This window comes from Rhea americana, unplaced genomic scaffold (genome assembly GCF_003343005.1).
Source record: "Rhea americana isolate MKP2758 unplaced genomic scaffold, rheAme1 scaffold_73, whole genome shotgun sequence".
NCBI classification, from domain to species: Eukaryota; Metazoa; Chordata; class Aves; order Rheiformes; family Rheidae; genus Rhea; species Rhea americana.
Window position 1 is genome coordinate 3,833,486 of NW_028186901.1, and position 72,089 is coordinate 3,905,574.

General features: G+C 37.5%; 1 protein-coding gene across 1 annotated transcript; it reads left to right on the forward strand.

Moving 5' to 3' along the window:
* The first annotated feature begins 26,867 nt into the window (after positions 1-26,867).
* Positions 26,868-27,713, forward strand: LOC146586037 (uncharacterized). The gene is given in 1 exon segment (XM_085321935.1): positions 26,868-27,713. A coding segment is annotated over 1 exon segment (846 nt).
* The last annotated feature ends 44,376 nt before the right edge of the window (positions 27,714-72,089 follow it).

Sequence of the window (72,089 nt, forward strand, 5' to 3'; positions counted from 1 at the left end):
AGCTAAAAGTCTGCTGATTTTTAGTATTTGTCTCTGAAGTGATCTTCTTTTTACTCTTTTTAAGAAGTGGTGACAATAACTGAATGGAATCATTCAAGGGAGTGTATCAGTATTATTCCATCGATATAGGCATTGGCCTCAGTGGATTATAACAGCCATGAATCTGTGGATTCAAAAAGTCTGGACAAAGTTCAGCAAGTATATGCAATTTCCCTCATGTTCCCGTTTTATTCATTTTTAAAGAGAGATTAAGAAATGAATGTACCTGACCTTTCTTCTCACAACTGCTAAATCACGAGAAATTCATTCCATAGTGTARTCACTCAGTGCAGTAGYGGGGAGATTTTCCCARTGCAGAAGTGGTCCCTCTGGAGACWAGAGTAAGGAGCAGTGACAGATCCCTCTGGGAAGACAGTATTGCTTTTGCCTCTTGCTTCACTCTCACTCTTCTCTGGATTAAACTGAAGGTTTCTCATTTCCAGTACTGTCAATGTGACACCTTTCATGAGAGCTAAGTTCACTTCTCTGTAATAAAAATATCATAGTAGTTAGAAAACATAATAAAATAGAAGGATTTTCTGAAGTTGTGCTGTGCTTTAAAATCAGCTGGAGGGCTTCAAGTACTCTATGTCTACTGTAAAGACTATGTTTATTAGTTACCTAATAAACTTGGTCAGTTTATGATACATTTTTTGACTGAACTGAGTCATTTCTTTGGAAGTCGTATACCTTCTCCCAAATTTGGTGGCCTCCTGTGAAAAGGAGTTTCTTTGTATTCTGTTGGAATACATGTCAGGGTTTTTAGAGGTTATTAATATTCCCTGGTCCTGTGAAAAGCCCTGGGTGCTTTCCTCAGATGATTTTAGCAGAGCACAAATCTTATGAGATAGACATAAATCAGGTTGTTAAAAGACCTCATATCACTACAGCAGAAATATTGCAGCCTGTACATCACACTTTCCACAAATCCATAAACAGAGCTCCTTTACACAGGAAATTAGCCCCAGTGTAATCTAAGGTCCAATTATAAACCAATAGAGCTGTATTAATTCAAATCCTTTTGGCACAATCAGATTTTTATTTGTTTATCTTTCTCCAATTAGAAACAGATTAACAAAATAAATCACTTTTAAATCAAACAACAGGACTGAACATGGGCTGATGCCAATTTAACAGTATTAATATAAAAGTTAACTYAAGCAATGTGCTTTTTTCCCCACATATCTTCATATTCTCTAGCTCTATTGAGGTTATTTCACTTCCTCTTCTCCTTTATTTATTAAATCAAGCTTGTTAAGACTATCTTCAGCTTAATGTACATTGTATTGTGTACAACACTGGCAAACTGATTAAGATGAAATAAAAAATTAGTTAAAGGTTTTCTATAACATCAGTTTGAAACTAAGTTTAAAATTCAGCTTTTTTTGTACAGCTCTTGTTTTTGAGTGATGAAACAGATTACTTAGGTTCCCTTAACATTTTATGTATATTTTTTAAAAAATAAGAGAAATAAATTCAGATTGAAACACCTGGCTTAGCTGAGCTCTGTACTGTGAGGTCCAAAGTTTCTGTGGTTGGTATTTTTTTCATTCTCTTTCTCCGCAGTTATGGTCAATACAGAACCCAGTAAACAAATTATTCTTTCCCTTCCACATTATCTTGTCCAATTGTGTGTGTCTGCACCAGTGACTATACTAGCAATATTATCATTGTCTTTGAATTTTGTCCTTATTAACTTCACAAAAACATGATTTTGTAGAGAAGAAAAATACCTTTCCCTTAAATGCTTAGTCATTAGTATATTTCAGTGATTTAACCACCAGCAAAGAGTATCAGTTCACCCATAAAGTGACYCATTATTTCAAAGATGCTACCATAAAGTGATGTCTGGCTTTCTTAAAATTTGACTTTATGATTACAAAGACATAAGAGTCCCTGGTACATTGTGGCTTGATAATTACTGGCAGTTAAGTTCTACCTTTGGGTAGTCTTGCATCATAGCCAAAAATTATGACCACCAATGTGTATTGCTCAGTTACCGTTTTTATCACTTTTTATCACTTTGTTTCACTGGGTCATGCATATTGTTTTTAGTGTGTCTGTCTAAGCAGATGTGGGAWTTTTTTTAAATAGTTGCTTTCTGTACATCCCAAAAGAAGGAATAGGAAATGRCTCCAGAGTTTTGCAGGTAATATTGAAGTAATTTTAATACATGACTGACTTATTTTAAAAATCAGTAGATTGACAGAAGCATCACATACACAGCACATTTGGATTGTGAGAGTTTGGCCTGGAAACACTTCTTTCCATTCAGAGTAATTTAATGTATGCTAATCTCCAATTGCCTGCATATTCAACAGTTATATTTTAGCAACTACCTTTGGCTATATCTATACTGGTAAATAAAAACAAACCAGGACTTGGTTCTCTGGTTTGAAATCAAGTTGCACATCTGGCTTCTGTCCACATACCTAATCTCTTCCTTGCATCTGGCTTCTGTCCATATACCTAATACTCTTCCTGAGTATTTTATGATGACAATGTTCCACCTTGAAGCAGACAAGATTTGAGATCAAAACTGGGAATATTGCCCTTGGTACACTTGACAATCAAGTCTCAGGGAAAGAGCAAAAAGTTAAGCATTCCAAAATCACAATTAGTACATATAGGAAGACATCAAAAATGGTAGAAGTTGGTGACTGTATAAAGAACAACAATTGGTTAAATATATACAAGCAGAATTTGTGTGGTTGGGCCTGACTTCTTCTGAGAAATTCCAGGAGTTCAAACCTAGGAAACTATAGAAACATTGCTGAAGCAGGCTAAAATGCCATCTCCCCAGACCCCATCAATAAGAGGACTGAAAATAGAATGAAAGGCAGAGAACGTAGCAATCGGTGTGCAGGGACCACAAAAGGAACCCAGAGATGCTGCTCACTGAGGACCACAAATACTACTGTTTACCCCAAATCTGAGTCTACGATTTTGCAGAAAGATTGCCCAAGCTCATCTATTCTTCTACCTATGAGCTATTGTAGCTCATCCGTGTGGGCTTCCTCGGGCCAAGGAAGATCTTGAGCAGTTGGTTACAAATGAGTATACTAGGGATTGATACTGAGATCAGTATCATCCAATATCTTCGTCAGCAACCTGGATGATGAGACAGAATGAACCTGCAGTAAGACTGCTGAACAATTTTAAATAGAGAGGGAGATGGCTGATACACCAAATGATAAACCAGTAAGATCTTACTAAAATTGAACCCCTTGAAGTTCAACAAGGAAAAGCACAAAGGTCTGCCCCAGGACAGAATAAGCCTACACATCAACATAGGCAGGGAACTGACTGGCAGCCTGCTGAAGAGGACCTGAGGTGACAGTAAACACTAAGTCACATATGAAACAGCAGTACATTCTCTTTATAAATAAGACAAACTGCAAACTAGGCTGCACTGGGAGAACTGTGACCAGGGGATCAAGAGAAGTTGTTATGTCCTCCTATTCAGCACTGGGAATACAGCAACTAGAATTCTGTGTGYATTTTGGGCCTTGCAGCTCAAGAAGGATATTGAAAAACTGGAGAAAATACAGCAAAGAACTAYGAAGATGATCCTTTGGGGACTGGAGAATATGATTTGTGAGAAGAGGCTAAGGGATCTGATCTTGCATAGCCTGGCAAAGGGACAACTTATAGGCATCTAGTAACAGCCTACAGCTACTAGAAAGGCAATTATAAAGACAACGGAGCCAAACTCTTCTGCAACGTGGCAGAGAGTAAAACTACCCTGATCTCATCTAGTGTTGATGGTAGTCCTGCTTCAAATGAGAGACTGGACTGGATAACCCCCAGATATCCCACTCAATCAACCTTTCTGTGATTCAGTGACACTAGCTCAAACCTAGCTGAAAAGTCACAGTGAGTCTCTAGAAAAGTAATAGAGTCAGGAATGTAACTGATGGTCTCCTTAAAATCTTGGTTTGGATCAAGGTTTAGAGTTGAYCTTTGTTGACATATATTGTTGTATCTTCTATTTTGCTGGAAATGCTGTGAACCTTTCTAGCCTTGCCCTTTGTTGCTGCATTTGGTGGTTGGATAAGTCACTTTGGAAGGAGAGAAACTGTTCCTTTTCCAGGAAACAACTGAGTCAAGGCAAAAAAAAAACCTCTCCACAGTGGGATCATTTTCTTTAACATGCTGACTGAAGATGATCCAGTGCGAGAGACATACAACCAGTCATCACCRCAGCACCTGAAGAAAGAACACATTATATAAAGTCTGTAGTTAGATGTAAGCCTGAAAGTCATTACAAGTTGGTGAACTGAGAGCAAGGTAACAGGAAGAGTTCTGCCTTACAGCTACTCAGAAAATACAATGGGGAGTTGGGGATTTTGTTTTTATTTTGTCTCACACAACATATCTGAGTTTTGCTATTTCAAAACTGTTTCTTACCTATCACACTAAAACTTAGCTTTAGATATTCAGAGGCATTTTTGGCATGCTTATCTCAAGGATCAAGCAGACTCACTGACTTGGGTCCTGTTATTAAAAATATTGCTTTATGTTTCAGTAACAGATGTCTTTTTCCCAAAGTTCATCCTGTAGATGGAGATAGATCTGTTGAATGTTTATTGCTAGTGATTGAAAGGGAGAGAACACAGATGTTCTCATGCTGAGCACCATTTGATTAGTAAATGAGGACAGTGCAGAATTTTTTGGCAGGCAAGTGGTACGTACATCCAAAAACTTAACAGTAACAGGAGATTTAAATCCTTCAGACCTGCTGGCAAAGATTTCAGTTGGACATGAGGTAGGATAAGAAAGACAAATAACTGGAAAATTAAAAAAACTAAAAGACAGACATCAATAAACTTTGTAGAGAGACTCCACAGAGAGGCTGAGAGAAGCAGGGGAAAGGCATTAAAGCAAGGCACTAGTTCTGCAAAGAAGCAATTATAAGGATTTACATGCAAATTACTGTGGAATTGAGGACTAATTTGGAAAAATGAAGCTATGTTTGGTTCATCAGTGATCTTAAACACAAGAATAAACAAAATATGTAGGAAATAGAAACTAGGTCAAGACAAATACAAAATTATTTCATGAGTATATAGAGATAAACCCAAACAAAGCACACACAAGCAAAGACCATCGAGGCAACAAGAAATTCATTTTATTATTAGTGAGCTAAGAAGTGTATATTAAGGAGAAATATTCTATGAGAGAGCAGAAAACAATTATTTGCAGATACAGACAATTAGAATGTATAATGCTATTTTTGAGTAAAGCTTCATTGAAAAAAAAACCTTTCCATCTTTTGATTAAATGATAGGAAGCTATTACAGTTCATAAAAACATTAATGGAGTGATATTGCAGAGTTGAGAAGAGTTGCAAAATACTGAAAGAGTACTCAGTCTGATCAAATGCATTCAGATTGGCCAGTATCTAAGAAATCTATAGGTAACTAGGTTTGAGAATGTGTGGAGACATGAATATATGACTTTTTATATGCATATTGCTAAGAAGAAAAGAGTAAGCTGTGAGAGCATTATGGGTCTAATACTCTAATTTCAATTCTGAGAAAAAATATGGTGTACATAACCAATAATATATAAGCACCTAAAGGAATATGGAGATCAGCATATACCATGAATTTGTCAAAAATAAACAAGTCAAAACAGTGTATATTACTTCAGAGAATCCCTGCAAGAGTCTTTCTTGGTCCAGAATGACTAAATACTTGAAGTATCTAACAGTCTGCATGTGAAAATTAAAGACCACATTGAGATAAAAAGCTTGTATGTTGGAGGACGATGTGAGAATTCAGCTATGAAACTGAGGCAAAAAGTCATAGAATCATAGAATCAGTAAGGTTGGAAGGGACCTCTGGAGATCATCTAGTCCAACCCCCCCTGCTCAGCAGGGTCACCTACAGCATGKTAGACAGGGTTGCATCCAGGTGGACCTTGAAGATCTCCAGAGAAGGAGACTCCACAACCTCTCTGGGCAACCTGTGCCAGGGCTCCGTCACTCTCMCAGGGAAGAAATTCCCCCTCACRGTCAGGCGGAACTGCCTGTGCTTCAATTTCTGCCCATTGCCTCTTGTCCTGTCACACGGGACAACTGAAAAGAGTTTGTCCCCGTCCCCCTGACACCCTCCCTTCAGGTACTTGTACACAGTGATCAGATCCCYCCTCAGTCTTCTCTTCCCCAGGCTGAAGAGGCCCAGCTCTCGCAGCCGTTCCTCRYAGGGCAGGTGCTCCAGCCCTCTGATCATCTTTGTAGCCCTACGTTGGACTCTCTCCAGTAGCTCCATGTGTCTCTTGTCCTGCGGAGCCCAGAACTGGACACAGTACTCGAGATGAGTATATTGTAGTATATTGTTCAATAATGAGTGGTGCAGAGAACAGCCAATATTGTGGGAAACATCTCTGTAYGCACTAGAGAGAGGGCTCATGACTAAAATAGCATTTTTAGAGAAAAAGCTCTAGAGTTTAGAGTATCCTTAGTGGAAAGAAGCAGTAGCAGGCTTAAATTACAGCAAGGATGATCTGGTTAGATTAAGTATAGCTTTTTTAATCAGAAAGATCATGAAGTATTGAAATAGATTGCACAAGAGGGTTATGGTGCCTCCAGCATCAGAGGTCTTGAAGAACAAATTAGACAAGCTACCATCAGAAATGACACAGAAATAGCTGATGTTGCCTSAAGAAAGGGGAAAACACTGTAGAGACCTATGATACCAATCAATTTCATGCTTCAAGCACTGATATTCACATATGCATCTAACTGTATTGATTTCAACTCTTGATGGACACAAACATAGATGTACTGAAATATTACTTTTGCAGTTAGTCTAATCTAGCCAAACACAGGATAGCTTAAGGGAGTTCATTCTTTCAAGATCAAGGACAGAAAAATTCAGAAAATTAGAGCCAGGTTCTGGAGAACACTCAATTTTTTTTTTCCTATTCTCATCATATGAGAATTCAAACTCACAGTTAAATGAGATATTACAGACTGTTTCCAGAACTCGGCATGGCAAATAATGTGGGGCTGGTAAAATGGTAATAGTTGCRTTGTGTATTTGAAATGGGTGTAGATTAGAGCTCTTTCTCATWAACCGGGTGCCAAATCCATTTTTCAGCCAATAGAGTAGTTGAATGGATTGTAACTCCTGTTCCACTCCATATGAAATAGCATTTCATAACTCAATATACAACATAATGCTTCACCAACCATTTAATTGTCCATTTTTGTTCTCATCATAAACTGCAAGAGCAAAAGTTGAATTGATTTGCTCATGTGCCAGGAACGTTGGTATCGGATTACAATTTGAGTTATACGCCTTTAATGTGCATGTTGATGTGATGATAATATTATTATTAATAATAATACATAGCAATTCTGTAACTGCTCTCTGATTATACCAATATGATTTACAAACTCTAATTAGGTGAGTCTTTCAAAGCTCTCATAACAAGCAAAATAGGCCCAAAAATAGCAGTTACAATTATACTTCTCTTTCAGCAAGAATTTCCTTAAGACTTGTAATCTATAACAAAGAAAATACAGGAATATGCATATTTGGGCAAAAATTTGTATGCTAAAGATATAGATATTAGTTTTACTCATATTAAGCTTGTTCTTTTTCTTACATGACATTGTGCCTCCACACAATGAGCAATGAGGAAATTTTTATTTCCTCTCCTGGAAAACAAAAGTTAGCTTACAAATTGCAAACTTTGCAACTCATTCATATTCAATATAAGTAGCTTATTAAATATTAATTTGTAGGAAAAAATCTCAGTATCTTTACTTTCCCCTTCACTCTATGTTCTTTGTTTTATGTAACCTGCATGCCATTGTTTCTGTCACTTGACAGGTTGATTTCTATACTATACTAACATGTTTAAACTAACCGTTATGCAAATAGTARAGCTGAAATTTACTTCAAGTAGGTATTTTATTTCCAGGCATGGTATGCTTTTCACATAATTGCTCATACATAAAAAATGAATAAAAAATAATTCTAAAAAATATAGTTGCACATGCATAGGTATTAAGAACTAAATCTCTATTTTAAATATGAAACATCCAGTTAAAAACTCCTTCAGGCCAACACTGCCTCATGATTTTCCACCACCTATTTAATTTCCTGCAGTTCAGCATTATTCTTTTACAGAAACATTTTCTCTCTCCCTGCTGCCCCTTATCTCTGTTTTGCCTTTTTGGAGCTAGACCTTCAAATTTGGCAGCTTGAAAGAGGACATTTTACAACTTGATGCTGCTTTTGTATCTTTTTAATAATATTTTTTATCCTCAAGGAAACTGTATGCAATCTTTGTAAGGGTATCTGAATTAACATCAGAGCAAAGTTCTACCTGATACCTGGAACCAGTGAGTAAAATCTATGGTAAGTGAACCTATGGCATGACCTTTCAGCTTCTGCTATTCACAGGAAAGCAGAATCTGCTTGGACACAGTCATAGACTGGATTAATTCTGCATTTCACGAGTATAGCATCAATCATAATATAAGCAAATGGAGGTGTTTTGGGAGATTTTACATGACATTGAATTCAGTTAACATATTCCACCATACTTTACCTCTTCTATGCTGCTTCCTCTTTTCCACTGCAGTGTAAATTTCTGCAGAGTTTGACTGAATGGAATAAAATGAAGCATCATCTAAAATACATTTCCTTATCAAAAAGAAAGTATTAAAAAGYTTTTCCTCTCTTGATTTTATTTTTAATAAGGAAAAGTCAGTACATTTTTTATTATACTTTTACTAAATTTATCTTTTTCATATAATTATGAAGTCTTACTATAAAATTCCTTAATATTAATACAATATAAATCTAATTGAAATCCACATACACACAAACACATACATGCACACAAAGAACCTCTTTGCTGATTTAAAAACTAGCTATGTTTTATTTCTGATCTGATTAAATCAGTCCCATGGGTAACCAGTAACACAACATGTATTTATGAGAATTTCCCATCTAAACAACCATATTAGCTAATTTCTCACTTGCTTTATGTCCTCATATATAAGTACGTAAAGACAGGTAGGGCTTTATATAGTCTGAATTGGAAAAGAAATACTACTAATAAAATTTGATTTGACAAAGAATTAAGAGATGTTCTAGATGTACATTTTGTAAAACAAAATGGGTTCAACTTAAGCAACCCATTCCAGTTAAACAAAAAAAGTAGTGKGYGACTCCCTGCTGCAGGGGTGGAGGCACTCATCTGTGGACCTACGTTGTTAYCTGGAGAGGTTTGCTGCTTGCTGCAGGCTCAGGTCCAGGATGTGGAGAAACTACCACGGCTTATCTGGCCCTCAGGTTACCCCCTGTTGCTCTTCCATGTGGGCACCGGTGATACCACCAGGGCAGCTTGGAAAATATCAAACATAACTCCAGGGGCAACGTTCAGAGGCATGGGCGCCGAGGTGGTTTTCTCTTTGATCCTGCCAGATCCATCTCACTAAGTGGGGTAAAAGCAGATCTGCCAACAGGAAAAGGAGCAAAGGAGCTCCTACAAGACAGCACAAGAGGAAATACCCTTTAAGGGAAATTGGTATGTTCGGGTGCCTCTCAGAAGTGCCTGTATGCTAACRCGCATAGTAGAGAGGATAAACAGGATGAATTAGAGATCCTCACAGGCAAGTTGATGAAGTACAGGCTAGAAGAACAGTGAAGKGAATTAAAATCTGGCTGAATGACCAAGCTTAGGAGGCTGTGATCAATGGTGTGAAGTCAAGCTGGAGATCAGTAACTAGCGGTGTATCCCAGGGTCAGTACTGGGTCCAGTACTGTTCAACTTACTCATCAGYGACCTGGATGATGGAGAACAGTGCACTCTCAGCAACTTTGCTGATGATACAAAACTTAGAGGAGAGACTGATACACCAGAAGGCTGTGCTGCTATTCAGAGGGACATTGACTAGGTGAAGAGATGGGCAGGCAGGAACGTCATGAAGTTCAACAGAGGGAGGGCAAGGTCCTGCACCTGGGGAAAAATAACTCCATGCGCCAGCACTGGCTTGGGTCTGATCTGCTGGAAAGCATCCCTGAGGAGAAGTCCTGGGGGTCCCAGTGGACCACAAGTTGACCATGAGCCAGCAATGTGCCCTTTGCTGCAAAGGTGGTCAATGGTATCCTGGGCTGCATTGGGCAGATCATCGCCAGCAGGTCAAGGGAGGTTATCCTCCCCCCCTCTACTCAGCACTGATGAGGCCACACTTGGGGTGTTTTGTCCAGTTCTGGGCTGCCCAGTAGAAGAGAGAGATGGATTAGCTGGCGAGAGTCCAGCAGAGGGCTACAAAGATGATTAAGGGACTGGAACATCTTTCATATGAGGAAAGTCTGAAAGAGCTGGGATTGTTTAGCATGGAGACGAGAAGGCTTGGGRGGGAGGATCTTATCAGTGCATTTAAAAACCTGAAGAGAAGGTGTAAAGGTAAAGAATGAGACTTTTCTCAGTAGTAGGACAGGAGGCAACATGCACAAACCTAGCACAGGAAGTTCCATCTGAACGTAAGAAAGAAACTTTTTTTTACTCTGACAGTGACTAAGCACTAGAATAGGTTGCCCAGAAGGTCTGTGGAGATCTCACCTTCAGAGATATTCAAAAGCTGTCTGGACACAGTTCTGAGCAACACGCTCTAGGTGACCCTGTTTGAGCTGGGGATTGGATTGGAAGATCTCCAAARGTCTCTTCCAACCTCAGTCAYTCTGTGATTCTGTGAAAAAAGGAATAAACTCTTTCTCTATTTTGATAAGACCTAAATACCTTGCTACTAGGMAATTTTCTGAATTTATTAATAGGGCTTTGAAAAGAGGAGCTTCACTGTATTTTGTCAGTTCTTGCATCCTGGTTCACCAGATKCGCCAGAACTCTTCCAGTATTAATACGGACAATGCATAGATATTTAAAATTAGGTATGCAATAGTAATTATAAGTATAATTGAAGTGACTGGAGGACTTGGACTGTCTGTATATCTGTAATGAATAGACATAAAAGTATGTGGAATTTCAAGTAATTCATATTTTTACAATAATGCAAACTCTCATTAGGAATTGTCAACTGATTTCATTTAAAAGTAGGCATATTTTAGTAAAATGAAGAATGTTTGAACTGATTGGAGATGAACTTTGAGCTGAGGTTTATTGAAGTTTTGTTGCCAAWTATGGAAAAGCTACAGAAACTAATGTTAAAGCAAAGGAAACAAAGGCTTAGCCTGATGCTTGTATAACAAGGTGTGAGGAAAAGAACAAATGACAGGAATTGAATGTTTATTTGAAAATGAGCAAAATACAGCCAGGGAGTCAAGAATTTGACAATGTGTGTGAGAGTACCAGCAAGCATCATATAACAAGCAGCTATTCCACACAAGTTATATGACTGAATGACTCTCTGAAAAAAAGTTGCAAGAAACAAATGGGTGGGTGCATGGAATGAACCCAGGAATGACAGGCTGCTGCAGGTAGCTTTCATGGGGTGGCTCCTTGCCCACACACCTGCCTCCTTGAGTTTTGCATGTTACCACCTGGGGCCAAATAAACAGAATTATAGAAAAAGGATCAGCTCTTACTATAGTGGTTATAGTATCCATACGACAAGWAGTCATTTGTTTTAGCTTTACAAAATTGCTCAGTACTTTACATTCTTGAAATATATATCTTGTAGTGTGGTTATTACAACCACTACTATGAGAGCTGGCATTACTGACTGGTAAGAATATACAAGTCTKTTTCTATTCTTAACATGTTGATTCATAACTCTCTACAATTCACATTGGCTGTAACGAGACACATTTGCAAACAACCATGGTGCATTTTGACCCTGTAAGCTCTTTAGATTGAACAGTGTTCCCTTTTTATATTTGTACTATCCTTAGCCCATAATAGGATGCCTTTTGAGTGCTTTTGCTATGCCGAATTAATAATAAAGAATAACAATTAGTACCTGTCTTTTGATCCTGAATCCAGTACACTCTAAAGATTATCTGAGGAAAAGATTATCTTTATATAGAGATATAAATATAAAGATTTATAAAAGATATATGGGCATGTTGATGTAAGAAGCATAACTGAATAAATGTGAATAGAAGTGCTTTAAAGGATAATGTGCATTTGGTCATAATCCACCGCACTCCCTTGCAAACCTCTCACACAACTTCTCCTGTCATCTCTGGTGTTTTCYCAATGTCCTAGTATATTTTAACCTTTTCTAAAGTGCTACTCCTACTCCTGTGATTGAGTACAAGTTCCCATTCACTCACTGAGCTTCTGGGAAGGTCTTAGAAAGTGCGAAACAAAAATTGAAATAAATCCATGAGGATAAAGAACAGAACAAAATAATGAATCTTCTCACAAATTCCTTATATTCTTTCATTTATGTTGGGCAAAAGAAATGAGTAGTTTCTTRTATTAGAAATACATTATCTGGATGTCTACCTCAATAATCATTTCTAGACTATTTTATTCCAACTTCTATTTACTGCCATAGTCTGCTGATTTAAGTGTASATATATTTAAGTGAAAGTAAATGCCTTCTGCTCTCCAAGACACAGTCAATTAAAGTTTTTGCTCAGTCCTTTTAAGAGTTGTGCTGCCCCTTCCTTATTTGCCAGAGGAAGAGAGAGAAGAAGAAATTGGTTTACTGTAATGTTTCTTGTATCATAATCCGTAACGCTGCTAGTACATCAAGCTAAATCCTGCACCCTGTGAGTGTGCAATTATCATGCACTCAGAAAAAGTACTTCATTCTACAAGTTAGGATGATGTATAATATTCTCCTCACAGGCTGGTTTAAATTTTCTGTTACACTGCAGAGCAAAAATGCTTCATTAAAAAAGAATTAAAGGTAATCCTCCTAAACAGCACCACTGTCTTATACATAAGCCTATCACAATCTTTATTTTAAGTACTTCAAATTGGTATTATCAACATGGTGGTTTATTTTGTGATCACCTCTCCCTCTTGTGGCTGAATTCAGCAAAGAGAAATCCTGTCATTTACAACTAAATGAAACCGGGTAACCCTGATTATTATTAATTTCTAATATCAGGATGTTGCAAGGTATGTTTAAGTTATAAAGTGTTATGAATTGTTAAGGATGTAGTTTAATGACTCCCTTCGGCATGCACATTTACACTCAGGTACTGCAGAAGTATTGTTATCTCACTAGATTTTAACCACCTTAACTTTGACCTGTTAAATTATTGCATAGGTTATACTGCTAAATGGATGTGTATAAATGAAACATTTTAAGAAGTCTTTGAAGAGTGAGGAATACTTTTATTTACAGGGATGTCATCAAATTAATACTTGTTTGTCTGTAGTGAAAATTATATGCTGCATATCGTAACAAATTAAATCTTATTATAACTGAAAGCTGTGTATAACCTCATACTGCCTTACTACTTAGAGGAACTGCAAAGGCTATATATTTTTCCCAAAGAGCATAACATATGCCCAAAACCTGTGTTTTCAGGTTGTTCCTCTCACGTGTTTGACATCCCTTTATGCAGACTGAGTTATATTATTTTGATGTCAGTTTAATTTGGTTTTGGACCTTTCACATAGCATTTTGAAAAAAGAACCTGCAGGGAAATAAACACCCACTCCTGCAAAAACAGCAAAATTTGACAGTATAACAACAAAACTGAGCAAAAAGGGGTGTCGGCAACTAAAGTTGTATGGTATGTGTGTACATGTGAAAAGTGTCAGATCTGCATTATCTCCCTTTCATATATGTATAAACTAATCATCAACTGTTTAAAGGAGTTGGGAGAGGAGTGGTGGCAAAACAGTTAAGTTTCTGACAGCCTTTACCGGATGCTCTTTTTGGATTCTCACCCACAATTCATTCCAGTCAGTTCAAGTGTGCGGACGCCCACTCAGCCAAGAATGGCCAACAGTGATTACCTCCACATCCCTTCCYTGCATACCGTAGGCTGTAGACAGTGGGACGTCCATCTACCTGCCCGAGAATAGACTTMTAGAGGTTTTAAAAATTCTTCAGGGGATCTAAGATGCTCTCATGGAACTGAGACATCTAACACAGAACCTAGGGGAAGTCTTCCTCCTTCTGGAGTAGTGCTTTTTATTCTCAAAGCACACTGGATGCTTATGCAGGGACAGCTGAATCAAGCTTTGGTGAATGAGATTCATCTCAGAATTACGACACCTACATTTATTTGTGTATTGACTATATCTCCACAGACTGAGTGGGAGCTAAGGCTGACTCTCAAGAAGGCGGYTACATTTAGCTCCTAGTCTAGCTCAAAACCCTACCCTGATGTGTCTTAAATGTGGCAGTCTAATAAGCAGTTTAAGCATATAAAAGCCGTGGAATGCAATGCATTTTAAATGCTTCAAAAAGAGTAGTCTACCAGTTCTCTTGGAAAGAAAGTTCAAATTATAGGCAAGTCCCCTCTGCTGAATTTAATAATAATAATAAAAAAAAATTCAGGAAAGTCTAAATAATTTTCAGGAAAGTCTTTAAATAAATTAGGTCTTCCCATGAAATCGTTCTGGTTTCAGTGATAAATAATGAAACACAAACATTCCTGTTAGTACCATTAGAATCCTTTTAGCAATTTTCAACTTTTTCATCTGAGAGTTGTTGCCYAAAACCTCTTGTTCACCTGCTTAGGTCATCTATTCTTCACCATGGCAACCAGGAAATTACTGTAACTCAGTGGCCTGAAGTACCAATGTATTTATTTTCCTTGCCTGTGTTCTCCTGAGTGAGGAAATGGGGATTGTCTTACATCATGAAACCRGTGAGGTCTGTAGCCAACTTTGATTCTGGATGAGTGGATCACAATCATATTTCATACTCACTCAAAATAGCATTCRTCTCCCTTTCATAATAGTCCCCTTCTTGCTGTTAGTCCAATCATTTCTAGAAGACATTAGCCTGAATCAAAGGGGAAACTTTTCTTTGAGATATACCTAACCTACTTTGCTGACAGATTAAAAGATTAAAACCTTGACCTTCTTGCTTTTGATTGATATTAACCTAGAGAAGGGAATTCTGGTCTCAGTGCCTGTGATTTTATTCATAGGTACAGATTACACTGTAAGTTCTTCTATGATCAAATCAACCTATACTGGAGTATAGTAACTGTTTGCAGCTGTTTAGCTAAGAAGGACTAAGCTAACGGAAATAAATTGCTCACTTCGAATTGTTCAAGTGGCTGGACACCCACATTTATCTGCCGTGACACTGTAGCTCAGAGGCTGGAGGAGATTTAAAGGCTAAGGAGAATTGGGTTAATTTTATGAACATTGTTTTGATTTAGAGAGCCAATACAAATATTATTGTACTTTCTTTATGTTCACTGTAAGCTCCTTTAAAAATGTATGAAAGCAAAACTCCATTCTGCCACAACGAGACATTACACACTCTGGCTACATAAAAATGATACATTGAAATACTTTCTTCAGAAAATAGCTACTGAAAATGTAGACATTTGGACCACTGCTATCATGTATTTCTYATAAAAGTTCCAATTAAACATTAAATTACATATATACATATATTTATTTGAAGCAAAGAGGTCTTTCAAACTTTGTTTTTACCTTGAGATTTTCTCGCTGCAGGGATAAGCCTATTTTATTAGAGCTTATTTTACAATGAGCTCTTTATCAGGTCTACAGCTAGCTTGTAACCCCTAGGGGTTCAAATATAAGTGGACAGATCTCTTCAAGGTTTTCTTGAAAAACTCTTAAAAGCTTGCTATTATTTTCCTGTTAGACTCAGGTCAGAACTAATTTTGAAGAGATTTTTTTAAACCTCTGATCCTGTTACACCCCCAGGTAAAGAAGTGAAGTGGCAATGGAGGAAATATGGTAATTTTAGCAGAGGCATACAAGGAAAAAAAAAAAAAAATCTAAGAGCAAGGAGAAAAAACCAACCTAGATATACAGAACATTCTTTCAGTAACGTTTTTGGCATCTTTAATAATATTTTTTAGCACTTTTAGCAATTTTTTCATCTTTAACAATTGTTTACTGTCACGTGTAGAACAGAAGCTGGCAAGAACTTTTTGATTGCTTCTGGCCTAACCCATTCGGCCTGTTGACACCCCAGATAATCACTACACTATTCTCTCCTGCTTTGGGAACAAGAYTGATAACTGGCTGTGTAAGACCGTGATTCCTGTCTTACTAGCTCTCRTGTAACATGGTCCACGCATCCCTCCCATCCTTCCCAAATAACTCCGTAAAGGTCAACAGAATCAGCTCTGAACTTACCGCTCTGGCCTGGAGATCARCATCAGGGCCGGTGGCATTAGGGCTAGGCACACTGGTGCAAACTAGGGCATTTCGGGATGAATCATGTCCTTAGAATGCTGCTGCCATCCCAAGACGCAAGCTGGTATTGCTGTGYGCAGCGTCCGCAGAAAACACTGCTGATGGGAGCTTGGGGAAAGAAATAGGAAGGCAAATATGTCATCTTTCTTAAAGTTCCACTTTTTTCTACTAAAGCTGTAAACTGAGCCCTATTTTTTTTATTTCTTCTTCTTTTTTCACAAAGCCACTTTCATGAGAAATAACTGGTTTAAAAAATTATGAAATATAGCATTCCCCATGTCTCATGAAAACATCTGTTTTCTATATGGACATCAGACTGTGCTACAGAGCAGAGTGTTTGTTCCTTGCCCTTCCTCTGCCCTCCTGTAAAGGACCTAGCTAATTTTTCATGYCAAACACTTCAGAAAATTCTTTATTGTTTGGAGCCCTTAAATGGCAATCAGATATTTTTCTAAAACAATCTGCTCTAGATCAGCAGATTAGATAGAGTCTAATTAACACTTCTTACTTTTGCGGGTGTGATCATTCACACTGAAGTGATAAATTCCTAGACTTCCCTAAGGAGAAATCAAGAGCCAAAGTTATATTGCTGTGATCATAGCAAATTTTACTTTAGCATAGGCTTGTAGGAGCAGGATGGTTCATCGTCCAAACTCTTTTTTTCAGAAAACTCTGAAAAAAAACAGATGCCTTATTCTATCTACTTTACATACTAATTTTCTAAGCACTTCTGGTTAATGCATTAGAATGTGATTCTTATTAGCAATTAGCACTTATTCCAGCACTTATTAGCATATAACCATAGCTATGTTATTATTACAACTTAATTGTTCATATCACTGTTAACCAAAATTAATTCTAAGAAACATTCCAGTGTTATAATTAAAAAAAAATCCTAATTTTTTTTTTCTTTTTAACCTCAACAGGTACTCCCCATGCAGTGTGGTTCATATCAGCATATCTAGAGTAAGGCTTAATTACCACAAACAAAGTTCCTAGACCTAAATTTGACCTGCACTTCTGCAAAGCTAAACCGTTTCAGTGAGGTCTACAACGCTACTCAGGAGTCATTTGTCTTGCTATAAGATGGGTCACATTAATTTCTTTGCGTTTGTTTAGTTCTTTACAACAGTCTTTCTCATATTAACATCTAGCCAGTTGTTTCTATCCATTAGGAGAGAAATTCYTTCATTATCCCACCTTGTGGCTACTGAGCAGTTCAACCCACTTGTGATTTTTAACTGCGTGCTTGTTCTTCCATGAAATTACAAAGGCTATTACTATTGGGATGTAATTAATCCTACTTCTACTGTGTGGTAGGGAGTTCCACAGGTTAATTGTAGCGTGAGATAATTATGCTTCAGCACTTGTAAAATACTGCTTGTTTCAGGTGTAACTTGGCTTACTGCATCACACCTTATTCTATATTAACCTTCTTGTCACCACCTGCCCTTTTCTGTGGCCTGAAATTCTCTCTTGGATGTGGTCTGACAATATCTAAATGTGGGAGCTTTTCCAGGATTGAATTGTTGCTTCCAGTGCTCTATTGCTTTTCAAAGCTCACTTATCACCACCAAACCATGTAGTAAAAGAGAAACACAGAAACTATGGTTTTTTACCTTCCATCTCATAAACAGGTGATTTGTTTTTATCATGGTAGCCTTAACAGTGCCACCAGCTTACATTATTTTTTACTGTTCTTGCAGGGATTGTAATGCAATAAAACCTAGCCATGCTTTTTTTTGGTTATGGGAAAGAGGAATAAAACTTTATCCACACAGGGTTTTTCTTAGGTTCCAGTGTCTGGAAGTAAATGGGGCTATATGTTCCCCTAGCCTAAGATATAGTTTGAGACTGGTTTCATTTATGAGCAGAAAGCAAGAGAATTGCTTGATTCAGAGAATGGCTGGACAGGTGAATGCTCCACTTGCTGGCCAGCATAGCTGAGCCTGAAGGCAGGAAAACAGTTTTGAAGTGTGAGCACAGGCTGGGGGAAATGTGGTTCAATCTGAGATGCTATCTTGCAAGGAGGRATGCCTTCTCCTGCATACTCTTTCTGTCCAATAYTTTTCAAGTGAAGGTTATAGCTCTGAAGATTTGCTGTTTCTTTGTTTTTGTTTCTGTACCAAAACACTATAAAAGCTGTGCAGAACAGTACGGGTTTCTTGGAGCAGTTTGTTGTTTGGGGCCTTGCAATACGGCAGCAGAGGACTACAACTATCTCATCACTTCTTTCAACACAACAAGAGATGAGACAAGGAGAAGAGTTGAAGAGCTTTCTCAGGGTTTCCTTTATATTACCCTGACRAGCAGGTAGATGCTTTAAGCCTTCTACAGACAATGTTTTTCTTTGAGAAGTCTGGGTGGAGATAGATATCGTGAAGTTTCAAAGTGTCTTCGTATCTTTCAGTGGCAATTTTAAATCTTTTCCCAATCAATTTACCTGCAAATCTAATATTATCACAAAGCTAAAATCTGTGAAGGAAAGTGGACAATGTTGGTGGCACACCTGGGAAGTCTGTATGGAAATAGCTGGGGAAAGCAATGCCGGATGCGGGTGTGTTCTGAGTAATCTTGAATCACCTGAGCATTTGAACACTGTCCTGGCCAAAATCCTCATACAAATGATACTATGCTTTTTTGTTCTAGATACTTCACTCTGAATTTACTCCTCTCACTTTGAAGGAGGGTAAATTACTTGAGTTTTCACACTCTGTCTGGGACCTGAGGAAGAAAAAGTTCARTTTTCAAATGACTAAATAAATGTGCAACACATTAAAGGCTGCAGTTCCCATGTCACTTGGGGTCTTAGTCACAAAACTCCCATTAACTTCTGAAGTGAAATGTTTTTACYCTGCACAGCTCTTTGAAAATATGCCCCAAAGATTTTACCAGAAAGATAATCCGTGAAGGAAACAATAAAATTCAGGGAAAAAGTGGAAATTCTTTTTTTTATGCATATTGCTGGAGCCTTAACTGGCTGATCTTGTACATCATAAAATGTGATAACTAGATATAACAGCGATTTTAAGGAGAAAGGAGACAACAGATGAACTTTCCATTTGCAAGGTGCTGCACAGAGATTTATACCTTGACATTAAAACAAAAAACCCTCARCTATAGTGTCACAGCCCCACTGATATCAGCAGAGTCCAACTGATTAAGCTGGCGGGTAATGTGCTCCGTGACTTGGGCAGTGCAGGGAGCGTGCGTTATAGGAACGATACTGGATACACAGCTGAGGGAGGAGACCGTACTTGAATGAGATTGACTCATCTCATCTACTATGAGATGACATTGTAGCTTAAAGCTGGGAGCTGAACTTACCTCCCTTCAGGTCCTTTTTCTTCATCCTGTCAAAATTTGTATTCTAAGTGACTCTGTGTCAAATCTAACTTGGTGGTCAGCTCCTTAGTAAGTAATACCAGACAAAAGGTGTGACTGGTATTGATGYGAGCTGGAAGGATGAGACGAAGGGAGCTGGAGAGACCCAGTCCTTTCTCYGTCACAGATTTCCTGTGCATGACCTTTGGCAAATCTTATGGGGTGACAGCCATCTCACCTCATTTTAGCTATACAAAATACATTTTTCCTTCTAAAATAGTCACCGTGGTGCTTCCACAGAGAGCAAAAAATGATGATTCCCCTTGCCTATCTTTGGCACTTATCTTCAGGTAAGACAATACCTCACCCTCATCAATATTTTAGATATATTCTATACGCAAGCAGTTCAGTGCATATACATAGTCACTAAGATAAACTATAACATATGTTTAACTAATCTGGTTAAAAAATACTTTTATAMATGTAAAACTTTTAAAATTAAAAGTTAGAAAAATAATCTCAGTTGTAGGGGAGGAGGGTAAGGCTCTGTCATTTTATTGCATTTCCTTTTCTGTGGATTCAAGCTGTTTTCARTCTAGCTGCTTAACACCAGCCTTGATGAGATACCTTGCAAAATGGTCTCATGTTGGTAGATCTATTCTATCTTACAACATTTAGTGTTTTTCCCTTGATTCAGCACATTAATTTTTAAATGGCATTTCCAAATACAGATATTTCAACTCTCTTGAGTGCATAGCAAAGCTCGAAGACAGTCTGGACGTAGAGATGTGGAAACTGAGGTGCACCTAGCTACAGCTTAGCTTATTACACCTATTGTCCAAGTTTCACGTTTTGCCAAATTAATCTTAAGATTTTGTAAGATTTTTTTAATTCAAAACCTCAGATTTCTTCTGAAAAGAGATTCTGTAGCTCAGTTACATATTGCTGACSTTGGGGTAACTGTGCGGGAAGGAGGCCGGATGGTCTCAGTAAGAGATCCTGYGCCGCTTTGTAAGCTGACTGTCTGGGCACTGACTCCAGCACATTTCACCGTGTAAACGTGGTCATATATTCTAAATGTATACACATTTCAGTCTATGCGTATAGCTGTAAATAACATTCTGTGTACAGGAATGCATCAGGGTGTGGTTTTACGTACAGATTTTATGACTTTGGCCTTAATTAGCCACTGCTTGCATGCCTGCACTCTTGGTAATTCGTGTAAATTTTATATGGGGAATGTTAAGGGAGCTGAGCTTTTCTTTTTTTARTAGTGCATTAGACTACAATGTATGTTGCACATGACAGATCAAAGAATATATGCATATAGCATATTTCTTTAATATATGTGACCAATGAAAAAAACATAATATGTATTGAATCTGGCAGTGCTAATATATTATTCATAAAGAACATTTAAAAGTAGAGTTTAGAAATATGATCTCACTTAGTACTTTTTTTTTTTTCGCATGAGTTTGAGAGGCTTTTTATTCAGTAGACTGCAGCTCAGGTTTCCCTTTTATGTTTCCTTGTTTTTAACTATTCCAAGACCAAATGAAAATCAATGATCTTTAGCAATATATGGATCCTTCACCTTTGTTGGTATAAGGGTGATTGCCATAACAATATTTACAAATGGAAAACACCAGAGGGTAGTATTTATTTGTTTTCCAAGATGCTTGAAAACAGTAGAGCACAGTGGCAGCTGAATCCAAAAGGTTTTAAATGAACACTTCGATTCCTCTCTATCAGTTGTAGACTGCTYCAGCATACCTCTATTAATGAGTATGCAAGAAAGCTGAGGTTYAGATCATATGAGCTATTAGGGCAAGAAGGAAAAGTGTAATGTTGTTAAGGAAACGAAAGACGAGCACTAAACTGGCAAGCTTTGCTTTTCTAGCAGCTCTGAATTATTMACACCACAAAACAGAAGCAAAGAAATCTTGGGAGTCACTTTGTAGGGCTGAAATGAATAATTTAGGAAAGCTACTGTCTACTCTCTCCTTGTTATTAACTAGGCAAGGGGAAATGAGTGAAAACAACTGAGAGCAACCACAAAGCAAAGGCTGTTGAAACAGCACCTTTGCACAGCTTTGTGCYGCTTTGCTTGAGCTAGGCTGTGCTATTAATTTTAACTGCGGGAGAAAACAATTTCTGTAGCACCTAATCTGGGTACTTGGTTGGATGCTTCTGTACCCGTATTGTTAGAATTGTCATCTGTCAAACAACACACCTAAAACTTTGCTATACACGCTGGCAAGCTGCTGATGTTTACTGTTGTAATAGCATGATGCACAAGCCAAGRTTTTTCAGTTATAGAAGCCCCAAGTTTCACCTGTAAATTTAAGTTCACGTGGTCTTTAGTTTTCAGATTCTCCTATTAGAAAATATATGAATCTCACTATTTGCATTTCTCCCTATTGATACTCAATCTCAGGATGAAGGTTACACAAACCTGCTGTGAAAAATTGCTGTAAGCCAGGTTTCTTCTAAACTTCTAGGGTATTCCTAAACACAGTATAGGATATARTAGTTTTTCACTGCACAAAAGTTGTGTCAGCACTAGTTCAGTGAGATTAGTTCAGCTGATAACCTTTGATTATAATCATATAATTAAGGCTCATCAAAATTTTCCTATGGAATATTTCTTAATTTCCTATGTAATATTTATATTCCTATGTAACATTTATAATAACAAATAACCCCAGCTTGGAGGAAGTCCGATTTTGTAGAAAGTTGTGAGATGTATGCAAATACAATATATGTCCTGGAGATTTCAGTTAAAGGCCTTGATTCATCCCAATTGGTTTAGATGCTTAACTGCGTCTCTCAAGGGGGGAGGCTTGTCACACACAAGCTCTCTAGAGTCAGTAGAAAAAGAGAACTACTTTCAAAGGTGATAGTAAGCCCAAAGAGTCTAAAAAATGACAATATCTTGAAAGATGGGAGTGCCCTCCAACAGAGCTCATGCATTAATATTAAAGGAAGAGAAGCAGCATCCCAGCTGCTCACAGCTCTAGTATCCTGTACACACCAGAAAATCCTTGCCAAGGTTTGCTGCATGTTCTGCCTCCCTGCTGCATCTAGGGAAAAACATAAGCCTAAAATTGTAGGACTTTTCTTCAGGGTGTGCATGAGAACAAAAAGCATTTATTAACCAAAGAGAAATGGAAGGCCAGCTGAAGTCAGAAGTTCCCTGAAATGAGCTAATTTGGCACACCAGAAAAGTGCTATTCCTTCATCTCTACAATTCTTCTTCTTCTTTTTTTTTTTTTCTTTTTCCAGCACGAACACTAGCAATTTCCACTCTTCGCTCTTTATTGTGTGCACAGCAAACATCACAGGGATAATACTCACTTACCCCTCAGGGGTGTTGTGCAGATTAATTAGTTAATGTTCTCAACGTGCGTCAAAGATGAAAAGCTCAGTGTAAGTGCTAAGCATTTGTATATTCATACGCACCAGAAATATGCATTCTCTACAGGAAAGATGAAAGGTAGAACCATTTTCTGACTGTGTCCAATTTGCAGAGGTGACACTCTTATTCTGTAGAAAGCCGACAAAATTAGATTTTAATAGTTGAGCTATTTAGAGAAAGAATCGTACAAGTCATCCAAACTTCTATTTTTGCTTTTGAGCCTGGGTAAAGGAATCACTGAAAAGCTGCTGACTCCAGCAGGAGAGAAGAAGAAAAGATGAGCTGTGTTGTTTGGAGACATTATAATGGAAAGGAGTGGCAGGGAATATTTTATTTGGAGAATGGATCATGTAAAGTTTATAATACAAACAAAATCTGAAATCTTTATACCTTAACTTTTTCCTCAGAACACCATCATGTTTCTTGTTTCATTCTGTACATTTTATAATTTTAAATATTATGGTCTTGATCCAAAGCTCAGTAAATTCAGAGTCTTTCTACTGACTGCAGTTGTTTTTAAATCTCTATATTGCCTGAAGGAAAGAGAGGACATCTGGACATTTTTCAGAGATCAAAGAGAAGTAATAGAGAATTAAAACTAAATGTTAAACTACATTGCTGTGTAAAACGGTGAAGATGAAACCAAATTTATTCTGGACTGTTAGGCCATAAACTCTAGTTTCAGTTTCCTTCAGAGAAATATTTGATATAGAAATGTCTGCTTCAATATTTACTGTTTCAGAACTTATCTTGGAGTGAGTATTTGCATTATTTTTGACCAGGAAAGAATCACTAGGTTGCATACATATGTATATAAATAAATATATATGCCATTGTGTTTGTATCTATAGATATACTTACATGWATATTTACACATATATTTAGTATCAAAACTTAGACTGTTGTGCTTAAAAATGATAAAGAAAATAGAAATCATATCTGGTTGTCTTTGGGAAGCAAGTTTCCTAATTGGGGAAAAAAACGAGAGAAAAGCTTTGAATCTTGCTACTTAAATCAAGGTGTACAAACCAAACTGCAAATCTTGGTGCTAGGTGTGCAGGACCTAGGTATACACCTTGTTCTAACTCATAGTATAAAGCCAGTTTTGATACTTTTTTTTTCCAAATGCTTTTGGCTTTTTTGGCTTATAATGGCTTGGAGAAAGAGCTGTGCCAACCTTGTGGGAGAGGGGAGTCCAAACAGGTCACTGTTCTCAAAGCTTGTAACAATAACGCATGTTCCCAGTGAATATAAAAGCAATTATTCAAAGGTGCTATTTTTCTGACTGCAGACTGCATGGCTGTGGTCTAAGATGACTAGAAGAAACAGGATTTTAATTTGTTCCTTAAACAAATTCAGCCGCGCACTCTTCCTTTTTGGCTTAAAATAACTTCTCTACTGTACCTCTTGTTATTAGCCTGCTAAGTCAAATTAAGACGTTGGGTTTGTCCTGGATCAAATACTGCCAAAAGAATAGTGAACTAAATTCTATATTCCGCTATGGGGGAAATTAAACTATACTGACTTCTATTTCCCTTGAAGATCTGAAGTTTTATCAAAATATAGTTTAGAGATAAGATAGTAAAGGAGGGAATTACAATTTATTTACTTGCAAATGGACTTAGACTGTGTTAAGGTGAAAAGGACAACATGGGATCCTCATGATAGTAATGTCATGTTCTTTATTTCTAATTCATGTCTTCTAAAACTTGTAAAAGAGTAATATCAGAGTTCAGCAAACTTCACACTGCAGAGTTCTTAAAGGACTTGGAGATTTATGAATTTTCCCTGTCTTTAATGTAATGCAGTTATGGAGACTGTATTTTTCAGAAGATTTTTTTTTCCAGCTAGAGAAGCAATCATGCTATGTAAATCATTAAGGGTATGTGAAATGGCAGTGCCCTGTGGGAATTTCATCCGAACAGTTAATGTTATTTTTTCTCCATTTTTCTTTCCTCTAAAGAATCAGAACAAAATTGAAAGTGCCCCATTTAATGGGTGATTTCAAGACACCTTGCTTTTGTAATTACTGCTCTATTAGTTGTATATYGCTGACTTCTCCAAGGCAAAAACAAGCAAGGCTAAAACAATTACATATTTTTTTCTTTTTTTTCTACTGGAACTGTAGTTAATTTTTGCCTTGCAGACAGCTTATGTTTGTGGAGATTAGTCTTTTTTAGATAAGAACTACATCATTGGAAAGATCACAATACTGTGATCGACAGGGTTTATATCTGCCCCCAAATGGTAACAAAATATTTCCACTGTCAGTTTCTATGTTTAAGGCATCAAGAATGAAAGACTCTGTGCTGAGGTGTGATATATAACATATACCCAACTGCACCTGAAATCTGTAGCTAATGTCAGAGCAAAATGAATAGAGAATTGACCAGAGAAAATCAAAATCTTCCTGACTAGCCTACGTATGTGTTTGGATTGTAAGGGCTGAACTTTTAGCCTCAGAACACACCCAGGGGACATATAAGCAGTGGGAATATTGACAGAGTAAAGAGTGTGAAAAATAAAATAAAATGAAATGCAAAACCCGCTTTGTGGGCTTTGCACTGCAACACAAGGAAGCTTGCTTTGTGCTTTCAAAAGGTTCAGTAGCACTGGGTCCCTTAGTATCACCAAAACTGCTCTCCCTTCAAAGGGTCATAAGCAAGAAACAAACCCAGATCTTTCCATCCTGCAGAGATGAAAGCCAAGCGACTGCGTTCGTCCATCTCTTTAGACTCTCCAGATCTTTCCTAGAAATCATGCTTAAAAGTTTAGACAGAACTGAGGAGAATAGTGAGCCGCACAGAAGCARGGAAGGGGAAGGAGATGAATGGTAGGCAAGAAGGGATATTGGGAAGAAGGGACTTGGGTTTGCARTGTAGTTGGAAAAAAGGGCTATATGGTCTGATACTAATGGGAACCCAATCCCACACCAGTCAGCCTTGCTGTTACTAGGCCTGGCCTGTAATTGTGTCAATGACATTGGAATGGCGAGAAGTTATCACCAGAAGTCTACAAAGTTGTCCAAGTACTAGCACAAACTGATACAGCTACTGCAAGTTGCTGTAAGTAGCAGATGCTCCACCACTTTAAGCACAGATACCTACTCACATCTGGGTAGTTTCTAAAGAGCTGCCCATTTTTTCCTCTTTGCATGCTGTGTCCRTACAGCATCAGTGAAAAATAAAGTAATTTGAGATCCCTTGGGATGCAGTTCTGTATGTTCTTGTCCTATAATTGTTTGATCACTCATTTCCTACTCTTTCTTCTTGCAATCTTTTACATGAAATACGCAAAATACACAAAAGAGTATGATCTGCTGAAACCTAAACTAAAATATCGTAAGTGAAATATGTTTATTACCTCTGCTTAGACGTCTCTCATATAGTAGCACAGCCATTCCTGAAGCAGAAAAGCTTAGTGCAATATCATTAAATAACACAATCCACACAGTCTGAAAGTCACAGTTATTTCTGTAGCCATTATTTTTCTCAAAATGCCTAGGGCACTAGCACAAAGCCTGGCATTTAAAAATAATTAAATCAAATGTTTAAGCTTATTTAAGGTAATGGTGCAGCATGAATCAGACTGTAAGTATATAAGTAGGAGTGTAAAAGCCTTCTTATCTTTGGTTACCATGCCAATGACATCTAGCTATCAGATGACGTCATTTGCTTTGTTTTATAAGCAGGAATGAGTCCCCCATCTGCAATCAGTGCTGCGAGAATTCAATCAGCAGAGAACATAGTGTTTTTTAAAAAAAGCACTGCCGGCTGAAATAATGGTGCCTGGAGCATCCCAGCTCTCCATGAAAAGTGCTATAGAGAGCTTACTAACTTGGACAAGTTTCAAAATCAGCAAGCCACCTCCTGAAGATAAAGTAGTTCAGAAAAACAAGGACATTTTCAACATTGTCATGACTCCTGATCGCATTCCTAAATTTTTCATCCCTTCTCTGGACATAGAGCATATTTCCTTTCAACCGGAGCCAGAGGAAGACACCATAGAGAATTCTCCAGAGAGAAGAGACTCCGATGAAGTCGTTCAAAAGCGCAGAACAACGAGAAGCAAGTCTGAATCCTATATCAGGAAAGACACAGTGTGCAAAGGAGAGAAACTGCGCAGAAGAGAAACTCTGTGCTTTGCAGACAGAGTGATTTTCTCTGGAGACCTGGAGAGAGCTGCAGATCACTCTGACCCAGCAACCAGAGCTGCCCTGTCTTTGCCCCACCTCTCTAAAATCACCACCCCTTACGGGTTTCTCACGTTAGGTGAGAGTCCCAACACCAGGAGGAAAGAGTCTCTCTTTTTTCAGCATGACTCTGAAGAGCTTAAAATCCTCTTGTTCCAAAAGAAGAAGGCTACGTCTCTCTCACGGAGCTCGTCTAGCCCTTTTAGTGATCTTCAACAGTCCGCGGAATACGTAAAACCTTCCGCCGTCCCTTTTAAGAACAGGCGGGCCATCTCCTGGGAGGCAGTCTGTGACAGCCAGCTTTCTCCTCTGCATTGCAAAGCGGGCTCTGAAACGTATCCTCCGAAATGTGAGAAGAAGAAGTTTCAGGTGACAATGAAGAGGCACCTGGCCAGCATCAAGTGGATGTGATCTAGCAGTGGGATGGACTGCTAACAGCACGCAGAGCKGTCCCAGTCCTTAAGTGCTGTGACAAAGTAAAAGAGGCAGTCTTCCACAGAGGTGTGCAAACGTGAATGTGTAATACACCTTCAGCTTTGCGAGATCTTCGTAAAGGCCAAAAAGAAAAAAAAAAAAAAAAAAAAAAAAAAAAAAGAAAAAAAAACCAAAAAAAMAAAAAAAAAAAAACAACCAGAAAAAACTTGCTTACACTCCAGCAGGTTGAAGTCCTCTCCTTTTTCTAAAGTCAGCAGCTCTGAATCTTCTAAAATGCAAACAGCGAGTAATTGAAATAGGTCATTTTCCAAAGTGACTGCTGTCTTTTCTGTTCATCTCTACGTAATTTCTACTCCTGGTTGGAAGGAAATAACTACATCAAAAGCAAACCGCAAAGCCAGAAAATGTGTGCCTTTAGAGTAGTAATGTTTTTAGACTAATAGCAAATTTGAAAAGAAACATTCTAGCTAGTCAGGTAAAAGTTGTTTTCTCTTTTTTTCTGATATTAGAGTATAAGTGAAAACCAGGTAAGAGTTAATTTATCCTGGATCGTTTACAGTAGGTAGCTGCAAACACTCATTCATAGCTGCTAGCTAGGATGTGCTTACTGAGGCAGGAGAAGCCAGGTGCCTGCCTCATTGAAAACAGTGAATAGCTAGCTGCTCTGTTTCTATTTTTAACAGATATGCTTATTTTATGTACCTCTTGTAGCTAGCCATTTAATACGTCTGGAATTAAGGGGAAAATGATGTGATTTGTTTGCCTTTTTACCAGTGTCAAAGTATAACACCGTGCTATTTATAACCCCTCGTTGTTCCGGTTATATCTGAACCCAATAAAATCTCTTTTCTTTAATAACCTTTCTTGTCAATGCTGTTACCTTTATCTTTCTCAGATTTGTCTTCACCTTAAAATTAGAAGCAAGATAAAGCAGAAAACCGTGAATATTCTCTATCCATAGAACATGTGTTTCTGATCTTGTTTGTTGACTTAATCGTTTTACTAGGCACTGATATTCCAGTGCATTAAATACATCAGTGAAAAAAACCATCAGTGACAGCCTGAAATGGCCAATGACATCTGAACACTGAGCTGCAAAGTCTTTTTGTGTTCAGTTTCAAGCCACTAGAATCAAACTAAGCAAAATTTTCTTGCTACTGAATTTTAAGGAAAGATAACTTAAAGTACCTGGAAAATTTTCCTAGGGTAATGTCTATCTTAAGCTCTTTAAAAAATAGGGTTAGCAGAAGATGAATTCTCATAAAATCCATTAGTTTAGTTTATCAGGGATGAAGTTATCTAAAATATGGATAAGGTCAGTAGTGCGTACAATAAAAATCATCTACTTTAGCTGACAGGAGAGTATTGTCACTGGGAATTTAAACTATCTATTAAATTCTTTGATATTTTATTTAGTTATGTTGCATAATCTGTAGTTAATAGTATTTTTTAAAGTTCCAACWGCCTCAGCACATAGGAAAAGAACTGCTATCTAAGGAGATGGGATTGCCCCTATTTTACAGATGAGGAACAAATTCCACGCAGCAAATACAGTTCAAGTAGCCCGTGAAACTCATGTTCCAAATAATCCGAAAAAAGAGCTAGCTGTGCTTCTCTGGCCGAGATCACAGTGTGTGAAATGACATATGTATGTGAAATTGAGTAAGTCCACAGGTGGCTAACTCCCGTGACTGCAGCACAGGYATCGCACCAGGGAGTCATCCAGACTCCCTTTATAATCTAAAGTATGATTCATCTCATCTCCTCCTACRGAAGACATCTAAAACACATCAAATGTTTACACCATTGACTACAGCCCCGTCCAAAAGAATCCTAGGCACACAGGTTAAGCAGCATTGCCACATCCTTACGTCAAGGGGTTGAACCCTGATCTCTCAGCTTGAAGTTTTACACAAAAGATTAACACTTCGCTCTCAAAATAGAAATGAAGTTTTTTTTTTTTTTTTTTTTTTTGTGTGTGTAACTACTTTAAAAATTAAATGTAATTTTCAGAATTATGCTAGGCTGAGGAGGCACCTATTGAAGGCGTTTGCCATGTTATCTTATTGTGCAACAGATTTGTATTAGAGGTGATCATATCTGGAAATCTTATCAGTAAAATGGTTTTAGAAAAGAATCAGAGTACAAATGAAGTTACACCTGCACACCACAGCCCATACCACATATCACACACTGGGCTACACAGATTTCTGCATTCATTTGCAAACACTCAGTCACACGTATGATATTTGCCCTGGAAAAAATGTTTACCATGAAATGCAGATATTAGAAGCCATTCCTTTTTCCATTTATAACTGTTATACTCCTGCTTTGTACACATCCTACAGAAATGCAGTGACTGAGACCTCAGYGGCTGTTTTGAATGATACAGAGTGGATCTGCTGGTTTTCAAAATGCGGTGCTCTTCCTCTAGGACTTTGGAAAAAAATCACTTGAGTAATTTGGGAGACAATTTCTTTTTGCAATTTTTTGCTTAATATTCATTGAAGTGTCATCATTAATTTGAGAGGCTATCATTAACTCAGTTTTTATAGCTATCACAGTTTGGACAAAAGGAGGCGATGGATAAGGATGATGTGAAACTGAATGAACAGACAACAAATAATGTGGTTATTACTCATCATGGTAAGAGAATGGAAACAAGTGAACAGCTGAAGGGAAGGAGCTTCCAGAGATACTGTCTTCTCTTGGCGAGTTCAGCTCGTCTTGTGAAAAGAGATCCCATATATTTTTCCTTCTCCCCATGGCAATGGCCAGTGGAATATTACTCTTGACCTCTACCCTTTCTCCTTCTTCCTAGGAAGCCAGCTGATGTGTCTTCAGACACAAAAGTTATCTGTATGCAAATCGAAAATAATCTCTTCAATGGATAACAAGTAGGATTTCATATCTGGCTGTCATCCCCAATTTTTTTCTGATTTTCACAGTCATAAACTGAAACCACAGAGTTTTAGAATTTACTATTTGTTCATGTTCTTCCACAACTTTAACTTCTTCCCAATATGAATGGATGAAATGTGAAGGCAAAAAATAAAACTAATTACTCAGAAAATATCTACTTTTAAAATACTTTATGAAAAAGGTATGTACTGAAATATTGCACAATAATAAGAAATTAGATTTCTTAGATTTCTTAGTCTTATAAGATCCTCCCCAGCCTGAATGCTTGCAGGGCATTGGCAAGTGCATTCTCTAGTGCTCTCAAGCAAGGTATCTTCAGAAATCATGGTACATATTCACATATCGTATACTAATTCGTGAGATTAAAACATTGATTAATATCAGTAAGACTTGTATAAATCACTTGTGTGAAGAACATACTCTGTTATAGCAATGCTAGTGACCATTACTACTTAAGTAAGTGCTCCATAAGAACATTCAAGGTCTGGATTTGGCACTAGGGAAAAAGGGGAGATGGGTAGTCTCTGGTGTTTGGTGCAGGAATGAGTTTTGGTTCGCTTTGTTCTTCAAGGGGAGATAATTAGAACAGCTAATGAGAAGGTTTTTTATTTAAGTTTGGATTTAAGCTTGGATTAATTAAAAGAACTGATTTTGAAAATCTAATTCTTGACAATTCAGTAACATGTCCCAAATATCTTATGTAAATTTCTTTATTTGAAAGTGGAAATTTCACGAAAAGCAGAGGAAATTTTGACAAGCTTCAATATTTGTTCCTGTGATTGGACATGTTAGCTACACAATACTTTCCTTACTGTTTTTTTTTTTTTTTTAATCTTAATTTAAATTTGATCTGAATTCTTTAAATTCTGTCTCTCTTTTCTTGTGGTGTTCATTTGCAGGCCAATGTGTTTTCCTAAACTGCTGGATAATATTAGTCTGTTCTGTTCAACTGCAATCACATTTCATCACACAGTTATCTGTACTTTAACTTAGTGATTGTAATGGTTTCTTTATTCTGTATATAGGTTGCAAATGCATTTGTAAATCGCTTTAGGATATTTCCAGATGCAAGTTGTTACTAATGTAGCTCATAATAATTACGGCACAATTCTTGCTTTATTTTAGCACTTGATTTTTATTAGACAACTGAGATGTAACACACTGATGCCTCAAAGAGATTACACCATCCAGRCCTCTTTTTTCCATGACAGTTTTTCTCCTGCTTTCTGTCCATGTAAACGCTGCTGATACAATCTTACACAATGGGTAATGTAATGACCTCTATTCATTTACAGTAAGTTATACAATGTTGTGAAGYCCATGAAATATTTAACACTAATAAACAGGATGATCATTACTTTGATGCATAATGAGAAAGTAAATTAAGTAACTGACATTTAAATAAAATATAAGTGCCGTATGCAGTTTCTATTTGCCACATCGTGGCAGTAATCCATTTAAAGTCAATGAACAACATAATTGAATGGCTTGTGTAATGTAAAGATCTTCCTTGAGTTTTTTTTCCCGACTATTCACATGGAAACACACTTGCATTTTGCTGATATTTTCAGACTGCTTGTGCATATGTAAGTATTGTAAGACCTCTTATGCAATATTTTTATCTCACAAGATATCAGAAGTACTGAAACTGAGAACATGCTACTAAAAGGTAGTATTTTGTAGAAACTGGTTCTCAGAAGATAAGAAAATGTAGCAATGAAGTAGACTACCATTTCATCGACCTCTTCTCTGGGAAGGAGTTCCAGACTTGGGCACTAAGTAGTATTAGAACAGATTAAGAAAGATTTAAGCAGAAAGAGCTCATTATCTTACAGAAAGATTATTTTCTCTACAGACAACCAATGCCCACTCTCTTCAGTGTCTAATAGGAGTGACACCAAATGCACTGAGACAGCATAAAGGAAAATAAATTAAAYGCAAGTTTTCATAGTAACAAGCCCTTAATTTTCCAAAATTCAAAAAATAAAAAAAAATTAACTAACATGAATATTCATCAGGTCTGTGAAAAGGTTTTACAGATGACTCACTGCAGCCAAAAATGTTCTCATTCCTTGTAGGTTTGTTACTATCTATTGATCATAGGAAGATGTGTTGCATTTAATTCTAAATACCCATTTAATTCTCTTTTGAAAAAGAAGTTTTCTGAAGTTGTTCAAATGTCCCATTTTAGTGCTTTAAAATACATTCAAGATTGAAAGTTTGGAAATATAAGAAAGCAAAAGATAAAGGGAAAAGGAAATGAATTAATTTGAACAAATGCTCAAAGTTTATCTTAATCAAATGCAGTTTTCTCTAGGTTTTCAGTTCCTATAAAATTGAAAATTTGAAATCYATAGTTTTTATGGCATGGCTCCCCTTAAAAAAAAATCAAAACCGTAACTCTAAAGATTTTATGGGAAGAGAATATAGCACAGTATTTATATAGTATATAAAGCCAAATCCAGGACCAAGAATTTTCTGCCTGTGCTCTTAAGTCCCTGGCCAAAAGAYTGCATAATCTGAGAAAAGGGAGTATTATAATTTCCTTTTTATGAATGTAGAGAGACCAAAGGGAAAAGCTATCATCWACAAAGGGATTAATATGCTAGTATATTAAAAAGTTCGGAAAGGCGTTRACTGGGATAGCACTCATATCTGCTGCTGGGTATGAGCAGAACTGACCAGATAGGCCTGCACTAATATATTAGACAKTGTCTGGGCACATTCACCTATACTGTTAAAAAGATCTTAGCACAGTCCTGGCAAAGTTTTCACCTATGTTGACTGGCACTCTCCTCCCAACTGGGAGGAGAAACATTACAGGAGGGCTTCTGTGAGAGATGCAGGGTGTTCCCATTGATTCAGCATTTTCTCAACAGTTTTAACTCTGCTGCTTTCCTGTTATTTCAATACTTAAAGTTGTATCAAAACTGACCAATAGCCAGCAATGTGCCCCTGTGGCCAAGAAGGCCAGTGGTCTCCTGGGGTGCATTGRCAAGAGTGTTGCCAGCAGGTGGAGGGAGGTGATCCTGCCCCTCTCCTCAGCCCTGGGGAGGCCTCATCTCGAGTCCTGTGTCCAGTTCTGGGCTCCCCAGGACAAGAGAGACATGGAGCTACTGGAGAGAGTCCAGCGCAGGGCTACGAAGATGCTCAGAGGGCTGGAGCACCTGCCCTGTGAGGAATGGCTGCGAGAGCTGGGCCTGTTTAGCCTGGGGAAGAGAAGACTGAGGGGGGAATCTGATCAATGTGTACAAGTACCTGAAGGGAGGGTGTCAGGGGGATGGGGACAAGCTCTTTTCATTTGTCCCATGGGAGAGGACAAGAGGCAATGGGCAGAAATTGAAGCACAGGCAGTTCCGCCTGACTGTGAGGGGGAATTTCTTCCCTGTGAGAGTGACGGAGCACTGGCACAGGTTGCCCAGAGAGGTTGTGGAGTCTCCTTCTCTGGAGATCTTCAAGGCCCACCTGGATGCAACCCTGTCTACCATGCTGTAGGTGACCCTGCTGAGCAGGGGGGTTGGACTAGAAGATCTCCAGAGGTCCCTTCCAGCCCTACTGATTCTATGATTCTGTGAAAATTTCTCTGCTCTTTTTTCTAGGCATATACTTTCTAAACTGACAGCACAATGACAGCAATCTGACCAGGGCTGTCTAAACAATATGGATTTCTATGATGAATAGTGTGGCTTTGATTAAAGATAACTGGCATGTACAGACATTGCAGAAAACAGCATATAACTGCAGAAGAAGTTACTGATTCCCTTTGGCATCACAAAACTAATGCTTAAATCAGGGGTAACCGACTGATTCTGCATTATCTTGTTCGAGCGTACATTTTGTCTGCATCCCAGCTCTGTCCTGGGTAAGCACTAGGTGCAAATTATTCGCTTTCCCCATGTTCATACAAAAGAAATACAAACATTTGTCCAAAATGAAGCACAGGACACTCCAGCATGTGGTAGCCAGTACAGACAGTAAAGCGATCAGGGACTTACTGTTTGCTGCAGGGCAACGCAGTGGGTAAACATCCATGCAGCCACTGGGTCGGCAGGGAACCTTAGGAATAGCTTGCATCTTCAGCACACAATATCCAGTGAAGCCAGTGAAAGGGTGATGAAAAAATCAGGAGACATTCCTGCTTCTGTCAGATTAAAACAAAATCTTTCATGCATGAGTCTAGACTTCCCTATTAATTATAGCCATCAGCTAAAAGAATAAGTAATTTTGAGTACCAAGTGCTTGACAACTAGTTCTAGTAAATTTTTACTTTTTTTCTTTCTTTTTTTTTTTTTTTGATATTAGTATGCTCATTCCTAGGAGTCTGAAATGCAATCAGAGTTCCAGCTTCCTCCTTCATGATGCCATGAAAGCATCTGTGAATGTTTAGTAGACAGTACTCGAAATTTCTACTGCAAAGAATCGATAAAGATGTCTTTTGTTAAGACATTGTTTTACCTTCTTATAGCTGCCATCCAACATTTTGATTCCATGGTCAAAATGCTGGGCTCAGGCCTACTAAACTCCAGGATGGATAATATTCAAAATATTTCTTCTTTATTGTGAGGAGATTACCCAGACTCTCATTCCAAACTGACAGCAAGAAGGCATATTGTAAATGGTTGCTATGATTTACCATGTTTATGGTGAAATACATGATCCCAACAGTAACTATTTTATCTCTACTCTGTTGTTTGTCAAAGGTTCTGAGTGAAGGAGAGAATTTAAACTATCAGCCTCAGCGTATCCCACAAACCTCGCTACTTAGCTGATAAACTTCAATAAGGAACRCAGTTCCTGCTAACTCCTTCTATAATCAATACAGAGCATGCAAGTGCGAAGGAGGCACTTCTCACTCTAAGATGTGAGTTTCCATCTCTATTTTCTCTCTCTTTCTGCTTGACACCAAGAAAGGATAAGGAAACTGCATACCTACCTCAGCRGGGTGCCTCAAGTTATGTGAGATGGTTGGACCACCAGTTTAAAGTTTGGAAATGTTCTGAATCATACATTAAACATTTATAGTCTGACAAAAAGAATATTTTAAGTTGTAAGGGACTATGGACAGCATGACTAAGAGTTGCCAGTTGGTAAACTCAAAGAAGTTATTACTTTCTGGCTTATTCTTGACAGTATGTTTAATTTTTATTCACTTCTCATGTAGCAGAAAGTAGATCCATTTGGACAGAACAGTGCCACATTACTAGCCTTATGCAGTGAGCTACCTGCAGAATCCAGCTGCTGGGTCCGGTTGGGTGTACGTGAGTATGGCAGTTATACCCAGGGGTCTGCAGGGTGCACAGCCTGCCCCTGCGTCAGGCAGAGATCTGCTGGCTGAACAGGACATTCAAATAGTTTACTACCAGCTTACTGCTTCGGTGCCTCCAGATATTAAACCACGTTGCTATAACACACACTACTATAATTTCAGCTATTACAAACAGAGTACCGGGGGATCACTGAGATATGTGGAAATCTTGTGTTAACAACTTAAATTTTTTGCTAATGTAAACCATCAGCCATTTTCAGTGAGAGATCCTGAGTAACCTGAACTTGAAAACCTAATGACAGTGCAGAATAACATGGCTCTCACTGTTGGTTGCCACAAAGACAGCTCGAAWGATAAGATTCAATTTCTCTTATTTCAAATATTTGCGATGTAGATATGTCTACATCCGAACTAATCACCCTGGATTTCCTTTATAAACAACTGATAGGGAAGCTTGTAGGCATCTCACCTGATCTATCTTAGATATCTGCTTTAGAATGAGATGAATCCTGCACTAGAAATATTTATATTAATGTAGATTAATAATAAGAGGAATCTACAGGAGTTGCTTCCTGTCAGCAGTAGAAATTCACGCTACAGACGGGTGTCACTTGCATATCYAACTTTATGCTAATTTAAAGGAATCAAAGACAGATAGAATAATTGACAGATATAGTAATTATTATACCCTCCACATGTTGAAGAACTTAATAGTGAAAACTGCATGTTTTCTACTATTGATCTGCAGATATTTGTCAATATATAACAACATATGATGCCATCAAAGATCTCTATGCATTTTTTCAACACTGTGGACTTTTCTGTTTCAAATATATGTTGCACAGAGTTGAGTTAGTACTTGATTCTTTTCAAAAAAATAATATTTTTTTCTCCAAACTAGACTATGCTACCTAATGATATTTCTGTATTTTAAATGCTCTGGAAACACATTCAAGACATGGACATCACATACTGCAACCCATCAAAAAAGTAGTGAAATTAGCCTTGTAAAAATAGCATTTCAACACCAAGCTGTCTTTTCTGGGGCCCAAGCTTTCTGTCTGGACCGAAGTCTGATCCAGTGGGTGGCATTTCAGTGAAAAATTACAGGTGTTGCTCTCTGTCTCAGGTCTGTGCCACCACATAGAAAGTTTACTCCTAACTTTGCTTCCATACCTAACTATTCAAAATTTTGCTTCATGGAATCCACAGCTGTGTAAAACTCTTTTATGATGTGGGGAAAAACAGAGGACTTACATGAATAAAATGATGATCTGTGGTGATTTAATGTGATTTGACAGGTGATTAGATAGTTTACTTTTATTTTTGTATATGAGGTAGAAAGCAGGAGCTGAAAATATGAAAGCTCTTACTTTCAGCAAACATCTAAACAGCTACTGACGTTGAAGCAATTGCAAGGAATACAAGCCCCTRTAGTAACAGGAGAACAAGTTTAAACTGCTTGTTTAGCATATCTCATTTTACAAAACAATCCAAACCCACGCACAGCTCCCTGAAAACAACTTGACCTACCAWTTTCAAAAATCTTATTCTAGTATTGCAGACAACTTTTAGACTACAAAATAAACTCTTTTACATCATACAAGATACGTACCTTTTGACTTATTATTCTAGAGGAACTGCAGGCCAGTGTATAGGCCTGTCTCATGCTACATGTCAAGAAACTGTCGGATTGAAGAAGGAAGTGATCCATGAAGACAGCCAGGACCAGAGACTTTAGTTGAAACTACTCAGCGGGCCCTTACTGCCCACCAGACTAATGACAAAACAGAAGTGCTTCATGCTTTGCCTCAGAAACCTTTACCAGATACAACACAGGAAAGGTTTGATTGACATCATACGGGCTGTTTGCTCACGCATCACTTGCCTGTCATTACGCTCGCACTCTGATGGATTATTCCATTAAGTGGGCTAGAAATAACATTGACGTCACAAGTCACATCTGCTACTGTAATCATTTGCCTATCTACAATTTGCAGTGGAGAAGGGGATCCACGAAGAGTTAGCATTAAACAAAGCATCACCACTCATATCCCTCAACTTCAAGCTTCTCTTCAAAGGGAGAGAGAAACAGCATGCACAGAAAAACATCAATATGCTTCCGCCAAGTCAACGGAGAAATCAAATTCTTCAGCTGAGCTGTGAGAGGAAGTTCACAGACTGCTAAGCTGAAAGGAAAAGCTTGAAAAGCTCCTAGCGCGAACCTCCTGCAAAGCCGCAGAGCCGCACGTCGCACAACAGCGTGGTCACCGCCGGCGCTGTCGCAGAGCGGGAGGGAGCGGGCACACAGCCCCAGCGTGAGGAACGGTTCTCCAGATGGTAATAACCAAGCAGCAGAACCAACATTGCGGATTATACCCGGTTCAAAAGCCAGTATTTTGAGTGGGGTTCACTTGAAAGAGCTTGAAAACCTGTAATTCTATGAAAAGAGAAATTGTTCACTGCTTTTTGAGGCTCTTAAGGGGGAAAAGTTCTYACATGTAGAAAGTGTACGACAACTACAATACAGTTAGGTTGAAAAGCTTCTTGCTTTGTACATATTCACCTGGGAAACTTAGACCTCCTCAGATCCAAGATGTTTTTCAAAAATTCAGATCTGATCACAGACCTATCAGATACAATTATCACCTACATGAACTCTCTTCTATCTATATTTTGTCCAAAGTTACAGTTTGCCTGTTACTGGGTACCATGTTATCTTCTAAGGGATAAAACATTGAAAATAATGAAGCTACCATCCCATTCATGCTTTTATATCCCAGAAGGGACCTTAATCACCTCCATGTGTTGCTGCAGGACTGATGCTGAGCAGTTGAGGGCACAGCTAAAAGATGCCGTGATGGAGGGAAATGGAGGGTCTCCTACATTACCTGTCTTCACTTGGTTATTTCTACTGTTCTTTTTTATCTTCATTTGTTTATTTTCTACTGTTGTCTTTTGTTCTCTTCTCTTCACTGTGACCACCATCATTCTGCTTCCTTAAAAATAACCTTAAAGCTGTATTCGGTACTCCTCCTTGCTGCAATGCTGCATGCACCCTACAGGCACTCTCCATCCTACACTACCTATGATATGCCCTAGCTAATACCCTAGCTATAGGTGTAACCATATCCAGAAAAGGAAATATCTGAAATTCTTGAAATTTAAGCATTCTGAAAATATTTGTTCCCAGATACATTCCCCCCACCCTTACGCTTTGTAACTTTTTTTATACTTTGCCTTGAGAATTTTTTATTCCCTTGTGCAAAAATAGTTCATTTCACACACCCATCCACCCGCACCCACACAAAAGTACTGGTAAGTCAGGATAGTAATAGGGAGTTTAAATCCCCCTATTTTTCCGAAAAAAAAAAAAAAAAAAAAAAGGGAAGCTTGCCAAACTTACAGGAAAGTATATATTCATGCCCTACTCTATTTTCCAACAATTCTTCCAACCTTCTTTGCCACTGGATTTCATTCTCTTCAGTGATATCCACTCCAACAACATCCCTAAGCAGCATTTGCCTCACGAGAGACAACTACTGCAAAGCCAAGCAGACCTCGCTGTAGCCCTGTGTGTAATAACTAGGCCATAATCACAAGCTGTCAATTTAGTGCTTTTAAAACTTCTCTTTTGTGTCCTTTCATGTTGTGGAAAGCCCAGAATTAGGTTTCTTTTTCCTTCTTATCAGAAATACAATATATTCAAGCCAGTTAGGCAGCATTTCMTCCTTAAGCAGGGATCTCTGTTGTCTTTACCTGCTTGTCACAATGCTGGAGATGATTGTGCATCGTCGTTGCACCTCGAATCAGGTAGGTGTCCTGAGGTCTGAGAAGTTACTTACCAGAATGCTGATGAAAACTGATGTTTTCATTTGTCTCCAAAGTCACATTGATCTAATTGCAGGGCTGGAAGGAGTCTGTAGGAGGTCTAAGTGGTGCCTCCTTCCCTTGGTGGCATTTACGGCAAGATTCCTCAGAGGTGGAATTTTCTGAGGAAGCGTAGCTTATGCAGAAGATGCTAGTTGGATGTGTCTTGGAAATAGTGTACTTGGAACTGATTTCTACGGGTCACTCCCAAGCCTTGTGTTTTATGGTCTGAATCTGTAAAAAACAATCATTTAAGACCAAGAAACTGTCACTGTCACCATCAATATTCTTAGTAAAGGCTCGGGTAGCAGAAAGAAACAGTTTTTCTTTATGTTTTGATCTTACTTTTGGTGTCACGACAAATTTCTGTATTTTATTGCTTGAATGTCACTGGCCTCTGACTGTTTAACAAATAAGCTCTGTGTGTAGCCTAATTTTATGTTTAATTAGTTCCTAGCATGCAGAAAGGGCTAAGAAAGACAGATGGTATAAAATATAACAACCTACAGAGAGAGAGAGAACTTACAACTATGATGTTTAATGCTCAAATATCAGGCTAGCTACAAACATCATCATAATCCAAAGCTCACTGCTTGTTGTCGATCTTGACCTACTTTTGTGACTATTCTTATTTCTAACAAATATTTAGTCTGACATATGATTAAATGGCAAACAAGTGGATGGTAAAACCCTTGTCTGGAGTAAAAGACTGGCAGAGTATGCCCTGTACTCCTGTTTRAATTCTATACATCATGCAAGTTGAAATATAAAAATGAATATAAAGACTGAATGGCTGACGATGTTTTTGATACAGAGGACTACATTAGTGTGCTATCTGCTAAGCACATCATGTTTTCTAATGCCAAATAAATCAGAACATTCTAGTTTAAGAGCCTTGTTTTGTTTATTGAAGGAAGATTCATTACGCAGTTGTGCTCACAAGAGGATAATAATGTTGCAGTCCGCCTAGGATGTTGCTGAATAAGTTTCTGACTCCACTTAAAGCATTTTTATGGACAACAGGAAAGAGAGCATACCTGGTAGTAAAGTAGTTTTTCATCTATTAATATTTTAATATCTATTTTCCATTGCAGTCATTAACACAAACTAGGAATGATGGCAAAATTAAAAAAAAACAAAAAAAAAACAAAAAAAAACACCCAAACCAAAGTCTAATCCAGTTAGGATACAATACCTTACAGTGGCTGCCTTCACAGAAACGCTGTTTGTTTGAATCACTTGAGGGTTAAACAGGTTTCTTACACATTTCTTAGGTATATCCTAGTGTCACCCACAATGGTATCCAATATTGAGTACCCCTTGTCCACAGGAGGTGGCAGGGGGAAAGGTTTTCCAGATTTACTTGTTTTTATCAATAGTTAATAAAAAAACAAAGGAAAAGGAGAATATGTGGAACTTTTGCATTTCTCATTTTTTGCTAATATTGTAAACCTAGAAAAACTAAAAATGTGCTTTTGAATGGAAGAAAAAAAACTTTTCATTTTTAAAATATTATTCTATATCTCAGATGTCAGTTAAACAAAACCACAAGCAGTTGTGTGAAACTGAAGGAAAAGGTAGGAGAAGTGTTATTTTGAGAATTTCAACACGTACGTTTATGCATCATTTAAGATCATTTTGCATCAAATTTCCTCTCTACAGTTTTATTAAGATTCATCTGGACACTGTTTGAGAATAGCATGTATGTGCAAGTGATCTATTGTGCAGTTTTGGGAATAGCAGTCTCTAATTGAGTTTATAAGCAGAATCTTTAGCTATAGTCAACTAAATTGCTGTGTAGCCAAGTCCTAAGTAGGAACTGCACTTAATACTTGTGAAGCCTTTTCTCAATTACATACTGTAAAATTTAACACATTAACCGTGTAATTGTACACTAATTAAGTATACTACAAGAAAAAAACCCATCTCTTGGGCATCTCATAACTTTCAGAATAATATCTATTTTGTCCATTTTTCACTCACAGGTACTCTTAAAGATGCTAACAATATAATTTTCTTGTTCTTAATTCTATTTAAATTAACAAGGAACTCATTACACTCCCTGAAATGCTTTACATGACGCTGACAGGACAATCAATATTTTCCATTTGACAATTTCAGGCATGTAATGATAATGTGTTTCCAGCAACTTAAAGGTATGTTCCATAAATATAGCATATATTTAATAAGAATAAAGTAGGCAGAGAAACAGCAGCTCTCTTGATGTCTAGTATTATTTATCTTAATCTGAGAAATAACTTTAATGCAGAAAAATTTGACCTTCACCTATACAGGAAATTCTGTTCCTAGAGAGGTTTGTGTGTGTTTTCTGGTCCAACTTGTGCCTCAAGAAAATAACTAGTCAGTCATGTACCAGAAAAGAGATTTTATTCACAGTGACTTACTGTGCTCCTGGACAGGAATGACTCATCTGCAGCATAACCCATGCACTTCCCAAGAAATTAGATGTATTATAATAGAACATATAAAGCCGAGGGCTGCAAGGTAAGGATGGTATCCTGAACTCTTGTGCCCGTGGCCGAGCCAAACTGCCAATGTGAATGATAAGAAGCAAGGCTGGAAGGAGAAAACCCAAATTTAATAACAAGTAGCACTYGAGGGTTGCGACAAACGCCCATTGCAAATAGGGAACGCTGAAGCAATTGGCACAGGAAAGTGCCTACAGTTAGGTAAAATGCAATTCTTTGTGGAGTTTTTTTTACCTTCTCATTGCAAGAATTTAAAGACTTTAAGTTTCTACAAAAAAACATTTAAAAGAGAAAAAGAAATCTATAGGTAGTCTTTAAAATAGWTTTCAAACCAGCAGCTTCCATCAATAACTTTGAAATGTTATATTCAACAACAAAACTGTCTTCTCTTCTCTCCATGTAGAAAATCTGACAACTTGACATTTCCCCCCAAGTTCTTTCATGTTGAGAAACTCATGGGAAAACAAACAAAAAAGGGAGCATTTTTCCCATAAAATCCTCACTTTCAATGATTAAAAAGTCCCTAAAACACATGAGGAATCTTCAGTCCGGTTCCGTTCAATACTTCACTTATTGGCCATTCAGAGTTTACTCATCACTTGCTCATAGCTCCACGTACAAAAGCATGCTCTTTAATCACCTTCACATACCATTTAGTTTCARTTGCAAAAACACATCTTTATTGATGCTAACTAATATTTTGTTAGGAAATTAATTTAAATGGTAACAAGTAAACTTTATCGGTTTATGGCTCCAYGAAATATTGAGGTTACAGCTATTCTGAAATTACTAATTAAGTCCAAAACTAAGACGTCTCCTAATTAACATGCTAAATGTATCGAGCCACATTCATTCCTCAGACACCTCCATTGATTAGGGTAGCCAGTGGAGATGAATTTTCTMCATTGATCCAGCTGCAAATGTGGAGCAAAGAATACTGCTGGCATGGATGATTCAGTTGATTTCATTGGTAACAGCCAAGTAACATCTGCTTTGTGCCTCTCTGTGTGAATTTATTTGCAGCTGGTCCTACTGAGGTCAGGGAAAAGAAGTTTATATACCAGAAGTCCTATAAAGGCATTATGTTAAGGTGAGATATTTCTTATCAATTGATCAAGCAGTGAAGCATAGAGAGAAAATAGACATAACCTTCAGATTACTTATTCACCTGACAAGAGGCGAATASCTATGACAGGAAGCACAATTCACCTCAAAGCACACTGATGGGGTACACTCATGTATCTCAAGGGACAGGGGACGTCCTCCAGCGGACAGTTCTTCTACCCTTCAGTATTCACCATCGTAGAGTGCCCTAGGTAAAAGAAATACTTCATTCAACACATCACAATGTAAAAATAATTTAAAAAAAAAACTTTAATTATAATTTTTAGAACCCTCTTCTCCCAATTAAAAAAATAATAAATATTCATTTTTCTAACTTGTGAGGAAAGAAATTTAAGTGTGTATGTGCATGTGCATATACATATTTTAACCAATTCCTTTCACTGAAGAGCTTGCTTTTACTGCTGTTCTTGAGAAGAGGATGGGGAAGATGGAAGAAAATATATAAGCAAAATATCATCTAACAGATTTTATTTTTCCCTGCTTTCTTTAAAAAAATGCAAATCACCAATCTGATGATATATTTTTGGTGATATATTTTTTTCCCACAATCTTTAACCTTCTTCAGGCTGTGAGGAGTGTGTGTATGAGTGTGTTTGTGTGTGTGTGCACATGAGAGAGAGAGAGGGGAGGAGGAGGAGAGACCTGTCTTATCATACACTCTCTTGACCTTTTTGCAATTCATTTATTCTTAAATCATGTCAAGAAATGCATTATTTATGATTTTTTGTCTGTTTCCACACACATTTTTATAATACTGCTGCTGTTACATTGAGTTTTGTTTATTTTTCCTTTATTTTTAAAACACAGATAATCCCATTAATGAGTTAATCATCAGCAAAGATTAATTTATGATGCTTTCTGCTCTCGTTTTCACTCTTTCATAATGCAAGAATAGAAGAAAATACCACATGCTTTTAAGTTTATTACCCTATAAGCTGTTCGTAGGTGGAACTTATCAAGTTGGCAGGAGATAATAATTAAAAAAAACCCCACAGTTGTTCTCAGCAAGAAAATAGCTATATTAAAATATTTTTTAAAAAGAAACATCTTGCAAATTTTTCTCTTTGACAGTATTCCAGAAGTGTTAGGGAAAGCAAAAGAAAATAGGAGATGAGAGAAGGACATAACAAAGCCAAATCAAGAACTGAAAAGTTTCTTTTTATCCAAAGAGATGGTTTTACTGTCTGTATGAGCCTCTAAAGTTGCTGTTGAGCCTACATTTTATTTTCCACAGATGCACATCCTTTCCGATTAACAAGGGCCTCGCAAGTATGGGGTTACATTATTGCAGAGTGTTGCCACTGGGATTTCTTTGCTCGCTGCAATTCCTTCTTGGTGAGCAAATTTTGGTACCATTAATGTAACCAATACCTCAGTCTCCTCTGCTGACGCTTCATACAAAGACAGTGAAATATTATTTAATGGTTTTCTGCTGAACATCAGGTTGAGATAGAGAGAAAAARCACTGTCATCGCCAAGTGCAGGATCACTGTGTTCCGTGTCTCTCTATATTTCTGAGAGTTTGCAATCAGATATCTCATAATACATGGGTGTTAATATTTTTCTTCTAATTCACAAAGCAGCTATAAATATTCTGTTTCCTGACCAGACAGAGAAAGGTTGAAATAATTTCAGTGACAACCCAGATCACGCAGAGAAATATGGAAAAATCCTATCGCTTCTAGGAACCTTCTGAGACCAATGTGAGTGAATCAGTAGTCACAGGAATGAACCAATTTGTATGGCCAGCTGTGAATGTTTGCCTATATTTCTCTGAGGTTTCCTGGGTACTGTTGCCTGCTCATTTAAATTAAATCTGTCCTACATTCACTTCCCTTTTTAATGAATTATAGAGTGACACACTCAAGTTTCAGTTGGCAGCTTTCATAGGTGAGTCACTTGGAGAATCTGTTTAATTCATCTGTGCCTCGTTTCTCTACCTATAAGGCAAGGACCTTATTTCCCACTCTCTTTCTTCTTTATCTTTTCCAGTTGTATTATAAGGAGGGCTAACTTAAGGCTTGAAAAAACTTTCATGCAATAGGGAGCCTGTGCCAGTCTAAGTAGTACTACAGTAAAGAAACATGGCAGCTTTCTTTGTTTTTGTGTTTCACCAGATTTTAGCGGCTTTTTTTCTGCCCTTGTTCCATTTCTGAGCTACCTCATAAAATTCAGCCTTACATTTGGCCATAATTTTCTATTTCACGCAGCTGGACAGATTCTGCTCTGTTCCGAAGACCGTGAACATAATAGAACACCCTAGAGATGTCTGTGTGTATTTTTTAATATTTTAGTCTCTGTAGATGTGAAACAACTTGCTTTTGTGATCACACTGTCTTTTGATTGAGGCAGAGACTAATTAAGTTAGTTATATAATTATTATTCTAAAGGCTCTCCTCGTATGCCTCATCTGTCTTTATGTTGCTGAAAAAGACATTTCCTTGTCTACATTTTTGCTGCCTGAGCAAATACAAATGTGCTCCTTGGGTCAGCTAGCACTGAATACAATTTTTCTAAGTTAATGAGTGTAGACAAAAAAAAAAAAAAGTAAAAAAAAAGAGTCCTGCCAGAAGATACCTACAAATAAACATATCCTCTATCTCTCTTAATAGTCCATATGGATTTCTAAGGCTCTCTTTCCTTAACCCTAGTAGCCTGAATAAAAGCATTATGATCTGTTGAGATGGTATATTTGTATTCTCTCTTGCTGTAGACTATCTAGGGAGCTTGTTCAGAAGCAAGGGTTAGACTGTGCTGCGTTTACTGAGATTCAGTACAAGATGGACTTATGTCCACCAACTTTAGTTATTGCTAAGCCATCTAGTCCAAGCTTGTAATTTAAAAAAACCTCTTTGGTCTTAGAGCTGAGAGAGAGAAGATTAACAGTTGTGGTCTGCAGCTTGTTTAATGAAACTAATAAAATAAACTAGCATATATGAGCAGAGTTAAGGGAAAGGAATCTACTGAACTCCATGAATCTCTGCTTCTCTGATCAAAGAAGCCTGTGCAATCATGGTGGTGATAGGTGGTGTCTTCAGCACCAGCTGGAGCAAATACCCRTGGCACATCAGAGGCCTCCATCCAGAGAGAGCTCCTGAGGAAGGATGCTGCCATCCAGGTCTCTGGCTGTAGGGAGAACCTGATGCTCCTTCTTGAGGCTGGAGATGGTGATGATCTTACCTGTGGGAGGTGTGCTCTGGTTGAAGTGCTGAGTTGCCAGCTGAAAGAGCTGTCAGAGTTGGCGAGCAGACTATGTGCCATCAGGAAGGATGAAGTGGCCTATTCCAGAACGAAGAAGAATGTCAGGTAAGCATGAAWGAAGCTAGCATGGAGGWACAAGGAGTATCTGCCTGAGCTCARACGCAAAAAGGAAGCACGCAGAAGGCAGAAGCAGGGGTGAGCWATGCAGAGGAGGTATRCTGACATTGACCAAGAGTACAGGGATGGAGTYTGGAAAGCTGAAGCTCATCTGGAGATGAAAGTAGTAAGGGATGTGAGAGGCAACAAGAAGGCCTTCTAGAAATACATGGACGGTCAAAAGAATCAGAGAATCAGAGAATGGCTGTGTTAGAAGGCATCTCTGGAGATGATCTAGCCCAGTCCCCCAGCTCTATGCAAGTCACATAGACCAGGTTGCTGAAGGCTTTGTCCATTCAGGTTCTGAATATCTCCAAGAATGGAGACTCCACAGTCTCTCTGGGCAACCTGTTCCAGYGTCTGACTAACCTCACAGTAAAAACTGTTTGTTACTTTTAAATGGAATTTCCTGCATTTCAGTCTGTGCCCTTTGCCTCTCATTGTTTCACTAAGCACTAGGGAAAATGTCTAGGCTAGGGAAAATGTCAGCCCACTACTCAACGGGGGCAAGGGGTCCAGAAAACAAGGCACAGAAAAGATCAAGTTACTAAATGTTTTTTTTCTTCAGTTTACACTGGTAAGGTCTAGGTTTCCAGGTCCCTGAGTAGAGTCTATGGGAGTGAAGCATTGCCTACAGCAGAGAAAGATAATGTTGGAGAACACATAAGCCATTTGGATGTATAGAGATCAGATGGGATGCATCTGAGGGAGCTGGTTTACATCTCTGTGAAGTTACTCACTATACATTTGCAAGCTCATGGCAATCAGGGGATGTTTCTTATGACTGGAGAAAGGCAGATAGCAAGGACAATCTGGGGATCTACAGACTGGATAACCTCATCTCAGAATCCAGGAACATTATGATAAAAGTTTTCCTTGCAGCCATTTCCAAGCACATGAAGAAAAAGAAGGTGATTGAGAACAGCAAGCATGGATTTGATGGGCAAATTATGCCTAATCAGCTTGATTGCCTTCTTTGATGTGGTGACTGGTTGTGTAGGCAGAGGGGGAGCAGTGGATATTATATATCTTGACCTTGGCAAGATTCACAATATTGACTTTGACACACACCTCCTCAATGTTCTTATAACCAAATTGAGAAGATGTGGACTGCGTAAGTGGATGATAAGCTGAATGGAAAATTGGCTGAACTGCAGGGTCAAAGAGGGTTGATTAGTATAGTGTCCAACAGGCAGCCACTTACCARCGCTGTAGCTCAGGGATCAATAGTAGGCCAATACTGTTTAATATTTATTAATGACATGGATCATGAGACAGAGTGCAAGCTTGCAATGAGGGGAGTGGTCTGTGCTCTAGAGGGCAAGACTTTTCTTCACGGGGACTTTAACAGGCTGATGGGAACTTCATAATATTCAACAAAGGCAAATGTGGAGTCCTGTAACTGAGATGGACTAACTTTGCAACAGGACAAGCTGGGGGCCAAGTGGGTAGAAAACAGCTTTGCAGAAAGCACCTGAGGGGCCTGCTGGGCAACAATTTGCATGGAAGCCAGCAGTGTGCCCTTCTAGCAAAGAAAATCCACCGCATGAAGAGCTGTGTTAGCAAGACTCTAGCCAGCTGGTTGAGGGAGGTGAGTCTCTCCATTGGTATTGCAGGCTCTCTGTTCCTTTACTGTTCCTTTGCACTAACATAGAGTCCAGAAATTTCTTTCAACTAGGCATACTCCCTCCCTCTCTCCAGAGGTTTTCACCTGATCCTCAGCACAGATGCCAGGAAAAGCAAATGGACAGACTTGCCCTTTCTTACTCAGGACTAGAAAAGCACAGAGAACTGAGTGCATACATGCAGCAAGCTGCAGGCAAATGAAAAATAAATAAATAAAAATTAAAAAAAACCTCTTTCTATCACACAGTACTTACCACCTTTTCATCTGGTCCCTCAAGACTTGGAAGTTCTCATGAACTGTTGGATTTTATTAATGATCAGCTTGAAAGTATTATAAAAGTATTATTTTTTTAGTAATAACTGAGATGTTCAGAAGATGTGAATTTTTACATCTTTTTCCAATAGGGGAGACTCTTCTCCCCTATTGGCACTTGTAAGATGGTATCTGGAATATTGTGCCCAGTTTTGGACTCCCTAAATACAAGAAATACATAGACATACTATAGCAGGTCCATGGGAGGGCCAACAGCATGATGTCTGAAGAAGAGCTGGGTTTGTTCAGCCTTAAGAAGAGAAGACAAAAGGGGAGGGGAATTTAATTGCTGCCTACAGCTACCTAATGGAAGATCTGCAGAAGACAGAGCCAAACTCTTCTCAGAAACACATAGTGGAAGGATGAGAGGCAGCATGGAACATGGGAAATTTAATTAAATCAATCTGTCCTTATGTTCTTACTGCAGGACATTTGAACAATCAAGTTTTCCTTGTAGCATACTCAGAGAGCAATCTCACATTCCTGAGAACTATTGAAAAACTAGATCTAATCTTTTATGGATGCACATTCATGCTAGAAGGCTTTTCAAGTGATTGAACACAAGTTGACATGATTTGAAATCAGAAGAACCCATTATTCTCCTGTCAAAGTCCTGACAAAGCAAAAATTAAATCCCTAATGATTTCACCCTATGCATTATCAGCCCATCACCTACAATCAGTTGCAGTAAGTATGAATTGTATTGGGAATGGATGTATTAAAGCTTGTATTAAGGTGATCAAACAGAATGGTGATGAAAGCTCTGGAGTTCCTTAGGGAAAACGTCGTAAATCACCTCATGCAAGTATGAAAAAATATTTAATTAAGGATGAGTATAATTTAATGTATGAAGGAGGGCAAAATTTCTACAGTCATAACTTAATGAGGTCTACAGTGAACCTTCTGAACCCTGCAAGAAAGATCAGACACACAAAAATTTTGAGTGGGAAAGGACAACTGAACCTGGTTATCCGTATTCAGTCTTATATTATCTTTCATGTCTTTTCTCCTGTTTCATAAGGAAATATCTGTATCTTACGGATAAAATATATTTAAGCTTTTTGAGTAGCTACATTGTTACTGCTGGTCTTTTAGATTGTTGTAAGTTATTCACTAGGAAATTCAAAATTCCTGTTGTTTTTCATAACCCTCTCCACATGACTCTATATTAAACAAATGCAGCAGGACCCTATGACTGCTGACCTTCACTAACACAGTAGAGATTACTTTAAATAATCAGGAAACAAAACAGTAATTAGTTTTAGAATGGAAAGAATGAGAAGCTAACAATCCCCTCAAAAGCATATATTTTAAAAGCATATAGTTGAAAAAAATTAATATACATGCATCATGAAAACAGTGCAGTTCTCTTAGTTAGAAGGGTATATTGTTCTCTGTGAGTTACTCACTTAATTAAAAGAATAGAAATTTGTTCTGATTCATGAATTTGGCTACAATGGGTATATTTGTGAGAATACCCATAGAAAGTAAGTTATGACTTCTAAAATCAAATGTTTGAGGAGGTAAAAGTCGCCGTATACTCCGGTCGTGAATCTCAGATACTGATAAGCACAATTTGAACTGAGGTAAATAGAAAAAGATATCTGAACTTGCGTGAATGCTAAGATAAAAGGTTTCATAGACCTTAATTAGAAAATATTGCATGGAATCTCTGCCTTATCAACCGTATCCAGTCTTTCTGCAACTGAGTGCATATAACACTCTTTAAAATAGATTTAATCTCTCTATAATCTCTGATATTTTTACAGCCATAAATGGACTACTATTTCAAGTGCAAGCGTATTTGAAAAGTATCTTTGATGGTTTCAGTTTAAACCACATTAGCTGCTTAGATTTTGGGTTTTCAATGCACATCATATTTTTTTGATTAAAAAAAGTCAAATCATCAAAATAAAAATGATAAAAGACTGGAAATTACTGTGCTTCATTTTAGGTAATATTTCCAAAGCAATAATAAAACATTTAACCAATCAACCAGTTAATGACCAATATGAGCTGTTATAAGGCATCGGGTGAAGCTGGCAGAGCTTAATTTATCTAGCTGTCCATTATCTCATCAATAAAAGGGTTACTAGTCAAGAGAGTAAAAATTATTCATATAAATCTCAGTTATGTTACTATTAAAATATTAAATTAGTTTTCTAAAATAATTTACTTTATCATTATCACAGTGTAATACCAGTAATTTATCACTAATGCTTTATTTCAGTCACTATTGGCCCAATAAACAAAAATTTGACCTAATTGCAATCCTAAATGGAGAAGATAATTTTATAATTAGGGATTTGTCTTAACTCTATACTGTACACAACCATTAGCACAAAGAAGTTAAGGAGCTGATCCATAAGGCAGCAAAAGTCAGAGACAATCTACTTGTATCTCTTTATTCTTTACTGTATATAGACTTCCTAGCACACATATTTTTGTTGCACATATATATCTCAAAACACTTCCTTAGAGGTACACCTAAAGATCGTTAAGAATGCTAAAAAGATGTTGTTAAACACTTTTGGAGGGTATATTGCCTAATTTTGGCTGCAATAGCTATTTTTACATACTAAGTACCGATTTTGAAATGATCTAAAGTGACAATACCTGGCATAAGACCAAATTTTTGCTAGAACCATGACTCTAATGGCATGCAGAAATAGACACATTTGAGGCTACATATCCCTTATACTTCTTCAGTAATCTTTGCCTTGGTTTTAAACTCAACTTTAAACTCAAAACTGAGTGTTTGGCTAAATATTTTTCTAATTTAAGTAAGAATTAACTCAGGAAACATTTATGTGCAACGTAATACAGAAAGTTAGATCAAATCAGTGCAAAGGGCCCTATCTGTGTTAACCACRAAACTATGAAACAGTAGAAATATCGCTCAATTGAAAAATGCATTCAGGTTACACCTCTGCTGAGTGATGATACGCRTGTCTTACCATAAAACAATTGCCTGAAAGGATCTTTTTTCTTCTTTCTCCATGTCTCATTATCAAAGACATACACCCCTTAACTTAATTTTCCTTTTTATTGAAATAGGATTTTGAAATAAATGAAGTGAGATTTCATACTTACGTTATGAATATGAATGAAAGTATGGGTTGGGGGAAGATCTTCAGGCAATTTTCAATATGTTCCAAAATATGGCTGGTACATCCATTCCAAATGGACTTAATAAGTACTCAAACACCGTGAAGACTTTAATTAAGAAACAAGTATTAAAAAAAAAATCAGCTAATTTCCTAATTAAATCAACATGTACTTGTAAATGGGTTGCCAGTAATTTGGTTGCTGGTGTCATTTTATCTTTTAGGTGTAATGCTTGATATTTAATAGGCAATTAGTTGATTCTTCATAACCCAGACATTACCCTTGTCGTGAATGGTTAATTCAGTAATAACATCAAAGTGGTACACATTGTCTTTTAATGAAAAATAATGACAAAAACAGTACATTAGATCAGAGAAGTCCATTATGCAATGTGTCAGAAGAAGATGTGAAAGAAAGAAGGTTAGTCCAAATTCACAGTAACGTCAGCAGACTTGGTGACACTGTTCCACACCTGCACTGCTAGAACAGATTTAAATGTGGTTTTGGTCCTATTTAATCTTCTTTAATGTATTATCTGAACATTTCTGTATATATTTTCAGTAGAATGCCTTCAGGTAGGTATGTGTGGTAAGTCATTTTCGGTAGGATCACAACACCATACTGTAGAAAACTGCATTCTTTTTCTTTAACTCCCTTCAATTATGTAGAATTTTTGTCACATKGAGGCATTTTGTAAATCAATATAATAAACTAATCCAGACAGAAACATACTAAAACAGGTAAATTGTTCATAATACATCAATTAATTTGAAATAAACCAAATATCATTACAGAACAGACTCGCTCAATGTATCTGCATCAGACTTTGTAAATATATCTGAAGATAAGTACAGTCAAAAGCTCTGGTCACAAAGAGTTTTAAGAGACCCAAGAAACAAAACAGCTCTGACTTTATTTCTCTTTCTTCTTTAATTTTACTCTCTTTGTTTAACTAGGATCTTTTTATCCTTCTAAAGGCTATTGATGTAGAAGTCTTCTCCTCCGCTCTCATCACCTAAAAGAGGCTTCACTGAGCATCCCGCCTCATTGACTTCCTCTTTTCTCCTCATCTCATTTTAAAACCTATTGACTGTTTCTTAATTTCTCTCTCCATAAGTTATTGCCTTTATGACTGAATGCCTTAATTTATTCTCCATAAAATGTCTACACACTGCTGCTTTCTGTGATTTATGGCATATGTGGTCTTCTATTGTTTAACTCCACAAAGCTACTTTGGRTGAAACTTCTGCAAAAGAAAATACGGTCCCACATGGCTTATGAAGTCAACAGGAGCTGCTGACTGCTTAACATATTGAAAATGCAACCACACATTTACAGACATAGTCAGACTGGATTTTTTTCATTAAAGTTTATGACACTGTTGCAATGTTACCCAGATTCCTGCCTATCCTGAAAAGTGAGTAAATACATCAAGAARCATTATGGAACTTCTCTAAACTATTACAATAATGAATGAGAATTTGGAAACTTAATTATGGTTCTTTGATCTAGTTTTTGGATTCCAGAACATCTGTGGACCTGTGAGTTTTGTGCTGTGATCTATCATCATATAGATGAAATCCAAAATGAAAACAGCTGAAAGATTTAGAACAACAAAATTAGATTAGGGAAGACAATTTGTAAATTTAAAGCAGTCTCCTCAGGCTACACCTGGTGATTAACCATTAAATCCTGCAAAGTGCAAAGCATTCTCTTTCCTCACATTAACATTAATGTGAAACCAGGTTCTTCAATAACTTACAGAACAGAGGCCCAGAAGGACCCATCACTGTTTATTTTATTATGCACTCCTTCTTCCCTCCTGCRCACACTCCTACCATCTATGCGAGTAAAAATAACAGCACAGTGAAGATTTATTTTCCACTTTTTCTAATGTACACTTACTTGCAGCTTATCAGCTCAGCAAAACCATAATCATGGTGCTCTAACGTATATGTCAGAAAGGTTCACTGTTCTGTTTGGGAGGATGGGGACTAGGGAAAGAAAGTGTGAGTCTTGCATGTTAGAAATGCATAACTTTCTGAAAAGCTAAAAAAATCTGAAGATAGAGACTGCTTAAATTAAGACAGCATTATTTAATATTTATATCTCATTACAGGTCTTCTGGGCAAAATGTATATATGTATTTAGGAGCTCAAAAAATCCAAACAWTTCTCCAGTGCTTATGAAAGCATCTATGAAAGTTAGGTGGCTAAGTCTGAAAACTCAGTCAAGCTTTGATAGTCAGGTGATCCACAYACTCCAAAGTACATTTTTAGGTAGCTTGGTAAATCTGAAATTTTRGCTTTTTGCCTATAAGCATTTTCAGGTAGCTTGAAGTTTTCCTAGTAAAATAAATCTTCTGTAATCCTACTGCATATGTGTGACCGTTCATTTGCATGTGTAGTTTAGGTATTTCCTCAACTTACTTTTGACAAGTGTGATCATATTTGACAAGCAGCAGAAAAAGACAATGTTTTCCACATTTTATGGAAAACACTCAGGTAATAGCTGCAGCACAAGCTCAACCTTATGCATAACAAAGAATCCACAGAAAATGGTTATTACTGCTCTAAAACAAGACAGCTCCATGTTAGATCTTCAAGAATTCACTAACAATACCCAAATAATCGTGATTCAATACTACACTAGTTTTGTATACCTTTTGCCTCATTACTCAATGTTGTACCCTAGAYGTTAAATGTCCTATGAACATATGACAGAGCTACAGACTTACCTTCAGCAAGGGGTAACAGATGTGCCCACAATAGCACTTTAGCATGGAGCGTGTGTTCTTTTTAGGTATGTAATCATATTTGTGATCACACTTGGTGTTCTGTACAGAGCAATTATGCACATTGCTTCTACACCCGTTTCTCTCCTGTTGAAACCAAGCTGGAAATTGCTCACTGTGGTGTCATGAAGTATGGCCAAGATCATGCCAGTCCTAAGGTTCCCCAGAATTGTGCAGGAGCACCTGTACAGGTATAGAATTTTGGAAAAATCTGTGGGTTTTTCCTTTCCACAGATTTCTCAAAATTTAACAAAGACCAAGGATTTAAATATGCACGTTACTGCCTTTTTTTTTCTAGATCCTCTTTTAGCTATTATAGATCATAGTGTATATCTATTGTAAAAGTTTCCTCTCAAAGACAGAAATTCTTTCAACACTCTGATTACCAGAAAACTTTTTCATTTTTTTTCTAGATTGATTTTGACTTTCCACAGTCATAAGAAACAATAAAAGAGAGAGAGAGAGAGAGAGATCTTAGAGATGCCACCTGAATAATGTTGAAGACAGTCTTATTTGCTAACTTTTAGGAGAAGAGRACCTAGAATAACTCACGAGCAGTATGTTGAAATTGCCAAGTAGGTGATTAGAGCAGAATCAAAAGGTATGGGAAGCATTGCTGTATTATACTTAAGAAGATGAAGTCTGTGTTCCTGAAGCCAGACAATAGAAAGGGGTCCTTCAGCAGCACATAGGAACATGTCCCCCGTGGGAGATCCAGAGAAGATTTGGACTTGGAGGACTGCTCATCTGGAGCTTCATAACAAAGGTTTGGGGGAGGAGAGTCCACAGAATAATTTGAAGAGTATCTTGACCTCTGGCACCTTATGGTACAGAGATGCTCTACAGCTGGTCCCCGGCTTATCAGGGAGACTCCTTTCTCACTCTAATGAAATAGTCCTTCAGGTTTTGACCAACTCAGACTGTTTATTGACATGATCATAGGATGATTTTTCACCCTATGGCTTTATTTAAAAGTTTTTACGGGAAATGAGAAAACAACTTATGCTGGGAATATAGCACCACAGCATTAATCAAAGCACTAGTTGAAACCATGATTTGCAGAAGCTATCATCTTCTGCATAGCAACTGATGAGTTTACACAGCTCTATGCACAGGACTATTTTCTCATTTGTATGTGGGATCAACAAAATCAACACATGCAACATCCTGTGCCTGCATGGTCCAATACAGGTATGTCATTCCTGTACCCCCTATAACTTTTTTCCTGTCCTACTGGGTTTGTTCATGGTTTAATGTCACAGATGCACAGTTTTTTCCTTGCTAGTCTCTACAAGACCATTAGCAGCATGTCTTAACCAGGAAGATTTTAATTAAATCTTTAATTAAATCTGTTAATTAAAAAAAAAGAGCAGTGATTTGAGAACAGGCAGAGGTTGAAGGAGGAATGCCTTGGTAATCTCAGGCTGCCTCTCCCTGCAATGCAGATGGGAAAGAAGAGAGAGTTTAGGGGTGAAGAGGTAAAACTCCTTGAATATTCTGCTGAAAGCTACCGGTCCAGCCATATCTAGGGTTGTAGGTAAACTTACACATGAGTATTCCRGTAGTTGATAATAACCAGGATGGCAACCATGGTGAGCTGTACAACACTTATAGCAAAGTATTCCAGGCTGCTCCCCATTTTTGTTTTTCTGTGCACAGCGTGAAGCTGRTTCACAGGAAACAACACAATATTGCCCCTTGCCTAGCAGAATCAATGTCCCCCAACTCCTGGAAGCATCTGAACCTCTTGCTGATTCTTAATGCACTTGCCACTCAGGGAAGTGGGAAAACAAAGCAGGGTATCCTGGTTGCAAGCATAAGTTGCTCATGCCCCAAGGCTCTGCCATTTTTCAGCAGAATAAAGCCTCCTACATTCCCTCCTGCACCTGGAAGAGGTTCCTATCTCCCTCAGACAGGYCTTTTTCCAGAACAGCTCCTCCATTCCCTCCAGTGTTGGTCCTCAAACTCCAAAACAAGCGCTCTTTRAGGTGCTCTGCTCCATTTTCTGTACTAGTCTCCATTTCTATCCGAAAGACTGCTGTTCAAAGCTGAACTTCTCTCATTCCTCACTGGATTCAGTCAGGATGGAAGTGGCTGTATCCAAGCACTTCCCACTGTCCTGTAAAAAACACTGTCTGTATGAACGTGGTTGGGTATACGGAGCAGTATCTGAGTCCATTTAGTCTCAATGCTGTTGATTTGGCCTGAAACTGTGACAAAAGGTCAGCTCACCACTCACTGAAACCTCCTGGRAAAATTTCGTAAAAGGACACATTGCACTGCACGCGTGGTGGAAATGCATGGTCCTGGCCACCTACCAGAAAGCCAGTGGGTATGGACAACAGGTCCTTGGACTGAAGAACACGTCCCTTTTCTCACTGTGCTGCACTGCTGGCTAACAAACTCACTGAGAGTCTGCAACCCAGCAGTCCAGAAGCCCAGAATTTTGGGAGTCATAATTTCCCAATTATTCCACCTTTGCTTAAAAAGTGACCATACTCACCATGTAACATATTTGAGAATATCAAAAACCAAAATTAKTTTTGGCCAGTTTGTGGAGGCGATGGAAGGAGACTGTCAGCTTGTGCTGGAATAGGGAGTAAATGAAAATCTGTCCAGCTATGTGTAGTCCCTAGTCAGGGGTGATTACTGTGTGTCRCCAAAGAACATTACATGTATAAAAGTGTTCGGGTTTCTGATACCTATCKATTTTAGTAGGCATTAGGCACTGTTAAGAACCTGGTCTATAATATTTCACTCTCAACCCAAGTTATTAGATATCTCAGTGAATGCATATGTCTCTGTAGCAATTAGCTGCAAAACCTAGAGCAGTTTATTAAAAAGCAGTGGGTTCTGTGAACAGTCTTAATAATTATTATAACATCTGGAAAAAATGTGCAAACTGAAATCAATGCATATTTTCCCTAGGTAATGATGGAATATTTAGTGTGTTACAGAACCATCTTGCTCTATTAATCTCCTGTCATTTTTAATGAGACCTGCTGATACCCAGTAAAAATGTAGGGAAGGTAGAAATATGAGTGCAAGTGCAAAAGAGGAAAAGATGCATTAATGCTGTAAATACTTACACACCATGAAACAGAAAAAAAAAACTATAAATCTGTCRTTATTTATAGCTGGAAGGAGATAGGAATCCTTACTTCTAGCTGCAAACAAGAGAAATGCAGACCAAAAGTAATCAGTATCTACATTTTAGTCATTTTTTTTGCATGACGTAAAGTATGAAGCTCTGGTTTCTGTTCTGCATAACGCTTATGATTTTTTTATTAGAATTCTAAGACGAATTGCATAATTTTGGGACCGTGAACCAGAACTCAGAATTTTCTTACCTGGTAATGGTTCTCTGTTCATGGAATTGCAGAGCAAGRTATCCCTCAAACTTTTCTTCCTGCTCTACRATTTTTCCGTGCTTCTCTTTGCAAMGATTCAAGAGATTTACAAATATCCACATATCAAAGGTATTTTTTCAGCCTTTAGATTTTATTCTTAACAAGCTGAGAGAGTTTAACATACATGTCTTGTGTTCCTTGTGTAAATTCATTTGGCTGTCACATAGAAAGTGGTGCAATCTGTTTCTACTTTTTCCCTTCCCTCCCACCTGCCACTCCTGTTAAGTATGTAACTGCTTTAAGTTTTCCTAATCCTAATGAACTGAAACTATTTRGGTGGAATCTCTTTTTATTTTTTCCACAGCTATAGCTGCATTGATTGCAATAGGAAGACKACAGATGTATAAATGAGAATAAGAACGTTCCGTTGTTTAGTCAGACACAACTTTGAAATCCCTTGAGCTTTTAGAGTGTATCTCTTTTTATYTATATAGCATACAATGAACAGAGGTTCTTTTGAAATTTGTATTAAGTACTACAAATTTAAACCTATTTAGGATACACTAAAAAGGAGCTCCGAGGAGTACCTCAAACTTAAAGTAGTCAAAGTCACTGTGGTTTCTTGTTTTGTCACAAAATGGATTCATCACCTGGTTTAGCTGTTTGCAACATGGCTTTGAATTTATCATTCCTTGCTCTTGAGTAATTTCCTTTTAAGTATATGTTAGGGAGTATATTCTTTACATAGAAATGAAAATCAAAGGGAAAAAAACACAGGCATATATGGAAAGTAAACCTGAATTCTGCTAAATAAAAGGYTAGAAGAGACAGATAAATAAAGACATAAGGGTCAGGCCAAAATAATCTTCCTTCTGAGGTGGCCAGTGGGAAATGCTTTTGGGAAAACTGTATGAACATGGCCTGTCTGGGGTGATCGTTTTTCTGGTACACCCTCTCTGCCTCTGGCARTCCTCTGGTACAGAGATGTCTYACAGAATCATACAACCTTTGGAGGGACCTCCAGAGGTCAYCTAGTCCAACTGCGTGCGCAAAGCGTGTGCAAATAAAATAAGGCCACGTTTTCGTCACTACGCTTGTCAAAATCCTTCTTTGCACTCTGAAATGATGATGGCTTCTACAGAGATGAGGAAAGTTTTGAAGTATTCATCACAGTACTCAAGGTCTTTTCCCATCAGGGTTTGAACATCTTCATGGATGGAGATCCGATAGCCTTCCTGAGCTCCTCTTCTGATATTCAACCACCCACAAGGTAAACGTTTTTCCCCTTATACTGAACTGAAATTTCCCTTGTTATAACTTGAATCCATTGCCTCCCATCCTTCCACTGTGCACCTTTRAAAAGAGTCTACCTTCACCTTCTCTGCACTCTTCCATTAAGTAGCTAGTTACGTATGCTTCAATATCTAGAAAACTTGTACCAAATGTAGCTGACTAGATGAGGGAAAAACCTACATATATGCCACTCAAGAAGGTGGAGCCTGGATTTTGAATTAATCCTAATTTATATGATAAATCAGGAAGTCTTAATATCACATAGTGAATACTAGTTACTTTTTAGATATAACCAGGRCTATAACTTCAGTAGTTTGAAGACAGGCAATATCCATTTTTAGAAGACTGAAATTTAGTCCAACTAATCAGTTGAAATGATGAAAAGAATTCAGTGCATACTAAAGTACAGTTGTTTTGCCTAACATATCTAAACCAGGCCATAACTGATTCAAAAGTCATTAACTGTTTCACAACTACTGGAACTGCAGAATGTGCAACTCAAATCAAAAGACCTGACACCATAAACATTTTGAGTTATGGGGCTGATAAATATTAAGAGTAATGGCTATGGTTATCCAGCAGACCTTCCGTGAATGAGTGATCTGTATTTACATTAGAACTAAAATGATTTACAAATGCCAAAGCACCACATTTTAATTTAATGATATACATATGTCAGAAGATTTCTACTGAATACATCACATCTATATGCCTTTGCGCTATATTTCATATGAACTAAGAAATGGGTGACAAATTAAGTCAGAGTCACAAAAGAATCAATGGCCAATACCATGAAAATAAGGCTATGTTTTTGTCATTATGGTTGTCAAAATCATTCTTTATATCCTGAAAGGATGCTGCCTCATAGAAAGATGAGGAAAGTTTTGAGGCATTCATCACAATGCTCGGTTATTTCGGTTCTCCACTTTCAGGGCTCAAAATGTTAAGATAAGAGATGATGAAAACATTTTTGGTTAAGCCTTCAGATTTTAAAATGCATTGAAACATTTGCTTTCCTCAAGGAGCTTTTAACAGTTTTTTCTACTATAACTTCAGTCATTTTTCCCATATCAAACTTTCAAACTCAAGCCATGGAAACTGGTTTGTTGATTTAAAGGTAATAAGATGTGTTTAGAAAGGATGTTGGGTCAGGAAACAAAACTTATTTTCTCAGCACTAAAATATTAACCTTTTAATAATGTATGAAGCGTTAATCTACCTACAACAGATAAGGAATAACATGGCTAATGGACCAAAACTGACAGCTAACAGACTAGTGTTTCTCAACTTATATTAATATGCAAATATAGCTCAGAGAGATATTTTTGCTTCCCAAATTTAATCTACTGAGAAAGTATTGAACAGGATACAGGGAAAACCAGCAATGTAGCAGGATCTGGATTTTTTAAATATAAAGGGATCTGGAAAAGTAATTCTTAAGAGTCCAGGAAAAAGACAAATCACCAGTCTAATCTGATATCATCTCAAATTACAGTTCTGAATTGACAATTTTGTACAATATTTCAAATGTAAGCAGTGTTTTAAATAAAAGGTTGCTACTTAGTAGATTAAGAGTAGCAGGAACAATATGGTTCATTAGGAAGAAGAGAATAACTTTAGTCAAGAAATGTACTTGATATTTATTTATTACTAAGTCTAAAACTAAAAATATTGGAAACRTCCAAGAAAACCTTGCACCTCACCTGAGAGAAGCGATTATGTAGTCACCCTCCTCCTAAAGCCCTTGATACGGGAAGACATCTATTTACAGTTTTCTTTTCTTTCTTTTTCTTTCTTTCTTTCTTTTTCTTTTTTTTTTTACAGAATGGAAAAAGCTTTTAAGATCTCTAAATTTTCTAATATTTTAAGATATTGTTTTTTGTTCATTTACTCAGTTTGTAAAACATTTCTGTCCATCATTCAAGTAAGTTGTTTACATTCCTAAAATCAGTTCTATGYAAAGCAAATATCAGTTTTATTTTGAATACAGAACAATCATACGAAAATTCAAAATGTACATAATCCTAATACAATGGRCAAGAGTAACAAAACAGCTATTCCCTTTAATGGGGCCATAATTTCATCTCAAGGGAAAACAGAATAGCTTTCTTCCCTTTCTTTTTTCAAGTTTGACATATTTTGATAGAAAACCTCTAATTAATACTGCAGCAAAATGATAAGTAATTAATTGCATTAAAATGGTATGAGCATTAATTTTGAGTGATGTGCAAGCACTGYTCCACTACTTCTATCAGCTCAGTGATTTTATGATTCCTGTCAACAATAGGTGATAAAACAAAGAAGATAAAGAGTATTAGGCTTATTTCTTCTTCTTCTTCTATTTTATTTTATTTTTTTTAAGTAGAGACAGGGCTATTTTAAGGAGACAGATAATTTAGTGAGTTTGAAAGACATGCTGAACCTAATTATGATGTTCTAATCTATCCTTACTCCTTTAAAAAATTTTTTATAACCTCATTACCTTAATTTCCTGTGGGTAGATTCATCTTTCCATTTATTCTTTGAGATATCAATGACTGCAGAAACTATATAATTATATTGATCAACTGATGTCATATCTAGCATTGTAGAAGAAATTGGGAAGGTAGTAACCAAGAGCTCCCTGGCTATGAAGTCCTACTTTTCATTAGGTAGACTCTAACAGAGATTTCACTTGATTAGAGAACCAGACTTCTTAAGACACATAATGAGAAAAAATGAAAAAAAAAAAAAAAAAAAAAAAAAAAAAAAAAAAAAACAGAAGGAGACAGGAGGGTAACTGGTGACTTGAGTTCTTATCTTCCTGATGGGCACCAAAATCAAATGGACTGCAACAGCCAACACCTAACAGGTGGTTTATAGCAGCTATATATAAATTGCTCCTTGATTTCCTGGTAACCTTTTAGCATAAAGCCTGACAGGAGAAGCAGGGTTGTAAGAACTAGGGCTCTAGGGCTGAGATGTTAATCTGAAGTCATAGATAAGGCTATTGATAAGAGAAACAGGCTGGGCTTCTGACCTAACTTTTTAAAGTAATGTTAATACACTTCAGTTTGATAAGCTTGCTACTCTATTCAGTGAAAATATTTTAGGGGTTAGTACCTTAAGGTAATACTTCAGATTCTTCAAAAGTAATTTGCTGTGGTCTGAATTCTAACATCCTAGTAAGGCTGCTGAAAACAGATGAAATGGTACAGTGGCTATGTAAACGTGTCTACTCGGTTTTCTTACACATGGGCAGAGTTGACAGAGTTGAAAGATGATCAAAAACCTATGTGAAATTCTTCCCCCTTATTAGCACTATATGCTGAGGAGCTGGTGGCTTGTACTAGAGAAAGTATTTCTGTCCCTGAGATCCAGGGATTGTGTAAAGACATTTTATTTTCTTCCTGAGGAACCTCTATGTCTCTTTAGATATGATTTCAAGACCTACTGTACAAAAAGGATCCTGTTTCTATAAGCTTACAGGTACTTTGGCAGGGTCTAGTACAAGGATTGTTCCAGCTTAATTAATAAAATAAAAACATATATGTGTACTGATAGATATCACTGTACTTAGAGTTTTTATCCCTTTTTTTTGATTATTACAACTGCAAATGCATAGAGATGTTTTCCATCCAACTATGAAACACTGAATTAAAGATTTTTATTTATATATTTCCTCTTCTTTACAGTTCACCTGTCTGTTAACTTTTTTCAGTATTTCCTGCCTGCAATTAAACTTATCTATATTATCTTCCTTCTTTTTCATTTCTCACTGATACCGTCAACAGCTCCCAATTTGCCGTCATTCAAAAATTTTGTTAAAGTACTTACACTTCTGCCAACACGTTAATGAAGATAATTAAAGAGACAGGACTAGAAATGGATCCCCGTAGTAGCACAATATATGGGACACCTGTTCTCAGTTTGCTGCTGATTCTTTTGCTGTTAATTTTAAGTCTGGAACTCCAGCCAGTTTGAGCAATGTGGACGTGTATTGTTAAGGACACTAGTTATTTTTTAATTAAWTTTGACAGAGAGGATTTTTACGCTAATTCAATGAAGCAATTAATCCCATGCAGTGTTGATCCTCGGCTCAAGTGAGGCCTTTCCAATGAAATAGGAAATTGGTGCTTCCTTTGTAAGAACTGGTAAGACCTGCTGGAACACTCCGTATATCCACGTGCAGGACAGACAGGAGCAGAAGGTCAGAGGAATGGAAAGTCCATCCTGCTAGAGCAGACTAAAATAATGTGTCTTACCTGGCTAGCAAAACAGAAGCTGAAAAGAGATAGCAAGGGTAAAGCTCAGGCAAGAGCTCTGCTTTTATAGCTGAAGATCAATATTAGTGCAAAAGTAAATAGCTGAAAGTTGACTATGAATAAATTTCATTTGAATSTTAGACYTTTTTTGATTACTTCAAACCTAGAAATGAAATGGATGAAGATCCATCAGTGTATAAGATGGAGTCCCATCAATGTATAGCAGCAGGAGACTAGATATGACTCCAGAAGGCCCTTCCAATCCATGCCAAATTTTTCTATGTGTTTAGGTTTAGTCCTTCTGACAATCACAAATAAGTTTGTAGAGGGAATATTGAATTAAAGCAAGTGCAGTTTTTTACTGGGAGGGTATGTTGATTGGAATGCTGTTATAAAGTTACCCTGTTCTATTCTTTTCCAATTACTTGTTATTGGATACTGTCAGATTTTGGGCTAGCTAGATAACTGGTCTGACATACAGAGCTATTTTTATTTTAATTCCTATGCAATCTGATAGCAACTAGAACTAAAGCAATTTATGTCATTTTTAAAGTATTACGATCTCTGGTGGCTAAGACATCACTGAACCAYGTAGCAACAATACTTTCTTTTTTGTAATCTGAAGTTGAAAGCACATGCTACGAACTAATACAAGGGAAAAAACAGAAGAGACAAAGAAGGCGATTGTATGAAAGAACCTCAGTTTGATACATACATTGATCACAGAGCCATAGTTATGTAGTTTGCAATCAGAAAATGTTTGGTCTGCAATGCTTGGGCAAAAGTCCATAGTTCCGGGAATATCTCCAAAAGATGCACACATTTACTGTAATCTTTTCACTAAACAACTGTAGTATATGATTCCTGAAACTGGAATTTCACATTGGTAACTACTATAATTCATAAAACAATGATATCTAYTATAGGATTTCTGGTTACATCTTCAGTCTTTTGCAACTGCAGTATTTAATGCAAATACAATATAAGGAAGATGATTTAGCTTTCTTCATTATTTTAATCATAATAAAAAGGGAATACAATAATTCAAAGAATATCTGTTTGTTCAGGTTAGCACAAAAGTCGATAATTATTTGAACATGGTAATAAAATGAAAAATGAAAGTATTTGGTAATGGATTATTACATTTTATGGCCATACATTTATTTCACATAATTCAAACTATTTTACCCTACTGTGTGTAAGAAAAAGAAAATCATTATGTAGGTACTATTTTAAGAAAGAGCCAGATGCAGATAATCAGTTTAACAAAGTAACTGAGGAAAACAAATTTATTTGTGTTTAATATGTCCACAGTTAAGATAGACTACATAGAGAAGTTAGTGTAAATAATTGGAGGTGGGAGGGTATCTTTGGCTGAAGGGGAAATGGGCTATTTTATGTAGCCTCAGATTCAAAATGATCCTGAAATTCAGTCTCTGCTCACGATGGATAGCAGTTAAAACMTGGGAGCTTTGGACCAGCATTAGCACAAGCAGGTACAACCCCAGTAAAGTTAATCCAATTGTACCTTCCCAAGCAGCTTGTTTTTACCCAGTGCCCCAATGTGAGATCTCCAGCATTGTCTCAAGGGTAGCTGGCCGAAGGCAGAAGAAATTGGTTATTGGATAGAGATTTGAGTCTGAGCAGCCTATTTGCAACTTTCCTGAGGTTCTGCACAAGAGCAGCATCACTTGGACCATTCCCATCTCACACACTTACACACACACACACACACACACAGAGAGCAACCTGTGGGACTCCGACAGTAACTTGGGACCCGTGACAATAATCGTGGTAAAAGCTGGAATGAAGGCAACCCCCTGCTGCAAGGATATAGGGGATCTACAGTCTCTAATCAGTCCTTCAGRATGGGGCAGAGGCAGGAAAAAAAGAAAACCAAGGAATCAGCTTTCTGTAACTTCATAAGGTGGCATTAGTGTCATCTCCCACTGCGAGCTCTATCAGGTAAAATATTGAAACTTCATGCTGGAGTTGGGGCTGAAAAATACAATTAACTTTCATCCCTCATCTTGTGGCAGCTCTACTTATGGAAGCAATGAGAATAACAGCAGTTATTTAAATGGGTTAAGGACTCAATCAATTTTTGGCTTTCTTGCTAGGTTTTTTGTCCCTTGCTTACAAAAAAACCCACCTATGTTTGGAAGAGACTGGGTTTGCACTGCCACCCCTACTCTAAATATATTTCTGTCATGGAGGTGCTCATTAACTTGCCAGTTTTCAAGCAACCAGTGAAATCATCTGGCATTGCTCTGACAAATGTGGAGTTGTAGTATTTCATTTGCCTCATACCCTACTTGTTCTGTTTGGATTCAAACATCTCAGCTTAGGTATAGGCAGCTAGGTCTATGCTTGTCCTTCAGCAGGAAAAGGCTACCTGAACCTGCTAGCGTGACCCATTTGTAGCACAGCGTCGTGACTGTCGAGTATACRGTGTCAGGGGGAAACATTGCTAAATGTCTACCCGGATCCTTTATATTTTCTTAGGTTTTACTGTGGCCGCTGGCAAACGCAGGACAGTTGAGCAGATGAGACTCTGCTCTGATCCTCTGTCCCATCCTTAAGCTCTTAGGAACCGATCTTGTATTTTGAGAAAAATCATATCACGAGACACTGAATAAAAGAGGATATTGGAATCAAGAGGCAAGACCCTGATTGCACGGTACCATCAAGTCCATCTATTCAATAACTTAATTCCAGAAAGTCATATTCCTGGTGGTCCYACAGGAGCAATTTACATAGAATTAATATACATGCATTAAAAAAAAAGATCAAATTATTTACCTCCATTACTATTTTAACTGCCCCTCACAGAGAATGAACCCATTTCTTGTCATTCTTACCTCACGTATTGGAGGAAGAAGTTATCTGACTTCATCTTTTCCTTCAGTCATTTCATCTCTTTTCCACAAGTGTGAAAGAACAGCTGCGGCCTGATATAATTATTTTAATTGTTTGCATGCTATAAAACTGTTAAAAGCAATTTTAATTTTAACAGTAAATAGGTTTTATTGCCAAGTTATGCTGTTGCTTATAGCTATAAGATGGCAACGGGTGGTTAAGAGTATATTTGATTCTGTACAATTATGTCTCCTATATCCACTGTATAATCAATGAAGTGATATTATTTTGCCCCGAGGATTAAAAAAAAAAAAAGAAGAAATGCTAATGGAAGCAATTAAAAGATATGAATAATACTGACACCTCTTTATTATCTTTCAGGTACATTCTGAGTTACCCAACACATTAAGTGGTAATGATGCAGTTACAGTTATTTTCCAGTTGACATGATTAGTTCTGTAGCCTCGCCACATTTATCTTGTGCTTTGAAGCCCTTCACACTGAATTATTGGATTTGGGAAATAAAGTAAATAGATATATGAAATGACCTCATCCCTAATTTTGAACGACATTGGAAAAGAACGACAGATCCATGGTCCAAAGCACTAGTCTGGGGGAGCGTTGTTTCCTTGCATTCCTCGGGCAGAAGAGTTTCAGACTGGAAGGGATACTGCCTAATGGATAGGCATCTGGGGCTATGGACACACAAGTGTTAGACCATGCTGAGGCACCTGACMTCTGAGTCAGGTGCACAGCTCCACATTTATATCCTCAAAATGCACCCATGACTGCAATTTTATTCAACTTATGAGCCAGGAAGCATTCCCGAGTCTAGCCTGAGCCCTTTGTGCTGCTGACAGCTGGTTCAGAGCTCATTTTCCTAGCTTCTGGGGTATTCCTGTTGTCTGGAGAGGGGACACATACTAAACCCTTTCTGGAAATGTGAGTTATGCCATGAAACTGTGGAATCCGATAATGTCTGGAAAGGAGCTCTGAACAACAAAAACATGTTTGTGATGTGAGTGGAAGAAAAAAGAAAACCAACAACAACCTTTGAGCACAATGTGAGACCGGTTTTCAGCGAAACATCATAGAATATGTATGATGTTTTGCAAGTTATGATAATAATGAGTAGGAATACTGAATAGGTTTTAAAGGTATGGATGAAACAGCAAGGAAGCAGACTTGGCTGAAGGGGCCCTTGGCATTCCTATTCTTCATGTAACTCCTGAATTCTAAGTCTGGAAAGTGCCTGTGTAAAGCCTAGACTATTGATTTACTCTCACCGGAGGCTTTGGCAGGGACCAAAATGCAGGCATCTTTCAAAAGTTCAGGATAAACATTCAGTATAAATGAGTACATACAGGTAACTAGAAGCACAGAAGTTCAAATATGGCTTTAAATTGTGTATCTAAACGTAGATTGTTGTCTATAGCAGTAGCGAATTGAGACACTCCTTGAATAACACCAGTGGATAACCTATTACTTAAGAAAAAAAAATTTGCTAGCATTATCACTTAAGAAAAAAGATTGCTAGCATTTAGGACTCCTTTTATGATGATGTATGCCATCTTCAGCATTTTCTAAATGTGTTAAATACTTGTCCTAGTGAGAAATGGTGCCTTCTCTTCAAAAGCTGACTAGACCCATTAATATCCACCACGGTTTTGTATGCTGGAAGTCATTAAGGGCTCCCACCTGTTAGAGGCAGGAACTAGATAATAGCACTGCTTCATCTAGTTAAAGTGTTGTGCCATGGATTATATTGCTGATTCATTTTGAATACGACCCTTTTTATACACTAGATAGCTACGTGTATTTCTAAGCATTCAGCAGCTATCATCATATAATTTATTTTGTTCACYTCATTATTATTTGTTGCACCTGCATAAAAGGTGCTTTTATTGTGCTCAAATATTTACTTTGTTGTCCTGATTGGCTTATATGCCCAACTGCTTACTCTTTGATCGTGTTGCAACACCAAGCCTTCTGCTATGCCTTACATGTGATAAATCAGTCAATCAATAAGGAAGTCAGAAAGGCTGTGTTTTATAATATTTGAATACAGCACCACACTGCATGGCAACTATTGCCATAATATGTGTCCCCCTCAAATACTTTTTCAGGAAAAAGCTTTTTTGACTTTGATAAGTGACTTTTTTAAAGAATCTCATTCAGGAGGTGCAAAGGTGGCTGAACAGAGTAGGGTTGAAAAAGATAGATGTGGTACAGTATTGTCCATACCACTTACTGGAAACAGATCCCGTCTCATGCCATCCCCGAATCATGTTCAGGGACTCTTTAGGGGAAAGAAAGCTAACTGGAACAGCCCCGAATGTGCTAGGTAACGTGTTAATCATTAAACAGGACGCATGACTGACTGGGGCTGGTGCTCCAGCCATCACCTTCCCCCTTCTTCCACCTCTGATAGAGCCAGAGAGCTCCGGATATTCTCTGGAATAAACAGTAAAAAAGACTTTTTAAGAAAAAGCTGGGGTGCTTCAAGCTCTGACGTGGCAGCAGAACAGGATTTTAAAGATCAGGTTTTGAATTCCTATGTCCTTCTTGGATACTTTTACTAATGCAGACAGRTCTTAGGATGAGAGAGGATTGCTCTGTCTTTGGTTACAGTTTGAAGAAGACCAAAGGAGAACTACATCTAAAAGTCATTGCTAATATCTGAATCACGCAAATAAGAACCATTTACTTTTTATTCATTTTTTATCTTAGTGGYTTCTGAGTAGGAAATGCAAGGATCAGCCTCGCGGAGTTTGTTAAGCARTACAGAGATGTCTGGCCACTCACGATCTTTCAAGCCACATTCAGGCTCCTACAGCTTATCTGAATGTTTTGTTCGATCTTTCCTTTCAACAACCAAACTGAACCTTGTCAAGCTGTCAGTGAAGCTGTCCAATCAAACAACTTAGGCAAGATTTATGCAATGCATCTTTGTTACAGCTGGCACATAAAAATGAGAATCCTTGTACTTGAAAAGGACAGCTAGGATTTTTTAAAAACGAGACGGTAAATGTCAGAAAGTTATGTTTCTTATTTTTTTTACCTGTTGTGTTTTCCTGCCATTTAAGCACTATGGTTTATCATGAGAGGATTCATTTGACTAAATGTAGACCTCTGTGTTACGCAGGCCTGCACTTGAGCTAGTCAATTTAGTTGACTATAGATAAGGGTGAGAAATAGGCACTTCTAGAGTGTGATTTGTACTTTATCCCATATCTCAACCCTGCTTTCCATCACCTCTTCTGTTTCCAGCTTGCCTGTTCCTCCAAGCTCAAAGGCAGTGTTATAGTCCATGTGGCTGCTGGAAATAGAACTTGTTTCCTGGAGAAGTAGGAGGTGAAGGAGGAAGAAGGATAAAAAATTGATGAAGCTGAAATTAAAGCCATTCAAAGTTGTCTGCTTTTTTATACCAATCTCTTGGCTTTCCATGGACTTTCATTTAATTCCCTGGACCTTCTATTCCTTTTGTGGTATCATAGATTATTGCTGAGATTTTTTAAAGCTTGTTTTAGATCATATTATAATCTAAAATGAAATAGCAGGTTATCTATTGGTACAAAAAATTAAGTCAATAAGATTGTGATAATAGATAGAGATGATAAATAAATATTCATGAGTATTTTAAAATATGAATTTATAAGAAATAAATATAGTACACTGCTATGGGGAAAATATGTAAATATTCCAGGAAACAATTATTAATGATCTGGTTTTTTATATTCCCATTTTTGTGATTCTTTGTTTAAGAAACTGCGCTGAGATTGTGGTATTTGCAGGTAATAAAATCCCATATTTCAGAATAAATTGTTTTAATTTTTCATGAAAAAAATGCTTCATTTCAGTAATTATTAAGAAAGGTGGATACTGTTTAGAAGCGTCTGTTTAAAATAAAGGAATCATACTGAGAAGTACATTTGATGGATACTTTTGAACCATGTGTTTCTCATAATTCTTTATGAGTATATGTATTTTATTTTTGAAAGAACTGCCTTGACAGCATGTCACCTRTCTCAAATGACCAGTCATAGCCCCCACACAACCTGCAGCGCAGTATGATCGGGGTGTACACACAGGCTGATCCTACTTATGAATATAAAAGTGTGTGTGCCTGTCTCAGAGAGGYCTCATCCCACAAAGCTAGCCAAGATCTTAGAGCTAGAAATGAGATGAGAAAGAAATGACAAAGCTTCTTCTACATAAATATGCAATTATCCATAAACAATTATCTTTAGCAGAGAGGTTTGAGAGAGGCACGTGTTTATGGCAAAACTCCCTGGCTGTATGCATACATATGTTTTTTARAGATATACTTCTATATGTCTGTTTGTTCCCTATGTGTCTGTAGCATCTGATATGCTTAGATGTGTCAGCATATATGTGCAGTCAAAGGCAAAGTTGGTGGAAGAGCATCAGTTCCCTTTTGGCTAATGTTTTGATCAGCTTAAGCAGTTTTTCATTTGGTGAACAGTGGAAATCTCAGCGCCCTTTATAGAGTTCCATTTCTAAAGAAATAGGTACTTACCTGAAAGCTTTCAAAGCAGACTTGGAATCCTACACTTTTAAAAGTGTTCGTGTTGTTCTTCCCACTGTTGTAAAATGTGAATAACTTATACAGGAGCTTTCCTTTTTAAAACATTAGAGTTGTTTTTGAAGATGATTCTTGAAGGATATTGATAACCTGTAAAATTCAATGCTGCAATGAATACACAGTTTAGTCTGAGTAAGAAATTCTGGATTTACAGCAAAGCTCGAGGAAACAATTGCTCAGTTTGTTGAGAACAGTTAGGCAAAAGACTCTGAGCATACAAAGACTATTCCTACTGCTAGATGTACATCACGCCTTTGACTTTGAGCAGAAGTACCTGCATACTTCTACCAACCTTTATTTGAGACATAAAGGGCAGGAAGACACCAAATGCTCTATAACTTTTTTCTTCAGAAGTTCTTATGATATGTCTTGGCCAAAGGTTCTCCATCTGCAGACTGTCTTAAAAAATCGTAGTTATTGTATAGTCAACACCTTTTCTTTACTTTGATTCCCTTCATGATGATTAGGCAGTACTTCCACAGTGGCATGAGATAGAAATTCATTTGAATAYGGAGTTCAGAACTGTCCAAAATAAGGCATATGGTATCAGCAAACAATAGTCATTAAATATGAAGTGATACCCCTGTAGATGTTACACACATTTCAGAAAGCAAGGATTTGGTACAGCATATTTCCAAAGCAGTCTCTTTTTTAATACGGTGAATTCTAATATGAGTTGTCATATCATAGCTAGCAGTCTAGGTGATTTGTGAATGCATTTTATTGTAGAGAGGCAACTGAAAAAAATGCTTTTTTATGTTTCAGGTGTGCAGCTGAGCTTTCCCTTGTAATGAATGRGGTTTTGAAAGAACATTGCTAAGTTGATGTGTTGATTGATGGCAAAGTCAGATACTACCTTCAGAACGAAATTGAAGTGAAGTTTCATCATTCCTCTATCCTCATGAAAAATCATACTTTGAGGGTTTACCATGAGAACTTGCATTGCCTTTGTTGTAATGCTGAAGTCACTGCTATTAGAAATGCWGTCTTCATTGACAAAAGATGATTAGTACAATTTTTAAGGTAGAAATTAGAAAATGAGAGCATTAAACTTAAGTTTTATGATGGAGATATTTCTTTAAGGGTAAATACTTCAGATAATATCCTCTGGAATTTGTTTTCTCTCTGTGCAACAGCTGGTAAGAAGGTTTTCT